This window comes from Gymnoscopelus microlampas (assembly GCF_963454915.1).
Source record: "Gymnoscopelus microlampas genome assembly, chromosome: 11".
Lineage (NCBI taxonomy): Eukaryota > Metazoa > Chordata > Actinopteri > Myctophiformes > Myctophidae > Gymnoscopelus > Gymnoscopelus microlampas.
In genome coordinates, this window is record NC_139948.1 from 8,339,338 (window position 1) to 8,411,426 (window position 72,089).

Here is a 72,089-nt window from a genome sequence, read left to right on the forward strand (position 1 = left end):
AAGCCCTGGAATATATGATGCATATGTGTCACTGGCACAGGCCAATTTACAGTGCCCCCCCCCCCCCCCCCGCACGCACGCACGCACGCACGCACGCACGCACATACACACACACACACACACACACACACACACACACACACACACACACACACACACACACACACACACACACACACACACACACACACACACACACACACACACACACACACACACACACACACACACACACACACATACATGTCAATAAATGTCTATAACCTAGCTAGGAGTACGAACAAACTATTTTGATACAGCTGCTATTCTTTGATTATTCCTTTTTTTGGCATTTTTTAATGTTTATTCTTATTATCATGTATTATTATTATGTCTGAGGACCCAGAACAAAATCATTTATCTCGTTTTAAGTAAGATGTAACAGTATAGAACACCTTGAACCTTATTGCTATAGGAAATGGTGTAAAGTATTGCTAACACTTTCCATGAAGCCCAGCTTATAATGCATTATAGGCTACCGTACAAACCTTCATAATGCATTATTAAGCAGCCTAGTGTGTTATGAGTTACTGCAGTATAAGACTTCATAATGCAGTGTTATGTCTTATATCAACTGTACTTGACAGACACAATATAAAAACTACTCATTTAGCATGAAATGACTGTTGATACAATACCTCATAATGCACTTACAGAAACTATAATGCATGCATTGTAATGCACTATGAAGGTAGTTATAATACATTATACTGATATAAGCTTCATAGAAAGTGCCACCGTCGTATCTCAACGACACCCTGTCTGTGAGAGAGCACAGGGCTCCAATCTGTATACAAACGTGCTGATTCATATTAGAATAAGATTTTTTTTTAATCTTTTGAAACATTATTTGTCTATAGTGACATGCCATGAAAACATTATTTTCTGCCCTTCACACAGAAGCGGGGTTTCATATGTTTTTATGTAATGAAGCGCAGGCCACAGAAGAACACGCCACACAGGCTGGTGCTGGTGGGGGTCCTTGACTAGAGGAAGCCATGAGCAGTGGGAGGGGTGCGTTCCCACACCCAGAAGAAGAGACGGGAGAAGGCGCTAACACAAACAGTCCCCGGCACTCAGGAAGGAAAGGGCTCTTTAGGCTCTTTATCAGATCTGCCGCTAAAGAGGAGGGTCCTCCCGTCTGTCACCCGCCCGCCTGACACTGTCACAACGAGGCACACGCACGCACGCACGCACGCACACGCACACGCACGCACGCACGCACGCACGCACACACACACACACACACACACACACCCACACACACACACACACACACACACACACACACACACACACACCACAGCTTCACCCACGTGCAGTCCGTCCTCTTGCTTAATATACAGCGCTGGAATGGATCCGTTTTGCTCGGAGTGGCTGTATAAGAACTGGAAGAGGCATAGAAAATCATTTAAGCATATATTTCAATGAAACTTGCTCCCCCAGTGCATACCCCCCCCCCCCCCCACCTCATCCACATACAATATATGTGGATGATTTACAAAAAAATATGTAAATCTTTCCCCCTAAGGTACAGTATGTCACGGGGAAAACTAGAGAGGATATTAGTTTCCATTAGGACAGATTGGAAATAACTTTATACTTGACATTTAACCACTTGAACCCGAGCATCACTATTCTGGGGGGAACATTCGCCAAAAAATGGCAGATTGTGAGCTTGTAGATCTGCTATTTTTGGTGTAGAGGGTCTAAGTGGTTATATTGAAGAGATATTGATACATTCAAAATATTAAAGTAGTCTGTGGCTCCCCTGGACTTGCCTCACGGCACCCTAGGGTGCAACGGCACCCACTTCGGTGTCCTTTATGCATCCTATGTCACCATGCTCGTACATGTTGTGGGCCCAAGCTTGACGTATAGCAGAGTTGGCCTCTCGGTCCTGGGGGCTTGCTATCATGGCTTATTTTCTGTGGACACTTTAAAAACTTATTTTTGAAAAGTATATTTTACAAATAAAGTGTATATCATATTAGGCTACATAATAATTTAAGCTTTTGCATAAATTATGTTTTTTTTAATAATTTTCGCCAAACATAATACAGCCAATCTACAAGCCCTTACTAGTGCTCAGTTACTTTCCACCGTTGCGATGTGTGTAATACTCGGGAGCCGTGCCAAAGACGGTGATGTGAGTCGGCAGAGCAAGGCAGGGCAGGGCCACCAGTTTGTAACAGTGTGTGTAATGTAATATGTGACCCCGAGGACAGGAACCATTGTCCACTCCACTTCCACACACACGCGCACGCACGCACGCACGCACGCACGCACAGGTTTTATTATAGACCAGGGATGATGATGATGGGTGGAATCTGGCATGGATGTATCTCAATCAAGGCATCCAACGTCCAGGACACAAGGGACCATGTTACGTCATCATATGGGTGTCATTTGGGGTTCCAGGGGACGGATATTGCAATTTAAACCCCCAAATTCAGGGCTTGTATTCGTATTTCTCTGAATGCTTTTGCAGATCTAATCTGATTATAGACGGCGCGCGTTTCCTCTCTGCAACCATACATAAAACTCCCTACACAACGCATCACAACACATTTTGAGTTTATAGATCGGCTATTTTAGAATAGCTGAAAGATATAATAGGGTTTAAGTGATTAAACTGTTCCTGTACAATCAAGAGCTTCTAAGAAAGGTTTTTGTTTTAACCAGAAAATATACACCACCTTTAAATGAACACAGATACATTTATTTATTTACTTACTTATTTTAGTAAAGTTTAACTCACTTACTTACAGACTTATTTTCTTCTTGAAATGTGATAGAAATAGAATGTTATTTGTTTACATTCTTGGAGAAAATGCAGTATATCTCAGTAAGAGGTATCTATTTGACTATATTGACAATGTTTTTTTCGTTAATTAAAGAATGTTAATTAAGCCATTTGTAACCGTTAAATTAACATTCAGGTCTCGCTCCATGTTGCGGTACCTCTTTGTAAGTCCTCCGGGGGGTGGCGCTGGTATGTACTGCAGACAAACAGGAGCTTCCCTCAGCTGTCTCTCTCTATTGCATAACGTTGTCTCCCTTACGTACCACATACACACACACACACACACACACACACACACACACACACACACACACACACACACACACACACACACACACACACACACACACACACACACACACACACACACACACACACACACACAGTTCACAATCACAGACTGTATTCTCAGTGACCAATTGAATTGAATTGAATTGAATTGAATTGAGAGTGACAGAGATAAGAGGAGATATGTGTACAAAACCTGCCAGGGGAGGTGGGAGGGAGCGAGGGTCTCGTCTAGACCGGAGCCAGTGCCCTGAGGGGAGGAGGTCACTCTTTTGCCGTTTTTTAAATTCCTGTCTACTCTTGCATGCTGAGATGCTGAGACGAAACCCCGCAGATTTGTTTGTTTATCTTCGCAGTGTTCCTCCTCACATAGTCAGTATCCTGCCTGCACCCTCCCCCGCCACCAACATTACCTACAACCCTCACACAAGGCCAGCACCCACACACCACTCCCCATTTGACCTTTAAATGCTGAAAGGTCACGTGAACTGAAAAACTACAACTCCTACTGAAAAATAACATATAACAACAATAACTAACAAGTCATTAAAACCACTTAAGGTCCATTCACACCAACAACTATATAACTATAACTATAACTATACAATTTAAATATGTAGTTTTATGAATCATTCTAACTCAATTGGAAGGCAGAGTCCACACCACAACTATAACGACAACAGTGGTGAACTGTGAACAATGCAGTTATCGTCACCTTCGTTACCCTCCTTACTTCATTGTACATGTCGGCAAATACTGTAGCAAAAATAGCATTTAATGCTGGTTGAAATCAAGCCAAAGCTGCGAACACTAATATGTTACACTCATTTTAAAACGTTAACATCATTGCTTTCATGACTGAAATGTGGGAATGCTATTTCTTTTCTACTTTAGATTAGAGCTTCATGCATTGTATAGAAACCAAGGACAGGGGTCGCAAATTCGCCTCGGCTAGAAACCCCACATCCAATGCAACGGTTTTATATAACTTGATACATTGTTTTGTCCCTGTCAAATAAACTTATACTGTAAGCATAGCCTAAGTAAGTATTAATGTGTTCATTGCTTTAATGTTGCAGCTGGTAAAGGTAGGGTCGATTAAACAGTAACTTAAAATAAAACATACTGACCAAAACATTGTGTGTATATATACGAGTACATTTGAGTACATCCACACTGAACGCGAATATAACGCAGTGATAAAGCAACATTATTTACTTTTCGAAACAAGGTCCGTTTTGTATCATTCATTTGCATCGCCTCCGGTGTGTAACGACCGAGACGTGACTCAGGGAAATAAGGTGCAAGGAATAAGGGTTTGTCCACATAATATCCTCTCTGTCAACCCCCTCCCCATCACCCCTCCGTCTCGCCTCGTCTGTCCTCCTCCTGGTCCTACGGGACTCCCTGGCACCAAGGTCCGCCGCCGGGGGAGATCTACCCCTGAGATATGAGCGGGAGACACTCCACCCAGGGGCCCCCGGGTAGGTGCACACACGCGCACACACACACACACACACACACACACACACACACACACACACACACACACACACACACACACACACACACACACACACACACACACACACACACACACAGACAGACAGAGGGAGACACAGACACACCTGATACATCCTCTCTCAGTAATCACAACCCGAGAACATAACAACATAAACATCCCCAGGACAGAGCAGAGGTTTTCCCCTCTGAGCTATAAAACACAATACACGACACTGCGTTTTGAATGTGAAGGTATAGAAATTATACGGGAAAAAAGGGCCAGAGGCTGAGACATTGAGTGTGTTTAAAGGGGCATGATTTTCTTTTGTTTGTTTTCCAGTTCAAGTTAAAAAACTACAGAAGAGTGAAAACATGGCAGGCTAGTAAGCAACCCAGCTGCAGCTAATCAAATGAATAGGTATGCTAGATTTCTGGGCGTGTCCGGAGCCGTAGCTAGGTGTGCCAGTGTACGAGCATAGACAGTAGTCAACAGTATTATCAGTGCACATTTACACACCTACAGTAAATCTAACACACCCATTATTAATTTAATCAGCTGCAGCTGTGTTGCTAAATGTGTACATCGTGGTGTAGGCTATATATAAGGTCAGTCTTCTTATGCAGCCTGCCATTTTTTTAATCTGCTGAACTGAACTGGAGAACAAACCACAAAAGCAGCCTAGGGTTTCATCCCCCCTATAACTACAATAACTCAAGGACCCAGGGGTCCTTGAGGGTGTTCCAGGGGCTCCCCACTCCCCTCCCCAGCGAATTGGCTGGTAACACTGAGAGTGTACAAAAGAAACCAAATATGGGGGCCTGCGGCCTAACGCAGAGTAAACTGGTGGCCCTTGAAATGAAAAAGTAACGCTGCATTACAGAACCATATCGCACACTCTGCCTCTAAAACTCAAACATTCATCGGGAAGGCGTTGTGAATGAGAGCACATGCAGAAGAAGACAGTCACGCCGCCCTTCCGGGGCTGAGGCGACTCGGGAGGCTTTCCAGATGTTGTGTTCTGGAGTGGGACCAGGACAATTGACGCACGTAGAAGGTCCATCGTGTTTCAATGAGACGCCATTAGTCAGTGTTAAGGCCCTGGCGTCTGTTCAACTCGTTTTGACAGGCCCTGCTGTGTCCTCTGAGGACTTGTCAAATCTGATTAGTTTCCCAAATCTGATCTTTAGGACCGACCGTCCACACTGTTATTTGCAAGTGCACAAGATTGGATTTGTGCATTTCGGACGTCGCCAAAAATAGCAGATCTACAAGCTCGCAACACGTCGAGCCCACCACCTTTGTGACGTCAATAAAGTATTCAATCAATCAGATATAAATATCATGTTCATATCTGAATATCCTCAGTCCAGAGTGAGACACATCAGACTTGAATCACATTTCAAATCACCTAGGAATGTGGTTCAAATCTGATTAACAAACATCTGTTTCCATATCGTCTGTCGGGTGGAAAACTTCATATGTCCAAAAATGTAACTTTTCAGGATTCAAATTCCAAAATTGCGAAAGTAGCAGATCTACAAGCTCGTGCTTGCAGATCTGCTACTTTTGATAATTTTGTGTGACGCTGTAGTAGGTATGATCAGTAGGGCGTTGATATACGAAAAAACACAAAAAGTCAAAATATGGAGATATGAGGTTTCTGCCCGACAGCAACGATATGTGATCTGATTTGGGCTGCCAGTGTAAACAAAGCCAGAGTGTCCGAGGGCCTGTTGAGGTCAGACAGTATGAGGGTCAGGCTGTGGGTTTTGACATCCCTTTCCTGGACATAAAGAGGGATTACGGGGCCTGAGTATGACGTCACGCAGCGCTGCACAGATACACCGTACTGTTACTGTTAACCCTTTAAGACCCCCAGAAAAGCAAAAACAAATACATTTTAAATCAAAATTTAAAAATATATATTCAAAGATTTGCACACATTTTCACGATTTTTCCTCAAAATTGCAGGTCTACAAGTAGCTTGTAGATCTGCTATTTTTGAATAGCCAAATAAATCTAAAATGACACAGACGCGTACTGTTTAAAGGGTTAAGCAGTATAGTGTACACTGAGTGTTAATAACATACATTTTACACAATACACAATGTTTTAAAATTGTACACACCCTGTATTTGTATATGCTTTACGTGCTCTGTATTTTTATGAATAGTTTTGTTTTGGAAAAAATTATCCATGATGCCCGGCCTGTTAGCCTCAAGACGTACCTACCTGTAATAATGTTATGCTGTAATGTCATAACAGCGCTCAAAAAAGAATGCTGCAGGGTCACCAGAAACTGTATTTATTAACTGTAAAATGCATAAATACATACATTTCCGGTACATGTCCAATGCCATTTTTGGCGCAACTGTTGGTGGCTGACACTTGCAAATAAAAATTGTGTTCAGAGAAGTTGTCAAAAACACATTTATGGGCCCGGACGGCTGGCGTAGCGGTCCGGGCACCTAGGGTACAATGACTAAGTGCTTCACGGGTTCGAGTCGCGGGTACGTTCACAATACGTGGGGTCCCCGGACCCCACTAGGCCACTTTGAGAACCAGTTATCTAGGGACGCCAACTCTAACAAGGAAAACTGAGGTATTGTTATTGCATGAACAAGGCAACCTATTAGGTCTGCATAGTTCAGCTGCATTGCCTTTAACACTCAACGTCAAACCCACCATGTGACTCGTGGTCTGCTGCCTATTAATATTTGCAATGTTTTTGAAGTAATCATTTTAAATGTATGTTCAATTGTCTGAGCTCATCATTTGAGTCAATGCTGATCTCCACAGCTGAATTCTGCCCTCTGCTGGATGAAAGGAAATGTCACTATTATTTCACTTGAGTGCAAAAGAAAGTATTTACAAACAATATAAAATGGGAAGATACTTAGGCTACTCAGAAGACTGTATAGATGTGAAATATGACACCGTGTTGGTGTAATGCTCCCTGTCTTGCATTGCATCTGAGTATAGTGTTAATCCAAATTCTTCAATACATTCTCTATGACGATAACTCAATTTGTTTAAAGTTTTCAAAGTTAATGCTCTAAATTCCACTCTGTATGACAATCATTTCACATATATCTTATTTTTTAAGAGTTATTTGATTTCAGTGTATTAGGCTTCTGTACTGCTAAGCCATAGCTACTGCACTACTTTTATAGATAGGCTAATTTGTGTTTGTAAAGCCAAATGGTCAAACCTTTTAATTGTCTAGTGTTGCTGTAGAATAAATGGGTCTAAACTTTACATTTCATGTCGCATCTCAGCATTGACTAACACCGTTCTGTATAGTCACTGTCATGCTGTATCTGTTTTGATGCACAATCAATCACCCATAATATATCTTAAACAAATATATATATAATAATATATAGCATAAGGGGGCTGGTTGGATGAAGATGATTAATGCTTATTTTATACTCCATTGTATAACTAATCAGGCTTTAGGGTGGGTAGGTGGAGGAGTAGTGCAGTACATATATGCAGTGGTGGAAAGTAACTAAGTACATTTACTTAAGTACTGTACTTACGTAGAATTTTGAGGTATTTGTACTTTACTGGAGTATTTCCAATTTCCAGTACTTTTACTTCTACTCCACTACATCTCGGAGGCAAATATTGTACTTTTACTCCACAACAATTATTTGAAAACTTTAGTTACTAGTTACTTTGTGGATATATAAATGATTACATTATAAAACATACATTTACCACTTTAGCCTTATGTTATACCAAGGCTATTTGAAAATAGCCGATCTACAAGCTCACAACGCGTCGCGATGCGACGCGTTGTGAGCTTATAGATCTGCTATTTTCAAACATTTTAGTAGTTTTATTTTTGGTACTTTAAGTACATTTTGATACCAATACTTTTGTACTTTTACTCAAGTACATTTTGAATTCCGGACTTTGACTTAGACATTGCAGTATTGATACTTTTACTTAAGTAAAACATTTGGGTACTTTTTCCACCACTGCATATATGAAGTGCAGTGAAGCCATTGAGCAGACATGACCTTCAGCTATTAAAAGAAAAACAAACAAACAATGCCGAGCATACGGAATTGTGTGAAGGCTACAGGCCCTGTGCTCAAGGTGGCATACCTGTTTCCTGTTCCAGTTACTTTTCCCATAGCTCCATGTGATTGGAACAATGGGGTTCCCCCGCGTCTCAAGCCAAGTGCAGGCTCAAACTTTTTAGCTCAAGACCCAAAAGAGAAATTAGACATTTGCCCGGGACCCAAACTAGTGAAAATAGCTGATCTACAAGCTCACAACGTGTCGCTTCCGCAGTTCGCGCCGCATTGTGAGCTTGTTGATCTGCTATTTTCACTATACTTCTTATACTTTAAATAAATCTTTCTTGGAATTGTTTTCAATTCAAACTTTAATTGATGAAACGTTTGGGAAACTAGAGCAAAAGCTACATGACGTTTCAACGTCAATACATCCTGATGAAGATGTATTGAAACGTTGTCACGTACCTTTTGCCTGCACACTGTGAATAAAAAAGTCTCTAAATGTCCGAGTTTGCTCCAGTGCCTTCTTCCTTCACTTCATTTGATTGGCTCAGCAGCAGATTTGAACTGTAAATGAACTGTAAACACATGTGAAGGTGTCGTATGTGTTTTCAGATGAAACCTAATGCTGAGCCAAATCAAATGAAGCCACTGGAAAATGAACTGTAAGAGGAAACAGGCATGAAAACTGGGACTACAGTAATGCACAGAGCCGATTAGATTCAGTGTGTGTGTGTGTGTGTGTGTGTGTGTGTGTGTGTGTGTGTGTGTGTGTGTGTGTGTGCGTGTGTGTGTGTGTGTGTGCGCGCGCGCGCGCGTGCGTGCGAGCAACAGGTCTGTGGTGTGTCAAAGCTCTGCCCCGCTACCAGACTCAGCTGAGAGAAATCAGGAGACAGAAATAGAAAGTGTTGTGTTGTTGTTAGCGAGGAGTGTATCCTTACACTCCTCACTAATGACACGGACAGATGATAAGATTCACCTTCAGATCAAACACACAACTTCCAGTGAGGGAGGACAGGCTGTCTTTCCACAGCTACAGGAGGGGATACTGACCCAGACCACTGAAACCTGCTGCTGAGTTGACTAATGGACTTTTAACCAGAACCGGGATTCACTGTGAAAGTAAACTACAGGGAACCTTCTAGAAGAGGGAGTGTTACCACGACTGACCGAGTGTTTGAAGCTTCACTCAGATACAGAATGGCTTCCAAATCGTCTCTAGAAGAGGGCTATTCCTGTCCTGTGTGTTTGGACATCATTAAAGACCCTGTTCTCCTGTCATGCAGCCACAGCTTCTGTAAAGCCTGTCTGCAGGAATGGCGGAGAGATAAGGAAATAACAGAGTGTCCAGTTTGTAAGACCAATAATTCGATGGATCCACCCCTGGCTCTGAAGAACCTGTGTGAGGCGTTCATACAGGAGAAAGATCAGAGAGCTTCAACAGGGTCTGATGGTCTCTGCAGTCTGCATGCTGAGAAACAACTGTTCTGTCTGGAATGTCGACAGCCAGTGTGTGTTGTTTGTCGCGATCCCAAGAAACACATCAACCACAGATTCAGATCCATCGGTGACGCTGCCCTGGATCACAAGAAGGAAGTCCAGAAATTGCTGAAGCCTTTAAAGGAGAAACTGGAGGTCTTTAATGACGTTAAAATGCACTATGACCTAGCAGCAAAACACAATAAGATCCGGGCCTGGCACATAGAGATGCAGATGATGGAACAGTTTCAGAAGCTTCATCAGTTTCTACAAGAGGAAGAGGAGGCCAGGATCACTGCACTGAGGGAAGAAGAGGAGCAGAAGAGTCAGATGATGACGGAGGAGATTGAGGGTCTGGACAGAGAGATGTCTTCCCTTTCAGACACAATCAGAGCCGTAGAGGTGGATCTGAGAGCTGCACACATCTCGTTCCTGCAGAACTACAAGACCACAGTGAAAAGACTCCAGTTCACACTGGAGGACCCACAGCCGGTCTCAGGAGCACTGATAGACGAGGTCAAACACCTGAAGAACCTGACCTTCAGAGTCTGGGACAAGATGAAGGACATTGTCTCCTACACTCCTGTCATTCTGGACCCCAACACTGCTCGTTCATGTCTCATCCTGTCGGACGATCTGACCAGTGTGAGATATGGAGAGAAACAGCACCTTCCTGACAACCCAGAGAGGTTTAACTGGTGGTATGATGTCCTGGGTTCTGTGGGATTTAACTCGGGGACTCCCAGCTGGGATGTTGAGGTTGGAGACAACGTCAACTGGACAATAGGTGTGTTAGCAGAGTCTTATCAGAGGAGGGGAAACGGAGGGGGTCAATTCTGGAGAGTAGGGTTACGTGAAGGTAAATATAAAGCCATGGCCTCATCGGGGTTATGCACTGTCATCTCATTGAAGCAGAGCCTCCAGAGGATCAGAGTTCAACTGGACTGGAACGGAGGAAAGCTGTCATTCTCTGATCCTGATACTGACACACATTTATACACCTTCACACACACTTTCACTGACGCACTCTTTCCATACATTAACACTGCTAATAAAGTGCCTCTGAAGATGTTACCGGGGAAGATCTGTGTGACTCTGGAACAATGTAGTTACACATGATGATGATGATGATGATGATGATGATGACAATATTGATGATGACAAACTATCCAGACTTTATTTATTTTCAGTCTTTTTATGCTTTTATTGATAGGACAGTAGTTTGACAGGAAATAGGGAGAGAGAGATGGGGAGTGACACGCAGCAAAGGCCGTCGGTATCGGGGGAGCGCCACGCGCTGTCAGGCTACAATGAGCCTAGGTGCCCGGACCGCTACGCCAGCCACTCGGGCAGACTATCCAGACTTAAGGGCCATTCACACTGAGCACTATAACTATAAAAATATAGTTTAAAAAAAATATACAATGGTGAACAATAGTTATAGTTATCGTTATAGTGCACAGTGTGAAAGGCACTATAATGACTAATCTGGATTGGATTTCAAAGCTTTTTCAAAATGTTTTACGTTTAAAATTTTGTTTTCACAATTTTCTATTTCACAACACAAGGTGCTGTGAGCTTGTAGATCTGCTATTTTTGCTATCAATGCTAGAGGGCTAAGCACGAAGAGTGCAGGCACCTGTTGCATTTCTGGTTTTATTCTTCTCCACCTGACGCTTTTTGTAGTTCTGGCTACTTCGCTTTTCACGAAACTTGGCAGAATGGTAAAGGGTCATGCCAAACAGCCAAGAAACAAATCTTATTCCCATTGGCCAAATGGGGGTGCTATAGCAATCTCTTGAAAAATGTATGTATTCTGTTGTCTTATTGTGCATACTGCATATTGCTTGGCCACCAGTATTGCTTGACACAGCTATGTTTTTTAAATTTAAATGTATTTATAATGTATCTTTGTAAGTTTAGGTCCAGGGATGACACCACATTTTTGTTTCTCAAGTTCAAGAAATTTGGGAATCGCTGGTTTAAGGTATAAATTAAATAATAATTTATAATAATCTTATTTTATAATCGATAATCTTGAGGAGTTGGGGTATTTTACTTTGCAGCCTACTTCTATACATTTTTCTCATTAATAGGCCTATAGATTAATCTGATTTTCTTTTTTTATTCATTCTCTTTTTATTTTGTTTGTACAGAGACAGGAAGCTGAGGGTAGAAAGACATGCAACGCGACTCCAACTTAAAGTGGAGATCAAGGATCAACTTTAATAGTTTATTCAAATAAAAACAGTTGTTCCCAAAATACGTAGGCAGGTACAAAAATGATTTCTAAAGGCTATCATTCTATCATTGCGGATAATTGTTGCAAGTAGTTGCATGTTACAAGTAGATACAAGGAGTTGCATTGGTGTGGATTGGCCTTAGAGCCCAAACACAAACTCTCATGATGAACTGAGAAGGCAGGACATCAACACACATGCTCACACTGATATAAAAAGGCTAATGAACGTGAAATTGTTGACACAGGGGAGTATAAATAGACAAGGACTAACTAGATACAGGCGCACTCAACTAGACAATCAGCACAGGGATGGGCTCAGGGACTAACAGGACACAGGTGACTATATGGTTAACAATAATCAGGGTGGTGAGACAAGACAAGACAGGTAACAGCTACAAGGGCAGACAGGAAAACACCAGAACAAAACTACAAAATAAGAGGCACAAGAAACACCCTGGGGAATCAACAAACTACCAGAATTACAAGACTAATACAGAACATACAGAGCTACAGAAACAAGACTAAAGACACTTAAACCAAACAGGAAACAAGAACAGGACAGAGACAAATAAATGTCTACAGCTGAAAATATTAATGTCCAATGACAAAAAAGCGGCACAGGAACAGACTGTGACACTATATTCACCTCGCCAACCAATGACTATTCACCAACTGGTGCACCAAAGTCATTATCTTGACATGTTCTCCTGATATGCAATAATTCAACAATATGAATGATCTACCGGTATGTGTGTTGCTTTGTGTTTATCAAATTCACTCAGATATCTCTGATGGCAGTTGCCTGTCAGGTTCAGGGTTGTCAACTCTCACGTTTGGTGTGAGACATGAACTTGTTGTGTCACAAATGGTTTTGAGGTCCCTTGTTTTGATTGAGTCAGTCAACACATTCATCCTCTTATGTACTGTATGTTTGTATTGCTTTAGAATAAAAGTGAGTGCACATCCCTGTATCAGCATATTATATACACATACACCATAAAGGATAGCAATGGAAATAAGCTCCCAGCTTCTTTGTGTTTTTATCATTTTGATGATGGTGGACTGGCGCCTGTTTGTACTGTAGCCTACACATTGGCATTGTCAATAAAGATGTCAAAGTCAAAGTGTAAACACATACGTACATACATAGCCTACATACGTACGTACGTACATACATACATACATACATACATACATACATACATACATACATACATACATACATACATACATACATACATACATACATACATACATACATACATACATACATACATACATACATACATACATACATACATACATACATACATAGTTAACTGCATGGTGTTTCCTTCCATGATTTTGTAGATGTTAAATAGGATACTATGTTGATTTAATACCCCATGTTTGCATGGATTTTAGATTGGGAATTCAAGTTCTAAAATCCATGCTCTATGTAAATAATTCAATTTGTTTTAAGCTTAGCATTTTAAAGCTCTTAATTTTACTCTGTATGATACTTGTGGCATATTGTCACTGTCGGGCAGAGAACAGTTTTCTTTTTTTTTACATTCATTTATAAATCAGTGGTATTGAACACCCTTTACATCTGTGTGTGGGTTTTACAAATAATGAACCAATGGAAAGTATTAAAAAAGGGCCTCTGGCACCTCCAACTCCCTTGGATCCAAATTGTCGGACCATCAATCTAACTCCAACTTGTGGAGTCAGGTGGTTTGTCCCCCATTGATTAGAATGACGAACTCCACTTGAGCTGTATTTGGTTAAAGGGATGATAATATAAGGACACATTCAAGTATCTGACAATGTATAAAGTCATATACCAACTTTGATGAGGCAATATTGTGTTTTCTTTTCATTTCCTGAAAAGTTAATATTTTAGACATAGCTGCCCGACAGCAGAGATATACTGTATATTTTCATTTTTTAAGAGTTATATGATTTCAGTCTAATACTGTAGAAGCGATTCACATCCGTATAATTAATTGATAGCTTTACATTTAAGGCCACACACATTGACCAACACAGCACACTGCAAAATAAATATCTCACGTTCATGGTTCGACACACTGGCTCGTTCATGGAGGAAGTTTGTGACGTAGGACGCAAAAAGGACACTAGTGCGTCTCAATAATTCTACTTCCGGCAGGCTTCCGGGTGCTTCAAAACGCCACTGAGCAATTTCATTGAAATGAATAGCTGGGGGCGGGGCAATCCGCCCTTTAGTTATCTCTCTCTCTCTCTCTCTCTCTCTCTCTCTCTCTCTCTCTCTCTCTCTCTCTCTCTCTCTCTCTCTCTCTCTCCCTTTCTCTCTCTCTCTCTCTCTCTCTCTCATGGCGGCTGACTAGGATACAGCATCAAACTAGTTATGACACTGCATTCCTTTAAACCCTGCCATGCCCTTCATTATCTAATCACTCATCATCACTCATTATGTTCGTGTCTGTTTTGACCATCAAGTTTATATTTCTATTGTTCCATTGCCAAAAAAACCCTGATCAGCAGGTATGTGACTTGCATGGCTGCCTCTGCCGTTGCTGTGTGAAAGAGTGAATGTGAGGCCTTGTAAAGCACTATGAATGAAGTGCATTCTGAGATGATAAAAAATAAACATTGCTTTTTCATGTTGTTCTCTGTATTGTACCCTGCCTATATCCTTCTATGAATTCACAAAACCTGTCTGTCTGTCTGTCTGTCTGTCTGTCTGTCAGAACAGCCTAAAATGTGGCATGTGTGTCCCATGTGACCCGGAGGAGTGCACTAGCAAGTGGCAAGTGGAAGCTGTGCTTCTCTACACTGTGCAAGAGCATGACGACAAACAGCATCTTCTAACATGTCAGAATTCATCCAATCTCCCGATGGGCCAATCAGGAGTGTCAATGGGTCCTCAGTCTTAACCCCCTGTACACTGCACGAAAAACTCCACCCGAACATTTGGCAAAATAAATTAGCGAAAATCACACACACGCACGCACGCACGCACGCACGCACGCACGCACGCACGCACGCACGCACGCACGCACGCACGCACGCACGCACGCACACACACACACACACACACACACACACACACACACACACACACACACACAAGCACAGATTAATACCACAAGCAGACACACATGCACATGCACCGTGTGTCCATGAGCTAACCTGTTTTCCCATAAATGCCTTGTGACGAAGACATCAGACCACAGGATTGTTTGACAACATACCTGAAGGCTTGAAGCACAAACAAGGAGTTTCCTTGTGGGTCAAAGCTCCACCCAGATTCATCTGAGACTATAAGATTCACCTTCAGATCAAAAACCCTATTACAGTGATGAGGACAGACTGTCTTTCCACAGCTACAGGAGGGAATACTGACCCAGACCACTGGAACCTGCTGCTGACTCTGACAGCTGAATGGACTTTAACAAGAACCACTTTCACAGTGAAAGTAAACGTCAGGGAACATTATAGAAGAGGGAGTGTTACCACCTGATTTCCTGTATTGAGCAGAGTATTTGTAGCTACACTCTGAGACAAAATGGCTTCCAACGCATCTCGCCCAGACGAGGATTATTCATGTCTTGTGTGTTGTGACATCTTTAAAGATCCTGTTCTCCTGTCATGTAGCCACAGCTTCTGTAAAGCCTGTCTGCAAGAATGGTGGAGAGAGAAGGTAATAAAGGAATGTCCAGTTTGTAAGGAGAGACATTTAGTGGATCCACCCAGGAACCTGGCTCTGAAGAACCTGTGTGAGGCCTTCATACAGGAGAGACATCAGAGAGCTTCAAAAGGGTCTGAGGTTCTCTGCAGTCTGCATGCTGATGAGAAACTCAAACTGCTCTGTCTGGAATGTCAACAGCCAGTGTGTTTTGTGTGTCGAGATTCTAAAAAACACACCAACCACATTTTCAGACCCGTCGATGAAGCTGCACCGGATCACAAGGAGGAAGTCCAAAAATGACTTAAGCCTTTGCAGGAGAAACTGGAGGTCTTTAATGAAGTTAAAACAAACTATGATCAAACAGCAGAACACATTAAGGTCCACACAAGACACACAGAGATGAAGATGAAGGAACAGTTTAAGAAGCTTCATCAGTTTCTACAAGAGGAGGCCAGGATCACTGTACTGAGGGAGGAAGAGCAGCAGAAGAGTCAGATGATGAAGGAGAAGATTGAGGGTCTGAAAAGAGACATAGTAACCCTTTCAGACACAATCATAGCCATAGAGGAGGATCTGAGAGCTCAACACATCTCATTCCTGCAGAACTACAAGACCACAGTGGAAAGAGTCCAGTTCACACTGCAGGACCCACTGCCGGTCTCAGGAGCACTGATAGACGAGGTCAAACACCTGGGTAACCTGACCTTCAAAGTCTGGGACAAGATGAAGGACATTGTCTGCTACACTCCTGTCATTCTGGACCCCAACACTGCCTATCCATATCTCATCCTGTCTGATGATCTGACCAGTGTGAGATGTGGAGAGATACAGCAGCTTCCTGGCAATCCAGAGAGGTTTGAGAGCAATTGCCGTGTCCTGGGTTCTGAGGGCTTTAACTCTGGGACTCACAGTTGGGATGTTGAGGTTCGAGACAATACAGACTGGAGATTAGGTGTGTTAGCAGAGTCTTACCAGAGGATGGGAGACAGACAGGGTCCCATTTGGAGCATATATTTCTTTGAAGGTGAATACAGAGCAGAATCCTCACCAGGATCAAACACTTCTCTCTCATTGAAGCAGAACCCCCAGAGGATCAGAGTCCAGCTTGACTGGAATGAAGGAAAGCTGTCATTCTCTGATCCTGATCCTAACACACACATACACACAGTTAAATGGTGCATTTATATATATATATATTTAAAGGGTAATAGCAATGTATTATATATATCTACAGTATTGTGTTGTGCTCAAGGACAGTCAGCATGTACCAGCGTCTCCTAAAGCAACACTCTGACCTGTGATGTCATTGATGTCATGTTATGACATCAAGATATGATCATATCTACTGTCTATAATCGATTGTCAGTAATTATGAAGTCACAGACCACTAGTGTCCATTATCTTATTATACATTTTCATGTAATATCAGTATCCTACTATAATTCTAGTAACCTCTGTCTGTAGTGGTGGGTGAGTGAAGCTACCCGGTTCTCCTCAGTGGCTGGACCAATTGCTCTGATTTTGCACACAGCCATTGACCATTACCATCTTAACTTAACTGTGAAGCCCGTTTTTCAATTTCATCAAATCTCAGCTTCTTATTAGCGTTTATGTGTCAAACAATGTCGCCTCCCGGGTTGCCAGATCATATCCCCCCACGGATGCATCGACCGGGTATGGTCTAGTTAGTAGTAATGCTATCAATGATAACATTTCTATTTTAATTATGTTAATGGTAATGGTTATATTATAATATTAGGGGTTTAAGTTACAGTATACTGTACATGAAATCAACAGTACTAATGTTGAGGAGTTAGTGTCCTTTATTATAAAATGTACCAGACTATGACGTTGTACTCCTACGTTTCATCATAAAATGTAGAATCAACACTTTGGATTAATCTCAAAAGGTTTTACTGAACAAATGTATTCATTACGTGTTTTTTACTTTTTTCTTTTCTTGTGGGTCTAAATGTTAATTTATACTTTGTCAACATGACCCTTTTTATAATGTCACTTGACTAAACAATGTGCTTTAACGCAAAAGGTGTTAGCTGATATATTCAGCTGAGACTAGTCATTTTCTTCCATGGGGAAAAAGGTGTGATTTTGTTAAAATAAATATATAACACATACAGTAGTGTGATCAATACATTCCCAATACCTGATGTATAAAAAATGATTAAAACCCCTCCCAAAAAAAGTAAATGCATCTGTATGTTTTGACATTTATGTTGTTGTTTTTTTGTTATTTTTCACGTCTTGTCGAAAGCATGCCAATTTCAAAGAATTAGAATTGTCTATTATTCTTGGGGTGGGCTTTACAGGGTTAACTGTAGGTCCTAGCTTCCATGACTTTGTAGTTCATGTACTTTGTTGATGTAATGCTCCATGGTTTGTATTGCATCTCATTTGCATCTGATTTTAGAGTGGGAATTCAAGCTCTGAAATCCATTCTCTATGAAAATAATTATATTTGTTTTAAGTCTAATACTATAGAACAGGACATCTACTGTACTATTTGTATAGATAATTATGCCTTGTTGTGTTTGTACAGCAATTGTGTATTGTTACTGTATGAATTGATAGCTTTGAATTTGAAGCCACATCCAAGAAAAGAAAAATACATAAAAAAACATAATTATGCAAGTGCATGGGGGTCCACTTGCAATATCCTCAAGGCCCACAGGTTGAGAACCACTGGACTGGCTGATCAGCTGGTTGCTGCGTCTGGCTGACTACTTAATAATGTGTTATGTCATTTTGGACAGACATGTGCATTCCCATCTTGATTTGTGTTCCCAGTCTGGTCCTGTACAAACATCTGACAAAAAGACATTAATGATCAGAATCACTTTATCACAGCTATCCCCCATTGCCCTCCCTGTACCTTTTCATACTGTACATGCACACTGACACCAGAACAATCTCATCACTTGCACCATACACAACAAAGGAGAATGGTAGGAGTGTGCCTCCTGGTGGAGATTTGTGTGTGTACCTTTCTAGTGTTAAAGCTTGTACTCTTAAATGCATAGATGTATTCCTCACAGGGTTTAACTTATTAACTAACACGCACGCACGCACGCGCGCGCGCACGCACACACACACACACACACACACACACACACACACACACACACACACACACACACACACACACACACACACACACACACACACACACACACACACACACACACACACACACACACACACACAAACCTTCTAATTGTCTATTGTTGCTGTAGAAGAATTGATAGCTTGCAACATCCAATCTATTGCAAATGCTATTTTTATCCACACATTCCTCAGGTCCTGACGGCTGCAACTCATGACTTGCATCGGGCCAATCACACTTTGCAGTTTCCCTAAAATGTCTGTTTGCATTAGCTACATAGACTGACTGATCAACTGGTTGCTGTGCTTTTCCTTATACTAATATAAGAGCTGTATTATGTCAATTTGGACAGGCATGAGGGCTGCTGTCATTTACATTACCACCCTGACTTGTGTTCACAGTCTGGCCCTGGTCTGTAAAAACCTAAGTGACACAAGGGCAAGGCCTCAAAGGGTTAATGTAAGGCCTGCACATTGTAAAGCATTTGGAATGGTTAAAGTCCACTGTGAGTTAAAACATATAATATATTATCTTCTCTCTTCCAATTAAATGTGTGATGTAAATCCAATTAAATGTGTGAAGCATACATGTATTACATTCAGTGTGTGTGTGTGTGTGTGTGTGTGTGTGTGTGTGTGTGTGTGTGTGTGTGTGTGTGTGTGTGTGTGTGTGTGTGTGTGTGTGTGTGTGTGTGTGTGTGTGTGTGTGTGTGCGAGAGAGAGAGAGAGAGAGAGAGAGAGAGAGAGAGAGAGAGAGAGAGAGAGAGAGAGAGAGAGAGAGAGAGAGAGAGAGAGAGAGAGAACTTTGTAACAGGTCTGTGTGTGTCAAAACTCCATCCCTTACCACACTCACCTGAGAGAAAGCCGGAAGCAGAGAGGTTATTATTCTTAACACTCCTCACAGACCAAACACACAGAGAGACGGACGATAAGATTCACCTTCAGTTATCTCTCTCAGAAGAGGATTATTCCTGTCCTGTGTGTTGTGACATCTTTAAAGATCCTGTTCTCCTGTCATGTAGCCACAGCTTCTGTAAAGCCTGTCTGCAGGAATGGTGGAGAGAGAAGGTCATAAAGGAATGTCCAGTTTGTAAGGAGAGACATTCAATGGATCCACCTAGAAACCTGGCTCTGAAGAACCTGTGTGAGGCCTTCATACAACAGAGACACCAGAGAGCTTCAACAGGGTCTGAGGTTCTCTGCAGTCTGCATGCTGAGAAACTCAAACTGTTCTGTCTGGAATGTCAACAGCCAGTGTGTCTTGTGTGTCTTCATTCAGAAAAACACATGAACCACAGTTTCAGACCCATTGATGAAGCTGCACTGGATCACAAGGAGAAAGTCCAGAAATTACTGAAGCCTTTACAGAAGAAACTGAAGGTCTTTAATACAGTTACCAGTAAGACTCCCTAATCGGGAGATAAGCGACCGTAGGTCACATGTATATGTAAGAGGGTCAGCTAAACAGGCATGGTGGTGTATGGCAAACACGTGCAAGAGTGTGGTAGAAATGAGGTATAGAAGGAGGCGGCAGTGTCTTACCAGGAATGTTTGTCTGAAGTCCTGAAAGAAAGAAAAGCTGCGGGAAGGTTTCAGCAGTCGTATGGCAGACCAAAAGCAAAGGTGTGCAGGCAAGAGCTGTTGGTGTGTGTGTGTGTGGTGTGGGAGAGAGAGTGTGTTTATAGGGGAAAGGAGGGATTGTTTGTGGGGGGCAAGCCCCCGAGTTACGGCATTTTATGTGAGCTGCAGTGGCAGGGGGTCCTCCACTGGGGGCGCCACCACTTTTGCATCCGTTCTGGAGCACCAGGAGTGGGTGGTCCCCGGGAATGCCCCGTGAGCAGCCCCGTTGGGGTGGTCATTTGGTAATTTGTCCACATGTGCTCATTTTTTACACTTGGGGGTCCCCGAGGCAGCTGGGGGTCCCTGGAGCTCCGGGGGTCCTTGGAGGGTGTAGTTTGGCAGGTAAGGAGTGTGTGTGCAAAATGTGGCATGGATCGGGGCAATGGGTGCGGAGATATGAGCAGGGCAAAAGTGTGACGTGTGTGACGGAGTGACGGAGTGACGGACGGACACCTGGAGCAGCTTTCTGTAGTAAGTGCGACCTACGGTCGCAAAAACAGACTATGATCAAACAGCAGAACACGTTAAGTTCCAGACCCGGCACACAGAGACACAGATGAAGGAACAGTTTAAGAAAATGCACCAGTTTCTACAAGAGGAAGAGGAGGCCAGGATCAAAGCACTGAGAGAGGAAGAGCAGCAGAAGAGTCAGATGATGAAGGAGAAGATTGAGGGTCTGAACAGAGACATATCAACCATTTCAAACACAATCAGAGCCATAGAGGAGGATCTGAGAGCTGAACACATCTCATTCCTGCAGAACTACAAAACCACAATGAAAAGAGTCCAGTTCACACTGCAGGACCCACAGCCGGTCTCAGGATTACTGATAGACGAGGTCAAACACCTGGGCAACCTGACTTTCAGAGTCTGGGACAAGATGAAGAACATTGTCTCCTACACTCCTGTCATTTTGGACCCCAACACTGCCTATCCAAACTTCATCATGTCTGATGATCTGACCTGTGTGAGATGGGGAGAGAGACAGCAGCTTCCTGACAATCCAGAGAGGTTTGACCAGTGGCAACGTGTCCTGGGTTCTGAGGGCTTTAAATCAGGGGCTCACAGCTGGGATGTTGAGGTTGGAGAAACTACATCCTGGGAAATGGGTGTGGTAGCAGAGTCTTGTCAGAGGAAGGGCATTGGGGGTCAATTCTGGAGAATAGAGTTGTTTATAGGTAAATACAAAGCATGCTCCTCAGGGTCAGTCGCAGTTCTGTCAGTAAAACAGAAACCCCAGAGGATCAGAGTCCAGCTGGACCACAATGGAGGAAAGCTGTCGTTCCATGATCCTGATACTAACACACACATGTACACCTTCACACACACTTTCACTGACACTCTCTTTCCATTCTTTTCGAATCTTCGTAATCTCCCTCTGAAGATTGTACCTGGGAAGCTCAATGTAACTCTGCAACAACATAGTTAGACATGATGATGATGATGATGATGATGATGATGATGATGATGATGGTTGATGATGACAAACTATTGAGAATTTAAAGGGGAATGTTAATCAGTGGTAAAGGTCATTATTATAATGTTGGAGGTATAGCATAAATTAAATGATCTCAATAGTAACTAGAAAAAGTGCTCCTCGGAGCACAACTCTCCGCTGTTGGGAATGTTGGGAATGTTCTATCTGTATAAGTGTCCTATCCGTCCTGTCTGTATAAGTGTCCTATCCCTCCTGTCTGTATAAGTGTCCTATCCGTCCTATCCGTCCTGTCTGTGTAAGTGTCCTATCCAATTGTTACAGTATCCGCCATTTCTCAACCATTTCGTGATTGTTCCTGTCTTACCTCACTCTTACCAGACTTGTGTTGGGAATGTTGGGAATGTTCTAATTCTTATGTTCTAACTGTCCTATCCATCCTGTCTGTATAAGTGTCCGATCCGTCCTGTCTGTATAAGTGTCCTATCCGTCTGTATAAGTGTCCTATCCGTCTTGTCTGTATAAGTGTCCTATCCGTCCTGTCTATGTATGTGTCATATCCCTCCTGTCTGTGTAAGTGTCCTATCCCTCCTGTCTGTATAAGTGTCCTATCCGTCCTGTCTGTATACTGTAAGTGTCCTATCCGTCCTGTCTGTATACTGTAAGTGTCCTATCCGTCCTGTCTGTGTAAGTGTCATATCCCTCCTGTCTATGTAAGTGTCCTATCCGTCCTGTCTGTGTAAGTGTTCTATCCGTCCTGTCTGTATACTGTAAGTGTTCTATCCGTCCTGTCTGTATAAGTGTCCTATCCGTCCTGTCTGTATAAGTGTCCTATCCGTCCTGTCTGTATAAGTGTCCTATCCGTCCTGTCTGTGTACTATAAGTGTCCTATCCGTCTGTGTAAGTGTCATATCCCTCCTGTCTATATAAGTGTCCTATCTGTCCTATTTGCCAATTATGTATCAGCCATGCAGCCATTTCGTGATGGTTCCTGTCTTACCTCACTTTGGCGGTGGCAAAGACACCGCCAAAGTGACGCCATGTATTTATACAATATTTCACCGTATTGTCACGTGTCACGTGAGGCTTGACCAATCGGTGTGTCATATTTAGAAAGTGAAAACAAAACTCTCCTACGGAGAGTAATAATGTTAAGAAGTGTTGGTACTTCAGACTTTTATGATACTTTTACTGTTGGACTTCTACACAGTTTTATCACCTCTGTGCGTGCGTGTGTGTGTGCATGCGTGCGTGCGTGCGGGGTAGCTGAGAGAGCAGAGAGACATGCAACATTATAACCATAATGGTCCACTCTGTGACTATTCCAACCAGTAAACTTATTAAAATAATTCAGCAATATGGCTGATTTATTTACTCTGATTTCTGATGTTGTTATAGATCTGAAAAGAAGATTGTACAGTATGTGAATAAATCATTTTAAATAAAATAAACATCTACCACACATCTCCTGTGTGATTTCTGTTCCACATTTATAAAATATTACATTTTATGTATATCATGGTAAGCAGAGGTCAATATCTTAACTATTACAAAATGTTTTATGAAACCACAAGGGGTGAGATATATGAACTGTGCCAGTAAATTCAAGTGTGTTATTAGACTCACTGATAATACAATGATAACACCATAACAAAATATTAAAACTGGCTAATTGGTCAAACTAAATGTAAAGACCCAGTGTGTTTCTGAGATGTAGACATCTGAAGGTATTGTAGGTCTAAATTTATACTATGTCACATGACACTTTTTAAATGTAATTTAATTGACAATTGACTAATATTGACTGATATTGTCAGTTGAGAATAATATTCTCAACTGCCAATATCAGTCAATATAAGTCAATTGTCAAAATGACATATTGTGTCATTTTCTTCCATGGGGAACCTTAGAAATACATTGAAATAACAGCAGGCTACTTACATTGATATCAATTGATCTAACAACTACAACAATCTAATCCTTGAATTCACTGATGTCAGAGTGGGGCCATTTTGTCAACACTTTCTATGACCTGTCATAGAGATATGATCCCTGCCCGGCAGTGCCTGCTGAATATCAATTGTGTCATCAGATTAGCATGTCGTAAAAGATAAGACACTTTCATCCACTCGTTGATGTTTGAAGTGTTTTAGCATATTTCTAATTGTGAAAATAAGCTATTAAAAAAAGTGTATCCATCTGGTGCTATATCAAATAGCTCTATATTCTGATAGTACTCATTACTATAGAGTGTTTGTTCAGTAACAGGAGTCTTCATGTCTCTCCAGCTCTTTATTAAACAGAACATGTATTTTCAGGTCAAGATACTTTCATCCCTCTGCTGGATGAAAGGAAATGTCACTATTATTTCACTTCAGTGTAAAAGAACAGGGTACAAATGTATTTACAAACAATAGGAAATGGGAGAATTGTCCATCGAATCCGATTATGACATCCACTTACGAACAACACACACACACACACACCCACCCACCCACCCACCCACCCACCCACACACACACACACACACACACACACACACACACACACACACACACACACACACACACACACACACACACACACACACACACACACACACACACACACACACACACACACACACACACACACACAGTATGAAAAGGTTCCTCTTCCATCTATTCAAATTGATTACTTTCATAGACTGACTGATCAGCTGGTTGCTGCGTTTGGCTGACTGCTCTAAATAGTTAATTACGTTATGGTCATTTTGGACAGACATTGTCAGCCACTATCATTTACATTGCCTCCCTGATTCCCAGTCTGACCCTGTACAGACATAACTGACACAAGGCATTAATGATCAGCACCATGTATCATAGCCACAACCCCCATTTCCTTGCACAATTTCACTCATGCACACAGCACCACCAAAACATGTCACCACAGGCAGCACACATACTGTACACAACAGTGGAGGAGGGAGGAATGTGCCCCCGGGTGGAGATTTGCTTCCTACTGAGACCCAATTTCTAGATACATGTATTCCTGACAGGGTTGAACTTATAAACTATCACACTTGTTGAGCTTTGAAGTGGTTGATGTGTCTGTCTGATAGATGCTTCTATCACCAAAGTATACACATTCAGTCTATTACACTGATGTATTGGTAGGCTTGCCTTTCTCATTAACTTTATACCTAAAATACTACCATGTATGAAGCTGAGGATAAGAAGTCTCATCCACAAGCTCCATTTACAGTGTGTGTGTGTGTGTGTGTGTGTGTGTGTGTGTGTGTGTGTGTGTGTGTGTGTGTGTGTGTGTGTGTGTGTGTGTGTGTGTGTGTGTGTGTGTGTGTGTGTGTGTCAAAAGCTCCGCCCCTTACCAGACCAGCTGACAGAAGGCAGGAAACAGAGACTCATTCTCCTCACTGTCGACACAGAGTGAGAGAGAGATAAGATTCACCTTCAGGTCATACAAACATCTTCCAGTGAGGGAGGACAGACTGTCTATCAGGAGGGAATGCTGACCCAGACCACTGGAACCTGCTGCTGACTCTGTCAGCTGAATGGACTTAAAAAAAAACAGGATTCAAAGTGAAAGTAAACTTCAGGGAGCATTCAGAGGGACCAAGACTGACTGGCTGATTTTCTGTTTTGAGTGTTAGTTGCTAGTTAGTACAAAATGTCTTTCAAGTTGTCTCACCCAGAAGAGGATTATTCCTGTCCTGTGTGTTGTGACATCTTTAAAGATCCTGTTCTCTTGTCATGTAGCCACAGCTTCTGTAAAGCCTGTCTACAGGAATGGTGGAGAGAGAAGGTAATAAAGGAATGTCCAGTTTGTAAAGAGAGACATTCAGTGGATCCACCCAGAAACCTGGCTCTGAAGAACCTGTGTGAGGCCTTCATACAGGAGAGACATCAGAGAGCTTCAACAGGGTCTGAGGTTCTCTGCAGTCTGCATGCTGAGAAACTCAAACTGCTCTGTCTTGAATGTCAACAGCCAGTGTGTGTTGTGTGTCGAGATTCTAAAAAACACACCAACCACAGTTTCAGACCCATTGATGAAGCTGCCCTGGATCACAAGGAGGAAGTCCTGAAATTATTGAAGCCTTTACAGGGGAAACTGGAGGTCTTTAATGAAGTTAAAACAAACTATGATCAAACAGCAGAACACATTAAGGTCCGGGCCCGGCACACAGAGATGCAGATGAAGGAACAGTTTAAGAAGCTTCATCAGTTTCTACAAGAGGAAGAGGAGGCCAGGATCACTGCACTGAGGGAGGAAGAGCAGCAGAAGAGTCAGATGATGAAGGAGAAGATTGAGGGTCTGAACAGAGACATGTCAACCCTTTCAGAGACAATCGGAGCCATAGAGGAGGAGCTGAGAGCAGAACACATCTCATTCCTGCAGAACTACAAGACAACAACGGAAAGAGTCCAGTTCACACTGCAGGACCCACAGCCGGTCTCAGGAGCACTGATAGACGAGGCCAAACACCTGAACAACCTGACCTTCAGAGTCTGGGACAAGATGAAGGACATTGTCTCCTACACTCCTGTCATTCTGGACCCCAACACTGCCCATACAGATCTCATCCTATCTGATGATCTGACCAGTGTGAGATGTGGAGATGAACAGCAGCTTCCTGACAACCCAGAGAGGTATGACTACTGGCCCCGTGTCTTGGCTTCTGAGGGCTTTAACTCTGGGACTCACAGCTGGGATGTTGAGGTTGGAGACAATACAAACTGGACAATAGGTGTGTTAGGAGAGTCTTCTCAGAGGAAGGGAGACGAAGAGGGTCAATACTGGAGAATAAGGTGTTATCAAGTTACATACACAGCACTCTCCACACCAGGGTCAGAAACTGATCTCTCAGTGAAGCAGAAACCCCAGAGGATCAGAGTCCAGCTGGACTGGAACAGAGGAACGCTATCATTCTCTGATCCTGATACTAACACACACCTACACACATTCACACACACTTTCACTGGCACACTCTATCCATTCATTGGTAATGCTCATACTCTCCCTCTGAAGATGTTGCCTTGTAAAGTCAATGTAACTCTGGGATAACATAGTTAGACATGATGATGATGATGATGATGATGATGATGATGATGATGGTGGTGGTGGTGGTGATGATGATGATGATGATGATGGCAGCAACGATGACGTTGAAGTAGAAAAAACTACTAAGACTACTAAGAGTACTGTTACTCAATCAATTGTAATGATTTTAGGTATAAAGTTAATGAATCGTAACAATGTTGAGATGGGGTACTTCACTATAGATTTTTTTGCGACCAATATGATACTTTTACTGTTGTGCTTCTACACAGCTTTCTCACAAAATATAGAATCATCTCTTTGGATGCATCTCAAATGGTTTCATTTTACAATTTCATTATTTTCTTTTTCTTTTTTAGGTAGGCTTATTGTTTTATATAGTGTGTAGAGAGATGAGGTTAGGGGTAGAAAGCATGCAACACCTGACTCCAACTGCAATCAAACTGGCATCCATTTGGTCCACTCTGTGACTATTCACTAACCAGTAACCTTATTAAAATAATTAAGCACTATGGCTGATTTATTTACTCTGATTTCTAATGTAGTTATAGATCTGAACATAAAATTGTATGTGAAGAAATAATTTGAAATCAAATAAACATCTATCACACATCTCTTGTGTGATTTATGTTCCACATTTATGACATCTTACAATATGACATTTTACATGGTTAGCAGAGGTCAGTATGTGAACTATTTTTTTTAAATTATGAAACCACCAGTGGTGAGAACTGTGACAGTAAATGCAAGTGTGTTATCACTAGACTCACTGGTAATACAATGATAACATCATAAGAAAAGATTAAAACAATGTATTTGGTAAAACTAAATGGGCACTAAATGTGAGTGTTTCTGGGATGTAGACTTCTGGAGGTATTGTAGGTCCAAACGTTAAAGCCTCACTATGTAACTTCTTTTTAATTGATAAAATATAATGTTGTCCAATCTGTATGGTAGAGTATGTTAATACAATATAACTTATACAATTAGGGTGGTTGTATTTTGTCTCTCTTCTCTTCTTTTGAGACATTTAGATCGTGTCAAAGGTCATGTCTCACCTATAGACACAGGATCTGACACGAATTTTGACCTGATGGTCAAGATTCAATTTATCCCCTGATCAAGCAGGCAGGCTCTATTAGCTCAATGGTAAACATGTTAGCACTTGCGCAGGACACCGGGTTCAAATCCAGGGTAGAAGAGGAAAGTTACATAGTGCAGCTTTAATTGATACTATGTGACAACAAGACTCTTTTGAAATGCCATTTGATTAAAGAATACGTTCAATACGTTTTGAACGCAAAATGTATTGACTTCATTCAGTTGAGAATATGTCATTTTCTTCCATGGGATTCTGTGAAGTACATTGAAAAAACAGCAGGGGAACATTTACCTTGATATTAATGGATCCAGTAAGTACAAAAATCAAATCCTTGAATTCATTGAAGTCAGTTGAAGGCTGCAGGACATTTTGACAAGTTCGCTATCATCCCTGCTGAATATCAATTGTGTCATATCAGATTAGCATGAAGATATTCATCCTCTCGCAATGTTTGTGTTGTTTTAGAATTTCCAATTTGTAAAATAAGCTAAATGATATGTCTTTTTTTCAAGTGTATGCGGCCTTCCATCTGGCTGCTATTTCTGGTGAATGTGAAAGTGCACGCACACAAGCTCACAAGCATGAAGCAAGAAAGGTTACCTCTGCCCATCTGCCGTCCTTGTAAAGCTAACTGTGTGGTGCTTCCTTCCATGATTTGTGAAATATGATACAGTGTTGATTTAAAGCTCCATGGTTTGCATTGCATCTGACTTTAATGTGGGAATTCAAGCTCTTAAATCAATTCTCTATGACAATGATTCATTTTGTTTTAAGTCTTGAATGTTAAAACCATAAATTCCACTCTGTATGACAATTGTTGTATACTGTAAATGTTTTTTTTAAGTGGTAGCGGATTTCAATCTATTACTATAGGACATTTACTATTTTAAATAATTATGCCTTGTGTTTGTAAGTCAGTTAATCACCATATGATATCTTAAAAAATAAAGACGGCTGGTTGGAGGAAGATGATTATGCTTAATTTATACTCTGTCCTATAAATAAGTATAAATCAGGCTTTAGGATTGGCTACATGGAGTAGTACAGTGTAGTACAATGGAGCAGTTTAGCACATCATCAGCTATTTTCGCAAAACAAAAAAAAACATCATGAATGCAGTCTCCAATCTACCCCAAATGTTATTTTTCTTCATTCATTCCTTGGATCCCAATGACTGCAACCCACAACTTGCATCGGGCCAACCACACTTTGACATTTCTCTAAATTGTCTGTTTGTATTACTTTAATATACTGACTGTCACTGATCAGCTGGTTGCTGTTTGGCTGACTGGCTGCTCTAAATGGTTAATTATTATTATGTCATTTTGGACAGACATTGTCAGCCAAACTGTACATTCCCGCCCTGATTTGAGTTCTCAGTCTGACCCTGTACAAATATAATTGATAGGCATTAAAGATCAGCACCATTTATCATAGTAGCCTTAACCCCCATTTCCTTGTGCCTTTTCACACATGCACTGAACACCAAAGCAATATGTCATCACATGCAGCACACACACAACGGTGGAGGAGGGAGGAGTGTGCCCCCTGGTGGAGATTTGCTTCCTGTTCAAGCTCATACACATCGATTCATAAATGTATTCAGGACAGGGTGGATCACACGTGTTGGCTTTGAAATACGGTCGATGTGTTTGTCTGATAGATGATTCACCAAATTTTATACACATTCAGTCTTTTACACTAATTTATTGGTAGGCTTGCATTCCTCATTAACTGTATACCTACAATACTACCATGTATGACTGAATAAGCTGAGGATGAAAAGTCTGTTCCATAAGCTCCATTTAAAATGTGTCAGATCATGACTGCCTCTTGTCTTCTTGATGTGACTGTGTCTTGATGGCCTCGTCTGCATCATGGTGAAAAACACGACTACTACTGACACTGTGTGTAGAAACATCATGAACAAGACACTGAACCCCTAACTGCTCCTGATGAGCAGGGCCAGCAGGCAGGTGACTTAATACATGAATGCCTCTATTGTCGGTGGGTGAAAGGGTTAACGTGAAAAAAAAGTTTTCATTCCGCGCCCTCTGTTGTTCCCTGTCTGTACTAAATATAATATAATAAAATGCGTGGTTCTGTCTGACTTTTAGGGTGTGTGTGTGTGTGTGTGAGAGAGAGAGAGAGAGAGAGAGAGAGAGAGAGAGAGAGAGAGAGAGAGAGAGAGAGAGAGAGAGAGAGAGAGAGAGAGAGAGAGTGCACCGCTACAGACAATATAAATCACATCTGCTCTGTTGTGTGTCAAAGCTCCGCCCCCTTACCAGACTCAGCCGACAAAAAGCCAGGGTATAATTAAGAAGGTACAGTCGACCTACAGACCAGGCAGACGCCATTGACAAGAATGGGAGACAAAACAGGGAACCAGATTTGTTAGTATAGCAGCTGGATGGCCCAGCTTGTGAGCAAACACTATTTCTGAACGATTGCATCCTTTGTCAGTTAATCGGTTCAGGAATATTGGAAGGCATATCACAGGTTGTTTTCCAATCAATTGTTTTAAAACTAGACACCAGCATGTATGTTTCTGGCAGTGTTGCCAGATTTTGTGAGAGAAATAAGGAACCAGGTTTAGGAAAACAAGCTCAAAAGAAGCAACTAGGTCACAATGTCATTATGAGCACTTTAAACCTATATAGTGTTTAAAGTGTTTAAAAATAGCCGATCTACGTGAGCTTGTATATTTGCTGTTTTAAAAAAATCTTCAAATAAAATGTGGAATATTTGTAAGATTTTTGTAAGAACACAAAACAATGTCAGATGCGGGTTTGGGACAAATACATCATTTTGGGGTCCATGACATACAAATATTTGAGAACCACTGGTTAAAATAATTTTAAATTTGTAAAACAAGCCCAAATAAGCAACTACACTTTAGAAACATGCCCAAAAAAACACAACCCGCAACTACCAATATTTCTTCACAGACAAATAAGCCCAAAGTCGCTTATAATAAGCGGTCATGGCAACACTGGTTTCTGGCTCTGCAGTATCGAGATTTGGTTGTCTCGCGATACTTTGGCATGTTCAGAAACTTACTAGCTCTTTAGATAGATCAATAAATTCATACAGTGTACCCATCGAAAAACAACACAGCAGAAAACAATGTGTGATATGTTTTCTTTTCTTTTCCTGGACCGAGTATTTCACAAAGGTTGCAGTCGTTCAGAAATAGTTTGTTCTAATCTGGTCCACCTCTCATAGGCTCCAATGTGTTCCAGGGCTGCAGTTTGGCTCCCTGCTGACGAAAATGACTTAAATGTCTGTACCTTCTTTTTATATACCTTGACAGAAAGCAGGAAACAGAGACTCATACTCCTCAGCTGTCGACACGCGACACAGAGACAGTTAGATAGTTAGTTAGAACACACAACTTCCAGTGAGGGAGGACAGACTGTCTTTCCACAGCTGGACCACTGGAACCTCCTGCTGACTCTGTCAACTGAATGGACTTTAAAAAGAACCAGGATTTTAAGTGAAAGTAAACTTCAGGGAACATTCAGGGGGACTAAGACTGACTGGCTCAGTTCCTGTTTTGAGTATTTGTAGTTTCACTCAGAGACAAAATGGCTTGCAAGTCGTCTCTTTCAGAAGAGGATTATTCCTGTGTTGTGTGTTGTGACATCTTTAAAGATCCTGTTCTCCTATCATGTAGCCACAGCTTCTGTAAAGCCTGTCTGCAGGAATGGTGGAGAGAGAAGGTAATAAAGGAATGTCCAGTTTGTAAGGAGAGACATTCAGTGGATCCACCCAGAAACCTGGCTCTGAAGAACCTGTGTGAGGCCTTCATACAACAGAGACATCAGAGAGCTTCAACAGGGTCTGAGGTTCTCTGCAGTCTGCATGCTGAGAAACTCAAACTTTTCTGTCTGAAATGTCAACAGCCAGTGTGTGTTGTGTGTCGAGATTCTAAAAAACACACCAACCACAGATTCAGACCCATTGATGAAGCTGCAGTGTATCACAAGAATAAAGTCCAGAAATCTCTGAAGCCTTTACAGGAGAAACTGGAGGTCTTGAATGAAGTTAAAACAAACTATGATCAAACAGCAGGGCACATTAAGGTCCGGGCCCGGCACACAGAGATGCAGATGAAAGAACAGTTTAAGAAGCTTCATCGGTTTCTACAAGAGGAAGAGGAGGCCAGGATATCTGTACTGAGGCAGGAAGAGCAGCAGAAGAGTCAGATGATGAAGAAGAAGATTGAAGGTCTGAACAGAGACATGTCAACTCTTTCAGAGACAATCAGAGCCGTAGAGGAGGCGCTGAGAGCTGAAGACGTCTCATTGCTGCAGAACGCCAAGATCACAATGAAAAGAGTCCAGTTAAAATTGCAAACCCCACAGCTGGTCTCAGGAGCACTGATAGACGAGGTCAAACACCTGGGTAACCTGACCTTCAGAGTCTGGGACAAGATGAAGGACATTGTCTCCTACACTCCTGTCATTCTGGACCCCAACACTGCCTATCCAAAACTCATCCTATCTGATGATCTGACCAGTGTGAGACTTGGAGAGAAACAGCAGCTTCCTGACAACCCAGAGAGGTTTGACCACTGGAGCCGTGTCCTGGGTTCTGAGGGCTTTAACTCAGGGAGTCACAGCTGGGATGTTGAGGTTGGAGACAATCCACGCTGGAGACTAGGTGTGTCAGCAGAGTCTTACCAGAGGAAGGGTGACAGCGGGGGTCAAATTTGGAGCATATTATTCTATGATGGTAAATACAGAGCACAATATTCATCAGGGTCAGACTGGTCAGTTGCTCTTCTCTCATTGAAGCAGAACCCCCAGAGGATAAGAGTGCTGCTGGACTGGACTGAAGGAAAGCTGTCATTCTCTGATCCTGATACTAACACACACATACGCACCTTCACACACACTTTCACCGACACACTCTTTCCATTCATTGGTACTGAGCATACTTCTAATACTCTTAAGATGTTGCCATGGAAGATCAGTGTAACTCTGGAAGAACAATGTTAGACATGATGATGATGATGACAAACTACTGTAGTGAGATATCATCAACATATCTTGGTGATGATGATGTCATGTTATGGATCATATCTACTGTCTATATTCAATAATCAGTAATTGTAAAATTACAGACCATAGCTAGTGTCCATTGTCTATTATACATGTTCTAGTAATTCTAATTTCTATTGTAATTATGTGTTGGGGGTTTAAGGTATACATTAAATCAACAGTAATAATGTTGAGGAGTTGGTGTACTTTATCATACAATGTACCAGACTAATATGATACTTTTATTGTTGTACTTCTACGTTTACTCATAAAATATAGAATCACTTGGATACATCTAAAAAAGTTTTAATGAAAAAAATCATTGATTGTTTAAATTTTTTCAGGGGTTTTCAGGTTTTTTCCCCCCTCGTCTCAGGCTTTGGTGTATTAAGTGCCTTGAGAAAACTTGTTATGATTCTGTACAACATTTGAATTTAATTGAAATTAAAGTGTGTTATCACTTGACTCCCTGAAAATACATCGAAAACACCATGATAAAATATTGAAATACGAAAACAGTTTATTTGGTAAAGCTGTACCCAGTGTGTTTCTGAGGTGTAGACTTCTGGAGGTATTGTGGGTCTAAGGGTTCATTTATACTTTGTCAAATGACCCTTTTTATAACATCACTTGACAAAACGATGTGCTTTAACTCAAAAAGTATTTACTGACATATTCAGTTGAGACTACGTCATTTTCCTCCATGGTAAATACATTGAACAGCAGGGGAACATCTACATTGATATCAATGGATCCAGCAAGAACAAAAATGGAATCCTTGAATTCTACTGATGTCAGTTTAAGGCTGCAGGATATATTGACAACACATTCTATGACCTGTCAGAGAGATATGATCCCTGCCCGGCTGAAAATCATGTCAGATCAGATTAGCATCATATAACATAAGCAAGTCCATGATTTGCGAAATAGGATACTGTATTGATTTAAAGCTCCAAGTGTTGTATTGCATCGGACTTTAATGTGGGGATTCAAGTTCTAAAATCAATTCTCTATGACAATGATTCAATTTGTTTTAAGTTTTGAATGTTAAAGCACTAGATTCCACTCTGTATGACAATTGTTGCTGTAAATGGTTTTTAAGAGGTAGATGATTTCAATCTACTACTGTAGAATAGGACATTTACTATTTGAAATAATTATGCCTTGTGTTTGTAAGTCAGTTAATCACCATATGATCAATCTTAAAAAATAAAGAGGGCTGGTTGGATGGGGGGGAAAAAAATATATACATATATATATATATATATATATATATATATATATATATATATATATATATATATATATATATATATATATATATATATATATATGTGTGTGTATAAATCAGGCTTTAGGATTGGCTACATGGAGTAGTACAGTGTAGTACAGTGGAGCATTTTAGCACATGATCATCAGCTATTTTCACACAAAACATACAAACATAACTAACTGACACAAGGCATTAATGATCATAATCATAATAAGGCTACATCTAGCCTTTTATATTTTCTAATAGTTTGGAGAATTGAGTGAGTAGAGAAATCAGCCAATAATTTGAGAATATATGTTTGTGTCCTGCTTTATATATTGGAATTACTTTAGCGGTTTTCATTTCACTTGGAGAAACACCAGTTGTCAGAGATTGATTGCAGACATGTGTAAGACATGTGTGGTTTCACCACAGATTCAATAATATTCTTAACAAGCGACATATGGTCAGTTAGACTTCTTATCCTTAAATTCTTTGACAATTTCTATTTCCTTCTCATTAGTTTCCCTTAAAACCATACTTTCAGTTACAGTACGTGCACATCTTTAATTACCTCATTTATACTACCTGTGTTTACTATTCTTTCAGCCAGAGTAGGAACAATTCCAACAAAGAAGTCATTAAATTCCTCTGAGATCATAGTATGGTCATCTATCGTTATATTATTGCTGTGGATATCCTAATAGTGGATATCCTAATAATATCATTTAACCCTTCCCATGTATTTATTATTACGGGGCCAGCTTACGGGGCCAGAGCTCTGCTCTGGACACGTATTGTTATTCGCATTATTCTGTCACTTCTTCTTCTGCCACTTTTCGCAGTTCTGGCTGAACCGCGCTGTCGCTTTTTACGAAACTCGGCCATATGGTAGATGGTCATGAAAAACGATCAAAAAATAATTCTCACAATCTTTCGTCCAAAGGTGGCGCTATAGCACTCAATTGAAAATGCCAACTTTGACCAGGTACAACTCATGCCCTGTTTGACCTACAGCCATGAAACTTGGATACACATATGCGTCTCCTCATGCTGAACAACTTTCACCCTCTGACTTTTGACCTCTGACCTTTAGATCTCCCACCATTTTGAATTATATGAAAAACAGTCATTGGCTCCTAACTTCTGCATTTTTTCACTTATGGAAAATCCGTTGGAAATTTTTGTAGGCAGTGGTCCAAGGTTCAAGTGCTAAACGTTTCGTGCAGATTGCTCAAAAATCCCAGGAGGAGATAGATTTTAACTATTACAGTTTAAAGAAAATTATTCATCTGTGCCTAAAACATACATGCAGACTCACATTTCTTTGAAACTTTGCAGAAATGTACAGGGTCATTCCAAATATCACTGAAACCAATCTTACTCCAATTGGCCAAAAGGGGGCGCTATAGCAATTTTTTGAAAAGGCAGACTTTAAACAGGCATAAGTCATGCCTCGTTTGGCCGAAAGTCGTGAAACTTGCTTACACATGTGCCTTGACTCATGAGGAACACACGTATCGATTTGACCATTAAGCTCCGCCCCTAGATTTTCCGCAATTTTGAGCAGTTTGAAAAATACTTGTTTTTGCCAGTTCTGGCTTAACCGTGCATACGCTTTTTACGAAACTCGGCCATATGGTAGATGCTCATGAAAAACTACCAAGAAATAATTCTCACACTCATTCGTCAAAGGGTGGCGCTATGGCACTCAATTGAAAATGCCAACTTTGAACAGGTACAACTCATGCCCTGTTTGACCTACAACCATGAAACTTCAATACACACATGCGTCTCTTCATGCCCGACAACTTTCGTGGTCTGACTTTTGACCTCTGACCTTTAGATCTCCCACCATTTTGAATTATATGAAAAACAGTCATTGGCTCCTAACTTCTGCATTTTTTCACTTATGGAAAATCCGTTGGAAATTTTTGTAGGCAGAGGTCCTAAGTTCAAGTGGTAAACGTTTCGTGCAGATTGCTCAAAAATCCCAGGAGGAGATAGATTTTAACTATTACAGTTTTATGAAAATTATTCATCTGTGCCTAAAACATACATGCAGACTCACATTTCTTTGAAACTTTGCAGAAATGTACAGGGTCATTCCAAATATCACTGAAACCAATCTTACTCCAATTGGCCAAAAGGAGGCGCTATAGCAATTTTTTGAAAATGCAGACTTTAAACAGGCATAAGTCATGCCTCGTTTGGCCGAAAGTCGTGAAACTTGCTTACACATGTGCCTTGACTCATGAGGAACACACGTATCGATTTGACCAGTAAGCTCCGCCCTTAGATTGTCCGCAATTTTGAGCAGTTTGAAAAACACTTAAACCCAGGATTTTTCAGCTATTTGCGTGAAACTGTATCATCTGTGTGATCTCCTTTTTCACAGTTACTTGTCTGTTGGGCCAATGGCGTCTCCCTTAAATGAATGCCTCACAATCTCAAGGTCGCCAGTTCAAGCCTCACTTGATGCAGACTTAATTTAAGTTGAATTGCAAACAACATGACTGTATCAATGAATACATGTGCAAATGGTAAAGATAATCTGAAATGCTTATTTGAGAGTATGTTTTTTCAACGTATGACATACTTCATTCTGAAAATAGCTGATCTACAATCTCACAACTTTTCATGGTTTGTGAGCTTGTAGATCGGCTACTTTCACTAGTTTTGGTTCTGAGGAGATGTACAATTTCTTCATTGGTAAATGGTTTGTGAACGAGTGATCTTAGTGTTAGTGAAACAGGGGCTTGGTTCATGAAAGAAGGCAAGAGTTTATGATCTTCAACAGACAATATCAGCCTGGACAAAGCTATAGCACTATAGGTAGTGTTGCAGCCTATTAGTCTGAAGGTTGAGAGTTCGAATCCTGTTAATGGCAGTAGGTTGAGATGTCCAATCAAACCATTATGTTTCCATCTCTCTCTCTCATCAATCTATTGTTTCCATGTCACTCTCTCTCTCTCTTCAATCTATTCCGTTTCCATGTCTCTCTCTCTCTCTCTCTATTCACTGGCCCCGTATTATCGCTGCTTGCAGCTATATTGTTATTCTTGTTATCCTCCAGTAAAGTGCTGTGATAATTCATGTTGCTGCTTGTCATTATTCTAATACATTTATTTGTGTAGGTCTTTTTTTTTTAAATTCTAAAACATCTTTATATAATAGATTATACATTAATAAATGTATAAACTATCACGCTTGTTGGGCATTGAAGTGGTCGATGGTTGTGTGTGTTGGTACATATGAAACTGCAGCTAACAGCCCTGTCTGCTGTGGTGTAGAGAACATCACAAGAGGAGAGGATGTGGGCACAAAGAAGGCTGTAGATCATGTTTAGCGCTGAGAAATGACAGATGTGAAACCTTCACAGGGACGTGCTGGCCACTGGGAAATTTGGGATTATTTATTGTCTAGTTATCTAAAGTACAGTATTTGTGTATTTAAGTAAAAGTATCAATACTGCAATGTAAAAGAAATACTCCATTACAAGTAAAAGAAGTGAGAAGTAGTATCAACTAGTAACCTTGTTCACACTTTCAGCCACCAGAGGGTGCTTGTGTTCATATGATTGATTGATTGAATACTTTATTTAGAAGTTTGCAGAACAAAAAAAAAATACAAGGTCAACTAAATAGGATTGAAAAGCCCATGAAAGCCTAATGGCTTATTTCAAATCTCATAGCCTGTAGATTTGAAAATCTACAAGCTTTGAAATCTATAGTGAGCTTGTAGATCTGCTATTTTTGAAATATCGTGAACATTTGCGCAAATCTTTGAATATATATATATATATATATATATATTTTAAGCGAACATTTTTAACTCATGTTACAACTTCTGGGGTGTCCCTGGAACAAAATATTTTGACATGGGGGTCCACAGCCAAATAGCCTACATTTTGGGTGGTCTACCCTGTGCAGATACCCTGTTTACACTTATACTGTATGTTGGTCTGTTGAGTGAGAAAACAATGTTGCACATTAAAGGAGTAGTTCACCCCAAAAAGTGACTTATTTTCTATCAATTACACACCCCATGAAGCTTGAATTCATGGAGATGTTTTGGTTTCATTCCTAAGCCAATCATTTGTCGACCAGCGGAGACTCCGGTAGAAGAGACTTAACATGACATCAACACAACACTGCCTCATCAAAGCTGGTATGGTGACTTTATACATTGTCAGATACTTGAATGCTTTATATTATCATCACTTTACCCAAATACATTATATTATCATCACTTTACCCAAATACGTTATATTATATTATTATTATATTAAATGCATTATATTATCATCAATTTACCCAAATACAGCTCACATCAAGTTAGGAGGTTTTTCATCATTATTGTGGAGATAGTTGTTTTGTCCATCACTGATAAGAATGACCAAGTTAGACAGAAAACAAAAACGTAAGTTGGAGTTAAATGGTTTGAACAACAGTTTGAGAGTCCAATGGAGTCAGAAGTCAGAAGTGCTTTTTAATGCTTTTCATTGAACGGAGATAGTTGGTTTCTGCCCGACAGTGACAATATAATATACAAAAATAAATACATTTTAAGCCTTTTTGGCATAATGTTTCCTCTCTCTGGGCGACACCAGTAGAACTCCTGTAACTTCCTCAGTTTTTAATTTAAAGCCATTTGTGTATCCCATTAAATGGACAGTGATTACCGGTATATAAAGACATAATAATCATTAACAGATGTAGGTTATATGGAGTAAATAGGTTTAATGAATCATTGTTACAAAGCACATCTCTAATGATCACCTATTGTTTCCTAAAGTTCAGATTCATTCACGTTTAAACGTCTGCATGGTTGCACTCCTGGGACCTGCAACACTTTCAATTATATTTATGAATACAAATAAATCTGCTAATTAGACCAATATATTACCACAATCAATCCTGAATAGAAGGTATGAGTACAAATACAAATGGTGGCAAAACAGAGATTGGCATTTACTCATAAATGGTGATTATCATCTCATACTCCTCACTCCATGTCAGGTCAAACCGGAGATTTTGATCATTGGTCTTCCACCTGCATATTCCGTAGTTCCAGCCAAAATAGTAGATGTAGCAGTACAGTTCAGAGTGTTGACCAGGGCAGTCCTTCTTCGTCAGTTTAATGGTTGCACCACAGCCTTGAGAAGTACTAGGGTGGTTTTGCAGTCGGACATTGTTGGAGGTGTTATTCACTACTTTGCCACGTACCAGCTGCGGATGACCATGTTCCAGGGTCGTTGGGTGATCGATGTTGATTGCAGCGTTGCCCATTCTAAAGAAAGAAAGAAAGAAAGAAAGAGAGAGAAAGAAAGAAAGAAAGCAGTTAAATAAAAAGTTTTCCAGACCACCATTGTAAAAAAGAAAAAAAGACATTCCACACAGCTTCCTTTCTGTCTTGGGACACGTGTGTGTGTGTGTGTGTGTGTGTGTGTGTGTGTGTGTGTGTGTGTGTGTGTGTGTGTGTGTGTGTGTGTGTGTGTGTGTGTGTGTGTGTGTGTGTGTGTGTGTGTCTGTCTGTCTGTCTGTCTGTCTGTCTGTCTGTCTGTCTGTCTGCCTGCCTGCCTGCCTGCCTGCCTGCCTGCCTGCCTGCCTGCCTGCCTGCCTGCCTGCCTGCCTGCCTGCGCCTGCCTGCCTGCCTGCCTGCCTGCCTGCCTGCCTGCACCCCAGACACTGCATGGTTTTGTATTGTTGTTGTTTGGTGCCAGGCCTGTGTTTCCCGTTCTTTCCCCATTAGTGGTTCAGTGCTACCGTGTACACGGGCCGACCCGCCCTTTGTTAGCCTGGAGAGAGAATCATGTCACCAAAGTAATCTTGCCTTATACTGACTTTACCACCTTATACTTACTACTAGAATTCATGTATACTGTAGCTACTTGGTAATAAAGTATGTCCTATTTTTCCACAAACGCAAAATCAGTAATATTACCAGAATAACATAGGCCTAGCCCTAAATATATAGTCATAGTGCCATAGTGTCTATTCTATTCCACAGTGCTACACATTTTAAAATAAATACATTTTCTATTATTTGGGGGGGGGAAAGCCGATCTACAAGCTCATCACAGCATGAGCTTATAGATCAGCTATTCTCACTTCTTTTTAGCCTATAAAGACATTCCCAAAATTGAAAACTGGGATGTCAGTGTTAGTGGTTAGCTATACTTTCGCAAACCTGGAGACTGGGAGGTTATCCACTGTACGTATGCTCGCAGCTGGCAGTCCTGAGACAGGCATTAAATGTGGCATGGTCCAAATATATTCATGTTTGGGATTTCAATAATTGGGTCTTATCAGTACAGACAGTGCTTCCATCTTACATTGGGAGAAAAAGGGCCACTTGGCTGCAAAGGTGAATGAGTACGTATTATACTTCATATGGTTATTGTGCCTCTTGCTTTATTCTCTGATCGTCTGTAATAGCTTTTATCCAAAGTTTTATCGTGATTGTTCTTTTTACTCTGCTCTGTAAAGCACTTTGTGACTTGTCTGGAAGTGTGCTATATAAATATATTCATTATCATTATAGACAGATGGCTTTTCAGAGGACAGTGTTACTTGAGGTCATGAAGAGATTAAGTTCTCGTTTTTTGTTAGTCAACTTTAATAGCTGTGGTTTGGTTTCTATTAAGGTGAGGTTTGTGAGAAAGTCTGAGTCTAAGTCTAAGTCTCAAAACAGGTAATTACAGTATGTGCAGTACACGATGAGTAATTAATGAAGGGAATGGCAGGATTCAAAGGAATGCAGTGTCACTATAGTTTGATGCAAAGGAGCCTAACTTTGATCAGAGGTGAGGGGGAGGTCTGATGGTGAGGCTGTGGATCAAGTGTTTCCATGGATTATGATTGTGGAGTGTTACTGTGGTTATTATTGGTATTATTGGACACTTTGAAACGGTTTCTCGCAACTGACATAAATCAACTTTACTTTTTGACATTTTGCTGTATTGAAATGTAGAACATTTCGAAAATAGATTCCTTAAAAGAATCTGACATTTTCAGAAATAGTGAAAATATAGCAGATCTACAAGCTCACAACGGGTCGCACTGCAACACAATGTGAGCTTGTATATCTGCTGTTTTCACCAAATTTGAATTAGGGCTTGAGTGGTTAATCCATGATGTATTTTTGTTTGAAGTTTGGATCACAAGCATCCCTTTCTAGGAATGTAGTGGAGTTAAAAGTACAATATGTGAGTGAAAGTCAAGAGCTTACAAAAGAAAAACAATGCTACAAATGTTTTACTTTAGTATAACACTCAAGTACATTGTTACTGTTCATTGCTGTTCAGAACACACTCTCCTCTTATACACACAAACATAAAGGTACCAACTGGAACCAAAAATTGGTTCTTCAGAGAGAGACATAAACATATTCTTATAACTATTTTAAAATTCTGATTCTGTTTAAAATAATGATTTATACAAATTGGGTTTGGTTAACAAAGTCGCAGGTCTGTTTCACAACGAGTCTTAGTTCTTGGACCTGTGCAGACCTCCATTCTTTAATACTCAAATCAAATCAAAACAAACTTGATTTGTGAAGCACGTTTAAAACAACATGGTTGACCAATGTGCTGTACAAGTTCAAATCTAAATTCAAAATAGCAAAAAGATGTGAGAACACGACAGAAAACATTACACAGATTAAAGACAAAACATCAGTGCACATCAAAAGGTCAACTAGGGCTAAAAAACCCGGGGAGAAAAGGTGAGTCTTAACTGAGGATTTTAAAAACGTCCTTGGACTCGACAATAATTGGTCTGTATGTTGTCACATTTTTGAACATTGAGTCCTATGTCGATGATTGTCTATTGTACAACATCTGTCAAATCATTATAATAATAATAATAGTAATTAATAATAACACTAACAATAATAATAATAATTATGTTAATAATAATGCAGTTATTATTATTATCCTCATTATTATTGCTTTTTTCTTTACTCACTCTTGTCAGAAGTTTGTAATACAAAACGTCCGTCTTCTGTCTGTTTGTTCTTTCTTCAGTATGTCTCTTCTCTTGTATACAATTTTACCGTCACTTAATTTATCAACTTTTAAAGTGAAAACAAAAAATATGTTTTTTTCAGAAAAGCACAACATGTACACCTGTACCTCAGAATGAAGGGACAGTAAGTGGCGTGACAATGTGCAATCTCTTAAAAAGACGTTTAAACAGGGAGGCACCCCTTCAGATCACATGTTCTCTGTGTGTGTGTGTGTGTGTGTGTGTGTGTGTGTGTGTGTGTGTGTGTGTGTGTGTGTGTGTGTCTGTGTGTGTGTGTGTGTGTGTGTGTGTGTGTGTGTGTGTGTGTGTGTGTGTGTGTGTGTGTGTGTGTGTGTGTGTGCGTGCGTGCGTGTGTGTGTGTGTCACTGTCAGTCATGTATGGGGCGGGGTTGTTTCTGGAAAATGATCTGTCTATCTACCTTGGGGTGTTTTTGTCACTGTATATTTACATATAGGTGACATTTGTCCTCTGCATTGTACCCATCCTAGGAGCAGTGATCAGCCAGCACTCGGGGAGCAGTTAGGGCAGGGGTAGGCAATTGAGATAAGCCTAGGGCCAATATCACTCCCAGACATTCCATCGCGGGCCGGGCCTGCGTGCGAAGCGCGCGGGCGCAAAATTTTTCGGGTCTAATTCGGGTCTAACTCGGTCTAATTCGGGTCTAATTTGGGTCTAATTCGGTTCTGTTTGACCAATATAAATCAACATTTTTTCCGGTTTAAATATCAGCACAGGCGATTTTTCTGGTGATTTTTTTTTCTTCTTCATTTTCCTCTAGCTATAAAATGTTATAAATCCTTTAAAATGCATGCGTGTTTATGAGTGCATGATTTCAAAAGTGGGTTCAGGTTCTATGAAATAAGTATTTATAATTATTTTAACATTAATTTTTAATACTTTTTTTATAACACTTTTCAGTAAATCATTCATACTGTATCTTTCTGTATTTGGATATAATAGATATCGGTCTGATACTGTATAAAAATAAAATCCCTCCCCCCCAAAAAAAATCAAAAAATATTTTTTTTTTTTTTTTTTTTTTTTCAAAATTATCTCACGGGCCAGATATTATTTCTGGGGGGCCAATTTCGGCCCGCGGGCCGCCTATTGCCGACCCCTGAGTTAGGGGTTAAGTGGGGACACTTCAACACATTGCTGAGGCCTGGAATCGAACCTTTGGCTTCCCAGGCGGGCTCTCTAACCATTCAGCTATGTCCGTCCCTATACTTGCAAACAGTGGTGGAAAAGTACTCAAATGTTTTACTTAAGTAAAAGTATCAATACTGCAATATAGATATACTCTTTTACAAGTAAAAGTCCGGATTTCAAAATTGACTTGAGTGAAAGTACAAAAGTATTGGCATCAAAATGTACTTAAAGTACGTACCAAAAGTAAAAGTACTGATTATGCAGAATGTCCTATTTCAAGTTTATTATTTTTTTAAATAGCAGATCTACAAGCTCACAATGCGTCACATCGTGATGCATTGTGAGCTTGTAGATCTGCTATTTTCAAATGGCCGAAATGCTGAAATGGTTACTGTATGTTTTGTAATAATAATCAAAATCTACAAAGTAAATAGTAACTACATTTTTAAAATAATTATAGTGAAGTAAAAAGTACAATATTTGCCTCTGGGTTGTAGTGGAGTAGAAGTAAAATTATTGAAAATTGGAAATACTCAGTAAAGTAAAAAAAATACCTCAAAATTGTACTGAAGTACAGTACTTGAGTAAATGCACATACTGTAGTTACTTTCCACTACTATAAGAAGGTGCTCTTTGGTTAGACAAAGGGGGAGCCTTCAAAAAAAAAAGAAAAAAGAGGCACATCTTCCAAAAAGGTTTAATATAAAAGCCTAGTTAATCTTTGAACAATAAAAACATGTTTGGGCCTTTTATGGCCTTCTTCAGGGCATGCATGGTCAAACTGAGTGCAGATTCCTGACTATAAAACAATGATAGGAACATTAACATTTGTAGAATGCTACTACGAATACTTACAACACCTTAAGAACCTGTAGAACTATAACACCTATAGTTCCAATACAGGTGTTATAAGTAGGAGTCTTTAATAAGCATCCGCAGCAGCATTCTACAAAACATGGACGTGTATCGGCACATATAGGCCTTCCTTAGCGTTTTTACTCCACGTTTTTCCACACACGCTATCCTCCTCAAAAGTACAAACTAGGCTACAAAGTACAGTTTATTTTTATATCAACAAATTGAAATGTATTGAAATGTCAAACATTTCCTAAATAAATAAAAAAATCAGTCATTTTCCGAAATAGTGAAAATATAGCAGATTTACAAGCTCACAATGGGTCGCCCCGTAACGGGATGTGAGCTTGTGTATCTGCTATTTTCACAACATTTGAATTAGGGGTAGTTCCAATACAGGTGTTGTAAGTAGAACATCATATTTATTCAACACTAATTGTGTTGAATAGCTGCAGGTCATATTACACAATACAAAGCATCGTGATCATGCATGATGACCTTGTAACCCCTGAACTAATCTGGAATGTGATCAGACCAGTAGAGTGATGAAGGGTGACAAGTTTCATTATGGATGATACACTCATTTACAGATGAGATTATAGCTTTACACTCATGAGGAAACACAAACAAAACCCCATAAAAAACCTCTGAACATTATTTGGATGTTTGGTAAAGGAGCGGTCGATGCTAAACAGACACAAACACATCACACATCACAACACATCAAACACGTCATTTTGGACAGACATGTGCATTCCCATTTGTGTTCCCAGTCTGGTCCTGTACAATCACTTTATCACAGCTTTACCCCATTGCCCTGTACCTTTTCATACTGTACATGCACACTGACACCAGAACAATCTCATCACTTGCACCATACACAACAATGGAGAACGATAGGAGTGTGCCGGTGGGCATTTGTGTGCGCAGTGCGCACCTTTCTAGTGTTAAAGCTTGTACTCTTAAATGCATAGATAGATAGATGCAAACTTTATCTCTTCCACAAGCTCTATTTAAAATGTTTCAGATGACTTGTCTTCTTGATTTGATGTCCTTGTCTGCATTGTGCTGAAAAACACTCCTGACATAGTGTGTAGAAACATCCTAACAATTTTGGGGTCAATGGGGCAGGAGACTTGCATGAGAAAGAAAAGCGCTATATAATGTCTGATGTAATATTATTAATATTATTATTATGAGAACTTGTTGCATAATACAATATGTATTTATTTTTAATATATTTGTTACATGATTTGAGTCTAACACTGTAGAATAGGACATACTGTAGTGTATCTACTGTACTATTTTAAATAGATCATTTTATCATACATTGTTGTATTAGTAAAGCATAATGGTCAACCCATCTAATTGTCTATATATACTTTCCTCTTACCGGTAATTCATATTTACTTTCCCTCCATTCAAACAACTTCTGGATACTGTTTGGCAATTGACTGTTGTTTATTTTGTACATGAGTTGGATGGTTTTGAAATCAACCAGGTCCTTACATTTCAGTGTGTTCAGTTGGATAAAGAGTGGGTTTGTTGGTTCTCTGTAATCAGCTTTGTTTACTGTCCTTATTTTTTTTTTTGGATAATTAAATTTGGATCTGTGTTTGTTCTGTACATATTTCCCCACACTTCCACACAGTAATGTATGGGAGTATGACGGAACAGTACAAGGTATAATGATGACTGATTTACAATATATTTTACTTTATATAATACTGATAATGACTTGATATTTTTGATTTAATATACTTTATATGTCGCTTCCAACTTAATGTATTATCTATAATCACTCCAATAAATTGTATTTCATTCACTCTTTCTATTTCTATATTATTTATCATATGTTTTTTTTTCAATAGCGGTTGTTATTTCTGCAAACAAAATCCAATAACGCTAGTGTGGTGGTTCTATTTTTGTTTAAATTCATACTGTTGGTCACACAGAATATTTTGTTTAGTGATAAGATCATCTAGCCTTTTGTAGAATATTTTTTCTAATAGTTTGGAGAATTGAGGGAGAAGAGAAATAGGTCTATAATTTGAGAATATATGTTTGTCTCCTGCTTTATATAATGGAATTACTTAGCGGTTTTCATTTCACTTGGAAAAACACCAGTTGTCCGAGATTGATTGCAGACATGTGTAAGGGGTTTCACCACAGATTCAATAATGTTCTTAACAAGCGACATATCTATACCGTTACGGTCAGTAGACTTCTTATCCTTAAATTCTTTGACAATTTATATAATTTCCTTTTCATTAGTTCCCCTTAAAACCATACTTTCAGTTACGTGCACGTCTTTAATTACCTCATTTATACAACCTACTGTTTACTATTCTCTCAGCCAAAGTAGGAACAATTCCAACAAAGAAGCCATTAAATTCCTCTGAGATAAGATCATCTATCGTTATATTATTGCTGTTTAGACAATGAGATGGATATCCTGGCTTTCCAGTTCTGTTTTTAATAATCTAATTTAACACTTCCCATTCATTTGTTATATTATTCTTGCTATCCTCCAGTAAAGTGCTGTAATGGTTCATTTTGCTGCTTGTCATTATTCTAATCAATTTATTTTTGAAGGTCTTATATTTAAGACATATTTATATAATAGATTATACATTAATAAATGTATTCTTGACATGCAGGTTGAATTAATAAACACACTTGAAAAAATCACACTTGTTGGGCATTGAAGTGGTCGATGTGTCTGTCTGATGGATGATTCACCAAATTGTACTGATATACTATATACTAAAAATAATATAATAAAAGACATATCTAACTTTGATGAATCTCATACAACCAATTGAATGTGTGGAGCATACGGTATATGCGTATTAGATTGAGGGTGGATTTGTGTGTGTGTGTGTGTGTGTGTGTGTGTGTGTGTGTGTGTGTGTGTGTGTGTGTGTGTGTGTGTGTGTGTGTGTGTGTGTGTGTGTGTGTGTGTGTGTGTGCTTGCATGCGTACGTGCGTGCGTGCGTGCGTGCGTGTTCCTGTCTTCTAAAAAGGCGTCCGCCCACTTCACACAGATACGGGAAGTAAACCGGAGATGACATGTCTTGCTATTTCTGTCCTGGCTCATACTCATAGAGTTAAAAATATCTCATACTCCTCACTGTCGACACACACACTGAGTGAGGGAGGACAGACTGTCTTTCCACAGGTAGAGGAGGGAATACTGACCCAGACCACTGGAACCTGCTGCTGACTCTGTCAGCTGAATGGACTTTAACAAGAACCAGGATTCTATAAGTGAGAGTAAACATTCAGAGGGACCAACCACTGACTGACTGATTTCCTATTTTGAGTGTTTGTATAGCTTCACTGTAGAGACAAAATGGCTTCCAAGTCGTCTCTCCCAGAAGAGGATTATTCCTGTCCTGTGTGTTGTGACATCTTTAAAGATCCTGTTATTCTGTCATGTAGCCACAGCTTTTGTAAAACCTGTCTGCAGGAATGGTGGAGAGAGAAGTTAATAAAGGAATGTCCAGTTTGTAAGGAGAGACACTCAGTGGATCCGCCCAGAAACCTGGCTCTGAAGAACGTGTGTGAGGCCTTCATACAACAGAGACATCAGAGAGCTTCAAAAGGGTCTCTCTGCAGTCTGCATGATGAGAAACTCAAACTCTTCTGTCTGGAATGTCAACAACCAGTGTGTGTTGTTTGTCGAGATTCTAAAAAACACACAAACCACAGATTCAGACCCATTGATGAAGCTGCACTGGATCACAAAGAGGAAGTCCAGAAATTACTGAAGCCTTTACAGGAGAAACTGGAGGTCTTTAATAAAGTTAAAACAGACTATGATCAAACAGCAGAACACATTAAGGTCCAGACCCGGCACACAGAGATACAGATGAAGGAACAGTTTAAGAAGCTTCATCAGTTTCTACAAGAGGAAGAGGAGGCCAGGATCACTGCACTGAGGGAGGAAGAGCAGCAGAAGAGTCAGATGATGAAGGAGAAGATTGAGGGTCTGAACAGAGACATGTCAACGCTTTCAGAGACAATCAGAGCCATAGAGGAGGAGCTGAGAGCTGAACACATCTCATTCCTGCAGAACTACAAGACCACAACGGGAAAAGTCCAGTTCACACTGCAGGACCCACAGCCGGTCTCAGGAGCACTGATAGACGAGGACAAACACCTGGACAACTTGATCTTCAGAGTCTGGAACAAGATGAAGGACATTGTCTCCTACACTCCTGTCATTCTGGACCCCAACACTGCCCATTCATGTCTCATCCTGTCTGATGATCTGACCAGTGTGAGACGTGGAGAGATACAGCAGCTTCCTGACAACCCAGAGAGGTTTGACAATTTCCACATTGTCCTGGGTTCAGAGGGCTTTAACTCAGGGACTCACAGCTGGGATGTTGAGGTTGGAGACAATACAGCCTGGACAGTAGGTGTGATAGAGGAGTCTTTTCAGAGGAGGGGAGGCGGTGGGGGTCAATTCTGGAGAATAAAGTTACGTGAAGGTAAATACACAGCAATCTCCTCAAAAGGGCCAAACGTTGATCTCTCATTGAAGCAAAGCCTTCAGAGGTTCAGAGTCCAGCTGGACTGGAACAAAGGAAAGCTGTCATTCTCTGATCCTGATACTAACACACAAATACACACCTTCACACACACTTTCACTGACACACTCTTTCCATACATTTTCACTGATGATACTCTCCCTCTGAAGATGTTACCAGGGAAGATCAGTGTAACTCTGGAACAACAGAGTTAGACATGATGATGATGATGATGATGATGATGACGACACATTTTTGAGATTTTAACTCAACCAATTGTAATGGTTGTTATAGTATAGAGGGGTAACCACTTGAACCCTAGTGTCCTTATTCCGTAGTGAACATTCAGCGGAAATAGCCGATCTACAAGCCGATCACAACCCGTCAAATTCTGAGCTTGCAAATCGGCTATTTCCTGCTAAGATGTTTGGAGTACGGGAAGAAAGAGTTAGCCTAGTATAGAACCCTGGTCATTGTATAGTATTACAGTAAATAGGGTTTAAAGTGGTTACGGTATAAATTAGATAAATAGTAATAAGGTTGAGAGTTGGGTTACTCTACTAAAAAAATGCATGTGAATTATATGATTCAATTACTGTTATAATGTTGTTGTTTTTTTGTAATTTTTGTTTTATTTAGGGTGCGTTTGGAAATATAGCACTGAACACACTGGCCAATACAAACTAATGCGAGTACGCTGCCGGTGCGCATTTCCGAACGCACCCTATGTGTGTGGAGAGACAGGAAGCTGATGATAGAAAGACATGCAACACATGACTCAAACCGGTATCAAACTGGAGACTATGTCATTGTATGATGGTTAGCAGAGGTCAGTATGTTAAATATTACAAAGGTTTTATGAAACCAGAAGGGGTGAGGTAGACTATGATCCTTGCAGGTAAATTCAAGCATGTTATCACTAGACTAGATAATACAATGATAACACCATAATAAAATATTAAAACAGTTTATTTGGTAAAACTAAATGTACAGTACAGGCCCAGCGTGTTCCTGGGATGTAGACTTCTAGAGGTAAACGTTAATTTAACAATTTAACAAACAATTTTTCAATAACAGAAAATGCCTGGTCACCTTTAGTTTTAAGGCTTGTTGGGGGAATGGCAAGGAGCATGTGGGTAGATGCACCTATACCCTGAGGGCAGGAGGTGCAGAAACCAGATCAGAGATGTACTGTGGCGCGAGGCCATTTAAGGCTTTAAAAACAAAAAGTAAAAATGTAAAATTAATGCGATGTTTCACTGGTAGCCAGTGCAGTTGGGCCAGAACTGGGGTAATGTGCTCTCGCTTCCTAGTTCCAGTCTGGCAGCTGAGTTTTGGACCATCTGCAGACGGGAGAGAGTGGACTGTGCCAGCCCATGGTATAGAGAGTTGCAGTAGTCCAACTGAGAGGTGATAAAAGCATGGATGACTGTTTCCAGGTCCCTGTGTGTTAAAATGGGCTTCAATTTGGCTATGGTTCGTAACTGATAAAAACTACCGCTCACTAGACTGGACATTTTTGTTGAACAAATTTAAGGCTCCTGGACATAATTTGACAACACATTCTGTATGACCTGTCAGAGAGATATGATGATGATCCCAGCCCACACACACACACACACACACACACACACACACACACACACACACACACACACACACACACACACACATTTAACGAACAAACAACAAATGTAACAATTTGACATGATCCTTTTGAAATGCCATTTGATTAAACAATGTGTTTTGAACTCAAAACATATTGACTTCATTCAGTTGAGTTGTCATTTTCTTCGGAAAATCTGAGAAATATATTGAAAAAACAGCAGGGGAACATTTACCTTGATACTAATGGATCCAGCAAATACAAAAATCTAATCCTTGAAATGACTGATGTCAGTTTAAAGTGGCACTATGTAACGTTTTGTTTTTATTTATCAATGTGATTTTGTCCAATCTGTATGGTAGAGTATGTTAATATAATGTGTACAGGGTGGTTGTATTTAGTTTCCCTGCTCTTCTATTGAGACATTTAGATTGTGTCAAAGGTCAAGCAGGCAGGCTCTATTAGCTCAATGGTATCTCTCAAGAACAGATCCATCGCTGCGTGAGAATCTGTCTGTAGCCGTGTTACCACAATGGTAAAACATGTCAGCACTTGCACAGGAAACCAGGTTCAAATCTGGGGTAGAGGAGGAAAGTTACATAGTGCTGCTTTAAGTCAAGTCACCTTTATTTGTATAGAACATTTATAAACAACAGAAGTTGACCCAAAGTGCTTAACATTCACAATAGCATCATAAAAACCTTCTAAAATACAGCATAGTAAAAGAAACATAAAGCAATACCTCAAACAAAAAAACGCATAAATAGGAGAACATGAAAGCAATACCAAAATAGAATAAGACAAAAATACATTCAATATATTCAATGGCCATAGGTTAATTGCCCTCAGACTGAGCTGAAGGCAACGGAGAAGAGGTGGGTTTTTAGGGTGGATTTAAACATTTCAATGGTAGAGCTGGACTTAATGTGCAGTGGGAGATTGTTCCAGAGTGTGGGGGCAATAACAGAAAATGCCTGGTCACCTTTAGTTTTAAGGCTTGTTGGGGGAATGGCAAGGAGCATGTGGATAGATGCACCTATACCCTGAGGGCAGGAGGTGCAGAAACCAGATCAGAGATGTACTGTGGCGCGAGGCCATTTAAGGCTTTAAAAACAAAAAGTAAAAATGTAAAATTAATGCGATGTTTCACTGGTAGCCAGTGCAGTTGGGCCAGAACTGGGGTAATGTGCTCTCGCTTCCTAGTTCCAGTCTGGCAGCTGAGTTTTGGACCATCTGCAGACGGGAGAGAGTGGACTGTGCCAGCCCATGGTATAGAGAGTTGCAGTAGTCCAACTGAGAGGTGATAAAAGCATGGATGACTGTTTCCAGGTCCCTGTGTGTTAAAATGGGCTTCAATTTGGCTATGGTTCGTAACTGATAAAAACTACCGCTCACTAGACTGGACATTTTTGTTAAACAAATTTAAGGCTCCTGGACATAATTTGGCAACACATTCTGTATGACCTGTCAGAGATGATCCCAGCCACACACACACACACACACACACACACACACACACACACACACACACACACACACACACACACACACACACACACACACACACACACACACACACACACACACACACACACACACACACTAAATACTGGCACACACACTAAATACTGGGCTAAATACTTAATTACCCTGCCCTGATGTGTGTTCTCAGTCTGACCCTGTAGAAACATAATTGACACAAGGCATTAATGATCAGCACCATTTATCATAGCCTTAACCCCCATTTCCTTGTGCCTTTTCACGCATGCTCACAACATCAACACTGACACCACACCACATGCAGCCCACACACAACGGTGGAGGAGGGAGGAGTGTGCCTCCTGGTGGAGATGTTGTCTTACCGGCACCTATTTATAGTCTTCAAGCTTATACATGGATGAATACATTTAGAACGTATAAACTATCACACCTCAGGCTTTGAAGTGGTCAATGTCTGTCTGATAGATGCTTCACCAAATCTTTGGTGTCTTTTACACTGATTTATTGGTAGGCTTGCCTTCCTCATTAACTTTATACATTAAATACTGCCATGTATTCCTGAATACAAGCTGAGGATGAAAAGCCTCTTCCACAAGCTCTATTTTAAATGGGCCATGAAATGAGATGAGATATAATTTATTAATCCCCAAGTGGAAATTATGGCGTTACAGCAGCAAAGTGTAACAAATAAATAAGATGACAGTCTCTCTCCTGTCTTCTTGATGTGACAATAGTTTGATGGCCTCGTCTGCAATGTGGTGGGAAAATATCCCTCCTGACACTGTGTGTAGAAACATCATGAACAAAGACACTGAACTCCTAACTGCTCCTGATAAGCAGGCAGGTGACTCGCATGAATGCCTCTTCCAACAGGGTGTGAAAGGGTTAATGTTAATGTGCATTCTAAACCACTTTGAACAGTCAAACTCCACTCTGAGGCGATAAAAATAAATCATTCTGCCCCTATACTAAATAATAAAAAAATCTAAAAAAAGATAAATCTCATACAACCAATTTAATGTGTGTGTGTGCGTGCGTGCGTGCGTGCGTGCGTGCGTGCGTGCGTGCGTGTGTGTGTGTGCGTGTGCGTGTGTGTGTTTGTGTGTGTGACGGTGGCCAACTAACATTTGACATGCCCAGTTATATTCAAAATGGCACTTGAGTTTGATACCTCTTTCTCTTTGTTAGTCTTACTGAGTTCACAACAATAATAAGTTGGATTACACCATTTAAAGTGCAAAGTGAATAACTGTATAAAAGAAAGACAGTTTGTCGACTATGCCACCTTTGTTAAAGGTGAGGGGTCCCCTATATAAACCAAACCATTTAATTTTACAGGACACAGGTTTGAATTTGATACCAGGTAAGGAGAGCAACACTTTTAACCCCAGAGAACTGACACAGAAACAGTTTAGCAAAAAGTAAGTATACATTATTCAATTATTCCCTTTACAGAGGCTTCTGTGCCATAAAGTACCAATACAAAAGAAAATCCTAAAACCCTAACCCCCAATGGCGCCGCTAACTAATGCAATATCAAATTAAATACTATGTAGCAATGTGCAACAATGGCTTCAGAATAAGTAAAGTGCATTTCCTAGTGCAATGTGCAACAATAGCAAGGTGCAAATACTAGCGATGTGCAAACAATAGCTTCAACCAAAAGAAAAGTGCGTTTACTAGCAGTGTGCCACAATAGCAAAGTGCAAATACTCGGGGGACTGAAGAAGGAGCCAGGCCGGGAAGCTCCAGGCAACGTCTACTTCATCAACACCTCGTATCCAGTGGTGTGTTCTACCAATATACACTATATACGCAGTATACTCAAACTGAATTAAAATAAATAAATAAATATAGCACCCTCTGTAACCACAATAATTAATTCTGTGACCGCACGCGTACAGTATGTGCGCATGCACGTGCCGTGCGTGAGGGAATAATTATGGTATACCGTCTGAAAAGACCTAGACAACAGCACTGCACCTATCTGTAATCACAAACAGGGTGCCAGTTGAGCTGTTCCGAACAATCTATCAAAGTGCAGTAACTAAGAAAGTAAATTCAACCGATGAATGGGTTTAAAGGTGTTTCAACTGGTCAGCCAAATGAGTTATCGGCATATATGTGTGATATTACACTAATTGTATATCTGTTCTTGAAGTAGGGCAGTTCTTGAGGTAGGCTTTGTAGGTCAGGTGTGAAGAGCCAAGTGTTGCTTCAGGCCGGTACAACATCGAAGGCAGGCTAAATGTAAATGCCTGCCTATGAGTTGGTTGCGCGTGCAACACTGTGGACACCTCTCTGCTGCCGTCTCGCTCCAGGTACCTCTCTGCTGCATATATGAAGACTTGTTGTTTAAGCTGGCTGTTCCTCACAGAAAGTAGAAAGGCATTATTGCACATAAACAAAACGTAAAACAATCCAAAAAAAAAATACAATACAAAGCATGCACAAAATTAATTACTATTCAAGAAAATAAATCTAAATAATGCACTATACAAGTAATTCAACAAAAAAAAATGATACCCCTCAGTCTACCCTGTCGAATGTGTGTGTGTGTGTGTGTGTGTGTGTGTGTGTGTGTGTGTGTGTGTGTGTGTGTGTGTGTGTGTGTGTGTGTGTGCGTGCGTGCGTGTGTGTGTGTGTGTGTGTGTGTGGGGGCGGCAGGTTTGTGGTGTGTCAAAACTCCTCCCCTACCAGAGTCAGCAGAGAGAAATCAGGAAACAGAAACGTACACCCTTCACTGAAGACACAGACAGAGACAGGCGATAAGATTCACCCTCAGGTCAAAAACAACTTCCAGTGAGGGAGGACAGGCTGTCTTTCCACAGCTACAGGAGGGGATACTGACCCAGACCACTGGAACCTGCTGTTGACGAATGGACTGTAACAAGAACCAGGATTCAAAGTGAAAGTAAACTCGAACATTCTACAAGAGTGTAACTGAATGGCTCATTTCTTGTCTTGAACTGAGTGTTTGTAGCTTCGCTCAGAGACTAAATGGATTCCATGTTTTCTCTCTCAGAAGAGGATTTTTCCTGTCCTGTGTGTCATGACATCTTTAAAGATCCAGTTCTCCTGTTATGTTGCCACAGCTTCTGTAAAGCCTGTCTGCAGGAATGGTGGAGAGAGAAGGAAATACATGAATGTCCAGTTTGTACTAAGACACATTCAATGGAACCACCCTCAAACCTGGCTCTGAAGAACCTGTGTGAGGCGTTCATACAACAGAGACATCAGAGAATTTCAACAGGGTCTGAGGTTCTCTGCAGTCTGCATGCTGAGAAACTCAAACTGTTTTGTAAGGAATGTCAACAGCCTATATGTGTTGTGTGTCTTCATTCAGAAAAACACACCAACCACAGTTTTAGACCCCTAGATGAAGCTGCACTGGATCACAAGGAGGAAGTCCAGAAATCACTGAAGGCCTTACAGGAAAAACTGGAGGTCTTTAATAAAGTTAAAACAAACTATGATCAAACAGAAGAACACATTAAGTTCCATGCTCAGCACACAGAGACGCAGATGAAGGGACAGTTTCAGAAGCTTCATCGGTTTCTACAAGAGGAAGAGGAGGCCAGGATTACTGCTCTGAGGGAGGAAGAGCAGCAGAAGAGTCATATGATGAAGGAGAAGATTGAGGGTCTGAACAGAGACATATCAACCCTTTCAAACACAATCAGTGCCATAGAGGAGGATCTGAGAGCTGAACACATCTCATTCCTGCAGTACTACAAAACCACAATGAAAAGAGTCCAATTCACACTGCAGGACCCACAGCCAGTCTCAGAAGCTCTGATAGAAGTGACCAAACACCTGGACAACCTGACCTTCAGAATCTGGGACAAGATGAAGGACATTGTCTCCTACACTCCTGTCATTCTGGACCCCAACACTGCCCATCCATGTCTGATCCTGTCTGATGATCTGACCAGTGTGAGATGGGGAAAAAGACAGCAGCTTCCTGACAACCCAGAGAGGTTTGAGAGCAAGTGCCGTGTCCTGGGTTCTGAGGGCTTTAACTCAGGGACTCACAGTTGGGATGTTGAGGTTGGAGACAATATAAACTGGAGACTAGGTGTGTCAACAGAGTCTCACCAGAGGAGGGGAAACAGAGAGGGTCAACTCTGGAGCATATATTTCTTTGAAGGTAAATACAGAGCACAATCCTCACCAGGGTTTAACACTGATCTCTCAGTGAAGCAGAACCCCCAGAGGATCAGAGTCCAGCTGGACTGGAATGAAGGAAAGCTGTCATTCTCTGATCCTGACACTAACACACACATACACACCTTCACACACACTTTCACTGAGGCACTCTTTCCATTCATTGGTACTGTTCATACTGAGCCTCTTAATGTGTTGCCATGGAAGATCAATGTAACTCTGGAACAACATAGTTAGACATGATGATGATGATGATGATGATGATGATGATGATGATAAAATATGGAGTATTTAAAGGGTAATAGTAATGTATTATAGTATCTATTGTGTTGTTCTCAAGGACAGTCAGCATGTACCAGCATCTCCTAAAGCAACACTCTGACCTGTGATGTCATTGATGTCATGTTATGACATCAAGATATGACCATATCTACTGTCTATAATCGATTATCAGTAATTATGAAGTCACAGACCACTAGTGTCCATTATCTTATTACATTTTCATGTAATATCAGTATTAGTAGTAATGCTAACAATGATAACATTTCTATTACTAGAAAATGTGCTCCTCGGAGCACAAGTCTCCGCCAGCAGACTTGTGTTGGGAATGTTGGGAATGTTCTAATTCTTATGTTCTAATTCTTACAAAAAATAGAACATGTTACTGTGTCATAGTAACACGACACACTGTCTGTATAAGTGTCCTATCCGTCCTGTCTGTGTAAGTGTCCTATCCGTCCTGTCTGTGTAAGTGTCCTATCCGTCCTGTCTGTGTAAGTGTCCTATCCGTCCTGTCTGTGTAAGTGTCCTATCCGTCTGTCGGAAAGGCGACATGTAACCACTAAATGTTAGCTTGGCTGATGGCACTGATGTCACTTCGGAACGCGCACCGCAGCGCTCCGAAGTGACACATCTATTTATAGGCCGCTATACGTCATGCGTCTCACTAGCCAATCAGAGCACACTCTTTCAACGTATTGTCACGTGTCACGTGAGGCTTGACCAATGTTAGCTTGGCCGAGGGGGGACGGGGGGACGGAAAGTGAAAACATAGTCTCCTGGCGGAGACAACAATAACTAGAAAGTACTGTTCCTGAAGAAACAGTGTGGGATCGCTAAGAATGTTGATAATATCACACTAGAAAGTACTGTTCCTGATTAATTCTGTCTTACCTATTTATATTACACTAGAGTTTCGGGGGGCTACGCCCCCCTCAACCCCAGCCGCGCACGGGGCCCAGCGTGGCCGTGTGTATATTGGGGGACCCAAATCGCCGGAGTGAAACTGGGGAAAAGTTTTTTTGAAAAAGGAAAAAATTTGAAGAAATAATATTTGTTATGTTTCAGGGGGTCCACAGGGGGTCCGCGGACCCCCTGATGGTCCACTGACCCCCTGTGGAGTGTTGGGACGCGCGGGGACACCCCTGGAACATTGCGGACCATTTCGGTGTTTTTTTTTTTTTCATGAAGGTGGTTGCTTGTTTCTGGCGCAGGCTGTGCAAACCTGGCAACCCAGCGCATGCTGCCGCACGTTTAAGTGGCGTAGCGTCATGAGGGTCAGTGGGGCCGTGGCTCGGTCAGTGAAGACCCTGTAGTGCGGATGATATGTGGCATAGAGGGGCAGATTGTAAATCCACAGAGGAAACATCCGTGGGCTACCATTGGTTCAGCGATGTGTGCGGTCGCCCTGCGGACCCTCCTCCTCCACCAATGTGCAGTATTGAGAGCCCTGACGTCACAACAATTGGAGCGATGGGCACTGCACTGTGGTTGGTTAGGGTACAGCTAGGGCCCAGGTAGAACCCAGTTAAAGCCTGCATGGGCAAACCCAGTTAGGACCCGCCTTGGTCCCACATAAACATGGCTAGTTGGGGCCCACCTAAGGGCCAGGTAGAAGCTACTTATAGCCTGCATGGGCATCGCAGTTGGGACTGAAGTGGATGCCGCTGACATTGCTGACATGGGGTCCATATGGTTTAGCCCACCTTGAAACCATATGGGAACTACGCTGGCATGCTGGCTGTAATGCAAACGCTGCATCATACCTGCAGTGTGTAGTTTGATGTTGTGTGTGTAGCAGATATACCTGCAGTGTGTAGATCAATGTCCATAGGAAAGTCAATGCCCAGCAGTGTTTTTTTTCCCCAGCAGAGTTTCTAGTGTCTCTGTGTCTCTCTGGAAGAGGTTGCACATGAACTCTGCAGCCGCACTGAGGCGCTCCAAGGCAAACACTCTGACATTAAGCTGCTTCACACAACAAACATCAGCACCACGCTGCAGTTTGTCCAAAAGACACAATATCTCCTCTCCCACCGACGTCATGTGTTCATTTATCGACAGCCGTACAGACTCCTTTTGACACATTTTACGTCGTTTATCCAGCTCTCACTGACTCTCCACATCGGGCTGTTATTTTCCTGCGATCAAGTCAACGATGTGAGAGATTAGCTATCACAGACGGACGGACAGGGGGTGAAACATAGTCTTGCGCCATGCCTTTCGGCCTGGCGGAGACAATAAAAAACCGAAAGTAAAGGAAATGGCCATTTCTGCAACAGAAGTAGTCAATAAACTATGCTATGAAAACATGGGCCACATTGGCAAAGAATGTAAGAAAGAGGCAATCATGTAGGAAATAGCTGATCTCCAAGCTTACAAAGCCTGTCAACGTGAGGCGTTTCGAGCTTGTAGATCGGCTATTTTCACAATATTTACTTGTGGAACGGAGTCAAACAGAATGGGGGGGGCCCAGATCAAGTACGTGTATTTGGGGGGGGGGCGGCGTGAAAGGGTTGATAGACACTGCTCTAATCGGAGCGAAATTATCTGAAATTACTACATGACCATAATGCAGCCTAACATGCCTTGCACGGGGCGGTCCTGCCATTACGTTAGTTACTGTAGTTGCTGTGGAGCTAAATAGTTCTCCAGAAGACACACACAAACATACACCATCTACAATGGACGAACTGAGCAGCAATATAGACATTCACCACACGAACGTGCATTGTTGACAAAGTGATTGCACAGCCGCTGCAGGCATGACAACCAGGTTAGCGTTAGCGACATGGCAGCTATCACAGCGCCCTGTCCGTCGTGCTGCAACTGCCTGTGATGGCTACAGCAGTAACAGCAAGCTGTCTGCGATGCCATTGTCTGGAGACTGCTGTTAGCGTGACACGACCAATGAGAGTGAGCGCTGTAGTTGTTGCTAAGATACGGTGGCGTCTCTGGCCCATAGCTTGTAGATCTCTCACACATGATTGGCGTAGGCTGCGTTGCCAGGTCTGACTTTGTGTCTAAGCAATGCGCGGCTTATTTTTGCGCGCCTTTGGGCTCGTTTGCATTGTGCGCACGGCAGCGCTTGTTTAGCGTACGTCAGCGCGACGTGGCAACGGACGTGGCAACGTGAAAGGTGATTGGCTGGTGAAAAGAAACACCCGACGTTACACCAGAAATGGTGCCTGGAGAAAATGGTGACCAAAAAAAAAGTTTTGAAAAAAAGGAAAAAAAACCCGCAGCGGCTGGCTGCTGTTGTGGTGATGAGGGCGTGCGCACGGTAAACGGTACGAAGCGGGCTCCCCTTCCGTTTTGTCCGACATTTGGTGAGTAGAATTAATTATGTTGCGCGGTGGAAACGGTGTAGTGAGCAGTGAGATGTCCCCTACGCGAGGCGTAAATTCAGCGCGGCCGGCGTGGCGAGTCAGTAGGCGACATGTGGTCTGGCGGTGCGTTGTTTAGTCGATAACAGAGCTGTGGGGTGTCACCACCGAGGGTGCGGAAGTTGCTCGCCATTTATATAGTTAGATATTGTGATGTCAGGTGAAGCTTGACCAATCCGAAAACGGACGGGCAGGGGTCAAAAAACGCGGGGAATAATAATAATAATAAATAGTGAAGATAACAATAGTGTGATCGCTAAATAATGAAGATAACAATTAAATTGTGGGATCGCTTTAATTATGTTAATGGTAATGGTTATTATTATAATATTAGGGGTTTGAAATCAACAGTATGTTGAGGAGTTAGTGTGCTTTATTATAAAATGTACCAGACTATGACGTTGTACTCCTACGTTTCATCATAAAATGTAGAATCAACACTTTGGATTAATCTCAAAAGGTTTTACTGAACAAATGTATACGTGTTTTTTTCCTCTTTTATTTTCTTTTGGGTCTAAATGTTAATTTATACTTTGTCACATGACCCTTTTTATAACGTCACTTGACTAAACAATGTGCTTTAAAGCAAAAATGGTTAGCTGATATATTCAGCTGAGACTAGTCATTTTCTTCCATGGGGAAAAAGGGGTGATTTTGCCCCCCCCACACACACACACACACACACACACACACACAAAAAAAGTAAATGCATCTGTTTGTTTTGACATTTATGTTGTTGTTTTTGTTATTTTTCATGTCTTGTCAAAAGCATGCCAATTTCAAAGATTGTCTGTCTATTATTTCTTGGGGTGGGCTTTACAGGGTTAACTGTACAGCAGGTCCTAGCTTCCATGACTTTGTAGTTGTAAAATAGGATACTTTGTTGATGTAATGCTCCATGGTTTGTATTGCATCTGATTTGCATCTGATTTTAGAGTGGGAATTCAAGCTCTGATATAGCTTTGCATTTGAAGCCACATCCAAGCATTGACCTACTTCAAATGCAAAGCTATCAAAGCTATCATGTAGTCACTAGAACCTTAGAAATACATTGAAATAACAACAGGGGAACATTTACATTGATATCAATGGATCTAGACAGTACAAACATCTAATCATTGAATCCTACTGGTGTCAGTTTAAGGCTGCAGGACATATTGACAACATTCTATGACCTATCACAGAAATATGATCCCTGTCTGCTGAATTTTAATTGTGTCATATCACATTATAATATCATTTAAAGATGTTTTATTATGTAAAATAGGTTTTATTATGTCATCATGACTGGAATAAAATATGGTGTATCTGCTCTGCCAATGACAATGTCAGAATACACTGTTTTTATTATGTAATTAAAGTAATTAAAGATTGAAATGTGATATTTAGAGCAAATATTTCGTCGAAATTGAGAAATGTACACGCCTTTGTGATTTAGTCTATCTATATGAAACAACCTGAACTACAATGATAATCAGCCAGATGTTGTGTAGTGGCTACTGGCTACTGTAAGTGAAAAGTAAAGGGTATAAGAGGAAACATAATGTTGTGAAGGACAGACACTGTATTGTTGCATACCACAATGCAAACTAAAAAGGTTTCTGTTCGGAAAAGAAATTAACCAAACCAATGGACCCTTCGCTAAGCCCCACCCACTCCACTCTGTGACTGGTGGTGCGGAGTTAGTCACACCCAGGCCTGGCAGCGCCTGGCAAACTTTGCTTCTCACCCATTGACTTGCATGTTAAATGACGGCTTTTCCCCTTAAAAATAATCGATCATTTCAGCAGCAAGAGCTTCAAAATCTCTTCTAAATCTAGTCAACAAGGCCTGCAGTAGGCTATGCACCGGACAAATGTGCATATTATTATTTCAATGAACTAAAAACACGGGAAATGTTAGAGGGAGTAATAGCCATGGATACACGACGGTCGACTGTCTCGACCGTCATGGATGAACTTCAACCTGGTGTTTGCACTTTCTCCATTTACGGCCCGTACATCTACAGAAACGGTCATATTTCAAATATAACGTGCTTATCCCATGGCCACGGATGTTACATTTATGTACGGGTTCTCAAAAGTACCCGTATCATCCGTATTGTTCAATAAAAAGCATTTTAATCTGATCGGTGGCCATTTTCTCCATATGCGTTCACCTAAGCGACCCTATCGGTTGGTAGGTGTATTGCACTCTGATACATTATAACTATGAGAAAATGGCCACCGATCGGATTAAAATGCTTTTTATTGAACAACACAGAATATACGGGTACTTTTGAGAGTCCCGTGCATAATTTTAACATCCGTGGCCATAGCATAAGCAATTTATATTTGAAATCTGAACGTTTATATAGATGTACGGACCGTAAATGGAGAAAGTGCAAACACCAGGTTGAAGTTGATCCATGACGGTAACAGGAGTTTTCATGTACCGCAGGGTAAGACGGCTGTCAGTATAAATAGACGAACAAATGAATGAATATACTTTAACGTGCGGAATTCGAAACAGGCAGCGCTGGGATTCTGAATTGTGTTACGATTACGGTGATTAGTATCATTGACACCACCTGGGCGAGTGAGTCGTGTAATACTTTCCCAACGTTAAGCTGTGTTCAACAACACAGGCACAGCCATATAGCCTTCCAGTTTAAGCGCAGATTTCAGCTTGGGAAAAGAACCCTCCAGTTGTGGGTAAGTGGAATCTGTTGCTGGTTCATACAGTATTCACCATTGCGTTATCGTGGTATTCCTGTTCTTGCTATTATGTTGCAAATGATTGTGTGTGTGTGCGGGCGAAATAACATTGACAGCTATGGAGCTATGGAGCATTGACACAGCTCCATAGAGCTGTGTTCCGTCAGCAGAAATAACGGAGCAGAAATAAGACTTCCGGTTGACGATCCCTTCAGAATAAGAGTACCCTCTAGAGTAAAAAGAAACCATTGAAAACCATTGAAAAACGGTTCATTTGCACATTAAAACTATTAATTAAGCATTTAAACAAAGCTATACAACACATATTATGTTTCTGTGTAACAAAAACGTTTTTTAAAAGATAAAAAATGTATCTAAATGGATAAATGTTGTTCAATGGAGTGCATAGCCTATAGAAATTGGACACTGGACCGGAGACGGACACGTGTGCCAACACTTGTGACATACTGACGCGTTCGGGGAGACCCCCTCTACAACGCCAAACTCTCCGCTAAGCGGCACAGGTGTAAAAAAAAGTGTGGCGGACCGTCCAGTGAGGTCAGAGGTCAGAAAAGTGCCGTTTACAGTACATAGCCTATACAAATTGGACACTGGACCGGAGACGGACATGTGTGCCAACACTTGTGACATACTCACGCGTTCGGGGAGACCCCCTCTACAACGCCACACTCTCCGCTAAGCGGCACAGGTGTAAAAAAAAGTGTGGCGGACCGTCCAGTGAGGTCAGAGGTCAGAAAAGTGCCGTTTACAGTACGTAGCCTATACCAATTGGACACTGGACCGGAGACGGACACGTGTGCCAACACTTGTGACATACTCACGCGTTCGGGGAGACCCCCTCTACAACGCCACACTCTCCGCTAATCAGCTATGGCAGGTGACGAAAGTTTGGCGAACAACGGTTGCTAAGCTGGCATTGGACAATCGCTTTTGGGGTGGGGTTTAGCGAAGGGTCCATTGAAAAGCCCTAAATGTTCTAAATTATATAGGAAAAGGTGTGGTTTTGTTTAAAAAATATATACACATGTTGTGACTTGTGATCAATACATTTTTTTTTTTTACATCTTGTCAAGGCTTTATAAGCACCCCAGTTTCAAAGAATAGAATGGTCTGCCTATTATTACTTGGGTTAGGGCTTTACAGGGTTAACTATAGGTTCCATGACTTTGTAGTTGTAAAATAGGATACTTTGTTGATGTAATGCTCCATGGTTTTCATTGCATCTAATTTGTATCTGGTTTTAGAGTGGGAATTCAAGCTCTGAAATCCATTCACAATAGTTGTGTTTGTAAAGCCTATGGTCAATTGTGTATTGTTACAATGAATTGATAGCTTTGCATTTGAAGCCAAATCCAAGCATTGACAATAGTGTATAGTCACTGTCATGTCCTATTATGTTTTAATACATAATCAATCACCATAATGATTGATATAAAAACATATTGAGGGCTGGTTCAAGCTCTAAAATCATTTCTCTATGTCTATGACAATGATTCAATTTGTTTTAAGTTTTGAAAGTTAAAGCCCTCTGTATGACAGTTTTTGCATACTGTAAATAGTTTTTAAGAGGTAGACCATTTCAATCTATTACTGTAGAATAGTTCATACTGTATTATAATAATAATAATAATAATAATAATAATAATAATAATAATAATAATAATAATAATAATAATATGTAATAATAATAATGCAGTCCACACGCACTGCATTATTTGGGGAGCAGTTGGGGGTCAAGTGTCTTGCTCAGGTACACTTCAACACATTGCTGGGGCCTGGAATTGAACCTGGGACCTCTGGGTTCCAAGGCGGGCTCTCTAATCATTCAATGGCCGCACCTTGTGCCGCGCAGGCTTTGAATGATGCAGGTTGGTTGGTGTGTGTGTGTGTGTGTGTGTGTGTGTGTGTGTGTGTGTGTGTGTGTGTGTGTGTGTGTGTGTGTGTGTGTGTGTGTGTGTGTGTGTGTGTGTGTGTGTGTGTGTATTGGCAAAATGTATTGGCAGCCACGATGCTCAGACTGGTCTGGTGGCGGATTACTTTTATCTATCATACGATCTCTTCAGCATCAATACGTCATCATTCTTAACTATAAAAGAAGGGTCTCAAACTCAGACTGCATTGAACCTTCTACTGGAGCTGAACATACACACAACACACTTAGACGTCCTTTAATCTGAACAACAAGCTACAACTCAAAGACTTCAAGATGATACTTGTTGTTGCAGTTCTGTTTCTGGCAGTAACAGTCCACTCTGCTCCTCGTTGTGATCTCAACCTGGCTCTGGACTGTGCCGACATCTACAACAATGTCTCCGCACAGAGTGGTGTGTACAACTTCTACCCCACTACTGCTCCTGTCAAGGTCTACTGTGACATGGACACAGATGGAGGGAAGTGGACAGTCATCCAGAGAAGAGTGGACGGCACTGTGAACTTCTAGAGACCCTGGGCTCAGTACCAAGCTGGGTTTGGAGACGCATCAGGCGAGTACTGGCTGGGACTGGAGAACATGCATCTCCTTACCAAGGACAAAAAGTATCATCTGAGGGTGGACATGGAAGACTTTGAGGGAAACACAGCGTTTGCCTCTTACTCCTCTTTCTCTGTGGGTTCTGAGGCTGATGGCTACAAGCTGCAGGTTGCTGGCTTCAAGAATGGGGGAGCAGGAGACTCACTGACCTATCACAATGGAATGAAATTCTCAACCTTTGACAAAGATCAGGACACGTCGGCCAAGAACAGAGCAAGTGATTTTTACGGTGCATTTTGGTACAGGACCGGTCACCATGCTAACATCAATGGTCTTTACCTCTGGGAAAAGACGGCTCATCATGCAACAGGTGTAATCTGGTACCACTGGAAGAGTCATTATTACTCCCTGAAGGCTGTAGCGATGAAGATCAGACGTCTTACTTAAACATGTTTAGGTTTGCATGCATATATTTTAGAAAAGCACAGCCTTGGTATAAAAGGCATGATGCAATATTTACTCTTTTTCATGGTTTTAATTTGGGTTTTTTCTCTCTTTGGGACTCTGTTAGATATCTGTATTGTATCACATATTATTACAGTGGTGACCTGTCAGGACTTTTAAATTAATACATAATCCAAGATGTTGTAAACATCGTCATGAATAAAGAGATGCATGCAAAGACGAGGCAAGGTGTATTGTGTAATGCTTTACTTAAAAGTCGGGTCTATAATTCATTATAATCACATGTACAATGCATTATAAGTTTATATGAAACATAACAACTTATAACAAGGTTTATTATGAAGTATTTCAGTGTTGGTCAAATTACATTATTATGCTTAGAAGAACAGCACATTATAACTACCATACTTTTGTATTGTAGCTTGTTTTATAAGTATATAGAGGGTCTAAGTGTTTAGAGTGTATGTTATGCAGAGAGAATCCTTTACAGAATAAACTTAGTGTTACAAATATGCACAGGGCAGTGGTGGGAAAAGTACTCAAATGTTTTACTTAAGTAAAAGTATACTGCAATTAGAAGTACTCAGTTACAAGTAAAAGTCTGGGATTCAAAATTTACTTGAGTAAAAGTACAAAGTATTGGTGTCAAAATGTATAGTAAAAGTACTAAAATATTTGAAAATAGTCTATGTATAAAATAGGGCTAAAGTGGTTAATGTATGTTTTATAATGTATTCATTTATATCTGCAAAGTAACTAGTAACTAAAGTTTTCAAATAATTGTAGTGGAGTAAAAGTACAATATTTGCCTCTAGATGTAGTGGAGTAGAAGTAAAAGTACTGAAAATGGGAAATACTCCAGTGAAGTAAAAAATCCTCAAAAGTATACAGCTACTTCATTCCTATTGTGGGAATGATTTTTAGTTTATTGTAATAATGTTTTACTTAATGTCATATCATGAATATACATATTTGCCATGTTTAATTACTAGAAGAACCACATCAGAACAGCAATACTATCAGTGAGTGACAATATCTAAAGAGTGTCGTCATTCCCTGTTGTAGCAGAGACATCTGAGGGAGAATCTGAGTACATCCACACATCAACCCTAGCTCACTTAAAGATCCCAGTACGGATATAATTGTTCAGTAAATGAAAAATATATATAACATTTCGTAGTCTATGTATGTGGTCTATAATTTGTGTCCCAGCTCAAATGTATCGTCACATCACAGGGTTACAGATGGTACAAGTGGGTGAAATTACTTGTTGCACAAACCCCATCATTGTAGTTTTAAGAAAGCTGTAAAGATTTATGGAAAGGAAGAAACAGAAGAACAAACAAAAATATACATACGGTGCATTACATACATATAAGGTGTGTGGTGGATAAATTGCAGTGGTATCAATCAGTTAGATGTAATGACAGATAATATACATAAGGTGCATGGATTAAGGAAAAAATATAATAAAATTAGTCATTTAAAAGTAGCATATTATAAAAACATGTCATAGTATTTAGTCATAATAGTCATATATGGTCTCTGTCGGGTGGAAACCTCATAATGTCCAAAACTAACTTTTCAGGATTCAAATTCAAAAGCATCAAAAGTAGCAGATCTTTGATGTTGAGTTCTGCATATGGGTCACAAAACATCCGGGTCCCTGACAGATCTACAAGCTCAGCTTGTGCATCTGCTACTTTTGATATTTTTCTTTGACGCTATAGTATGATCAAGTAGGGGTTAATTTACAAAATAACACAAAATGTTAGAATCTGCAGATAAGAGTTATCTGCCCGACAACAGCGATATAAAAGTACCACGAATCAGTGGTGGAAGTGCTTTTTTTTTACTTAAGTAAAAGTAGCAATTCCACTATATAAAAATACTCTGTTACAGGTAGAATTTACTTGAGTAAAAGTAGAAAAGTATTGGTATCAAAACTTACTTAAGGTATCAAAGTATAACACACACACACACACACACACACACACACACACACACACACACACACACACACACACAGATAGGTCAGATGGTAGAACTATATATTTAAACCCTTTATATTTAGTTGACCTGTGTCCCCCTGGGCTCTATGGTAGAACCTTTTTTAAATTATTAATAGTTTTTTTTTTTAATTATTTCAGTCCTAGCTGTACTGGACATCTCTGTCATTGACTGTATGGTGAGTCCATCACTGATTGTTGTGTCCAACTGGTTTCTCTCTAGACGGTCAACACCACATTTAAAACCTGTTGAAAATCACTGGTCAAGACTGAAAGAACACTGACCAAGGTATCCCTGCATATCAGTATTGTGCTGCTTATGAGTGCTTGTGCATATTGCATATTAGCCTGAGATCAGGACAGGGTACTCAGTAGTGACCAGCAGGTCAACACTCAGCAGTTTATAGAATTCTTATGTGTTTATACTGTATCTGTGAACATAGTAGAAATGCACTGACAATGACTTTCTCCGGCCACCAGGTAGAAGCATTGTGCAGCAGCCAGTCGGCTAAGCAGACAGCAGACCGAAATTATCTTTACACATGACAATTTCCCAGCCTAATATCACCACAATGCAAATGAAATACGTTTTTTTTTTTTTTAACACATATTCATACCAAAAACAAATACTAGGCCTACTTTATTCAACCTTATTGGAGTGTGCGCTAGAAACCTGTTCATTTTTGATGATCGCCTTGCCTTGGCTCTTCAAATGCAATATTGTAAAGATTATATAAAGTTTAAACCGGAGGCAGAGACATGGCTTTATTATCCAACTGATTTAAATGAAATGTATTAATAACAACTGAGTCTGATTCTGTGCCTTGGAGGGCACGGCAACTTCAGCAAGCAGCCTCTGTGTCTGCCTGCTTCACTTCACTCTGCTGACTGCTGTTGTTGCAGCAGACTGGGGCCGGCCGGCCGGGGAGTTACTTTTTTTCGGGGACAGAAGCATCAGCAAACATTTTATTGTAAAACATGTGGCATCTTCAACTCGTTTTTTCATTTTTTTTTATTAAGCGTTTTTCTCCCTCTGCTTTTCAGCACCACCCTTACTTTTGTAACTTCGGTGGCATTGTGCCTTGACTCCTGTCTCTCTGCATTAGTGACTGAGATTTGAGTTTGAAGCCACTGAAACCAGCGCCCAGCGTGCTGTGAAAACACACAGGTAGGGGAGGGGTGGGGGATGTTCTTCCCGTGTCGAGCAAGTGATTATGATTGGGCCATCACGCACGCAAGCCCTCCCCGGCCCTCCCCCCTCTTCACCTCTTTCAATAGGCTGCTTCTGGAGTGTCAGCGGCCAGAGTGTCTTGCTGAGGGACACTTTGACACATTGCTGAGGCCTGGAATCGAATCTGGAATCGAATCTGGGACCTCCAGCTTGCTCTCTAACCATTCAGCTATGGCCAAGGACCCCTTAGTTGAGAACCAGGGACCCCTACTGCATATTGTATTATGTTGCAGATACATGTTTTTCATAGATTTCATAGATGGCTTCATAGACTTATTTGACAGCACTATGGCCAGTGTTGTGTCAATACATGTTTTTTTTTTTGTTGTTGTCTCTTTTATTAATATGAGTGTTTTTTCACACGTTTAACCACTTAAACCCTCAATACTTAGTGACTTGACCTGTGGCTCTGTACTTGGCCTGCTCTTTTTTCTACACCAAACGTCTTTGCAGAAAATAGCTGATATGTGAGCCCAGCACCCAGTGGCGTCCCCAGGAATTACATTTAGGGCAGGCAGGATTTTTTTTGTTGCACCATATAAATATTGATATTAAAAAAATACAAATAGCACAATTGTTGGCACAAATTAGAGCACAATGAGCACTAAAGAATGAGACAATGTTTGGTCGATTTGGAGACAAAAACTGGGGGGTGCTGGGCTCAGCAAAGCTCAAAACCATATAAATATTGATATAAAAAAAAAATACCAGCATAAATACAAAAATGTACGGCACAATGCAGCACAAATCCAACACTAAAGAATGACACATTTTGTATTCATATTTTATCATATGGGGTGCTAACTTCACTGAGGTCCAGTACAAACATGATCATTTTGCGCGTCACAACCTGAAAAGTATGAGAACCCCTGCGCAATACTGTATGCAGTGGTATGTTGGGGGGGTAAAGAAGGAAGAAAACCGAACTATGATGTTGGAGGTTGCGTGACAAGGAAACTAATACATTTGCAGAAAAAAATCCCCTCTCTCTCTATCTTTTTCAACATCAAGTTAAATATCTAGTCTGGGCGTTCATGCTCTCATTGTTGGTTGATAAAGTCATGCTATTGTAGAAACCTTTCTTGCTCGGTACATACAACACTCAGGTTAGTGTCGAAGTGTCCTTGACACGTCACTGAACCCCTAACTGCTCCCGCTGTGCATGGTGTCTTGCATGGTTTCCTCCACCGCCGGAGTGTGAATGTGTGAATGTAACGCACATTGTGAAGCAATGCCGCACCAAACCAGCATTCTAAAATCCGTTGCTTCTTATTATTGCGACGTGTTGTGAGCGGGTAGATTATTGTCTCCGCCAGGCCGAAAGGCATGGCCGAGACTATGTTTTGCACCCTGTCCGTCCGTCCGTGTGAGTGTGTGTCCGTCGCGCCCTCCGTCTGTGATCAGCTAATCTCCGGCACTGTTGGCTTGATCGCAGTGAAACTGTGCACACACACACACACCCTGGATGCCAATTCAGAACCTCTGCCCAAAGTTTTTATATGGGCCTCTTATAGCGCCACCAGGAGGCCGCTTTTTGCTAAACACATTTTTTGACAGTACTCCTACAGATTGTATCCAAACATCAAGTACATAGTATATCTATAGTCATTACACGAAACTGGTCTTTCAGATTTTACATATTCCATCCTGATTAACTAATGGACTCCAAAATGTGCAGGAGTGCTCCGTTTTGAACAAAATGCCTCAAATCATGAACACAGCATGCAATTTCCGTGAAATTGTGCACACACGTTGTCACTAGGCCGAGGAAGAAATGTCACTTGAACATTTTCAAATCAGCCTCATGGTGGCGCTATAACAGGTTTGTTGTTTTGCACCGATCTGTGTAAAACTTTGTATGTGCACTCCTTAGAGAACCAGAAAAAACCTTTGCCCTGCATTTTTCACTGCCTTTTATAGCGCCACCAGGAGGCCGACTTCTGTAAAACAGATTTTTGGATATTACTCCTATAGATTTTATCCAAATTTCATGCAAATCGGTACACATGATCCTATAGTCATGTGATCGAGACAGTTTGATCTGTTTGATTTTTCATATTCCATCCTGATTGGCTAAGATTGACATCTAAAGTTTGCAGGAGTGGTCCGTTTTGAACAAAATGCCGCAAATCATGAACCCAGCGTCCGATTGCGGTGAATCTTTGCACCACATTCCCACTACGTTGAGGAACAAATGCCACCCTTTCTACATTGCCCTATTATAGCGCCACCAGGAGGCCGATGTTTTTTTAATATTACTCCTGAAAATGTTGTCCAAACATCACGCATATCGGTATTATATCTTTAGTCAAGTGATCAAGACGGATTCGTCCGATCCGTCTGATTTTTCACATTCCAGCCTGATTTGCCAATTCCCAACATTTCTGGCCCACACTAACCTACCTGACCTGGCGGAGGCCTGTGCTCCGAGGATAACATTTTCTAGTTGTAGCTATTATTGTTGATCACAGACAATAGCAGATGCAAGCACTGTGAGCTATGGATCGTTCTAGAGCAGGGCTACACAACTTAAGATGGCTCAGGGGCCACTCAGCAAAATACCAAAAAGTCCAAGGGCCGATTCGATTTTGTAACACACTACACATTGTTATTGTTATAAGAAAATGGACATTTTTACATCATATTCTTTTCACTGTACCTGTTTATTTTGTGTGTATGTCCAGTGGCGTCAGCAAAAGCTAAGGTACGGCAAGGTTAGGGATGCCAACTCCCAGAGATTGAAACAAGGGACACCTATCCTGGGCACGCGGCAAAGCAACAATTCTGTGGCCAAGATCCTTGGTGATCCATGGTGGCTTTTATTGTGTGAGTTCAAATGAAACAGAAGAATCAAGTACTCAAACATATTTATTGGTTAATTGTGTGTGTGTGAGAGAGAGAGAGAGAGAGAGAGAGAGAGAGAGAGAGAGAGAGAGAGAGAGAGAGAGAGAGAGAGAGAGAGAGAGAGAGAGAGAGAGAGAGAGAGAGAGAGAGAGAGAGAGAGAGAGAGAGAGAG

The 72,089-nt window shown here is 40.9% G+C and overlaps 6 protein-coding genes, 1 long non-coding RNA gene and 1 pseudogene across 8 annotated transcripts; 7 read left to right on the forward strand and 1 right to left on the reverse strand.

Moving 5' to 3' along the window:
• Positions 1 to 9,720: 9,720 nt before the first annotated feature.
• LOC311055598 (nuclear factor 7, ovary-like) lies at positions 9,721 to 13,307 on the forward strand. Its single transcript, XM_084071851.1, has one exon. The coding sequence runs from the start codon at positions 9,869 to 9,871 to the stop codon at positions 11,264 to 11,266; it is 1,398 nt and encodes a 465-aa protein (XP_083927977.1). The 5' UTR covers positions 9,721 to 9,868; the 3' UTR covers positions 11,267 to 13,307.
• A 2,409-nt stretch (positions 13,308 to 15,716) lies between these two features.
• LOC311054538 (E3 ubiquitin-protein ligase TRIM35-like) lies at positions 15,717 to 18,886 on the forward strand (the record flags this gene model as incomplete). The annotated part of the gene is made up of 2 exons (XM_084070550.1): positions 15,717 to 17,219; positions 18,850 to 18,886. The coding sequence occupies exons 1-2, from the start codon at positions 16,444 to 16,446 to the stop codon at positions 18,884 to 18,886; spliced, it is 813 nt and encodes a 270-aa protein (XP_083926676.1). The 5' UTR covers positions 15,717 to 16,443.
• A 633-nt stretch (positions 18,887 to 19,519) lies between these two features.
• Positions 19,520 to 25,048, forward strand: LOC311054539 (E3 ubiquitin-protein ligase TRIM35-like; the record flags this gene model as incomplete). Its single annotated transcript, XM_084070551.1, has 4 exons — positions 19,520 to 19,580; positions 20,069 to 20,563; positions 21,285 to 22,095; positions 25,024 to 25,048. 4 exons carry the CDS (start codon positions 19,520 to 19,522, stop codon positions 25,046 to 25,048), a joined length of 1,392 nt encoding a protein of 463 aa, XP_083926677.1.
• Positions 25,049 to 25,684: 636 nt separating this feature from the next.
• Positions 25,685 to 27,790, forward strand: LOC311054974 (E3 ubiquitin-protein ligase TRIM39-like). The gene has a single exon (XM_084071020.1). The coding sequence runs from the start codon at positions 25,886 to 25,888 to the stop codon at positions 27,278 to 27,280; it is 1,395 nt and encodes a 464-aa protein (XP_083927146.1). The 5' UTR covers positions 25,685 to 25,885; the 3' UTR covers positions 27,281 to 27,790.
• A 4,006-nt stretch (positions 27,791 to 31,796) lies between these two features.
• Positions 31,797 to 49,479, forward strand: LOC311054541 (uncharacterized protein). The gene is made up of 2 exons (XM_084070553.1): positions 31,797 to 33,355; positions 48,046 to 49,479. Exons 1-2 carry the CDS (start codon positions 31,964 to 31,966, stop codon positions 49,459 to 49,461), a joined length of 2,808 nt encoding a protein of 935 aa, XP_083926679.1. The 5' UTR covers positions 31,797 to 31,963; the 3' UTR covers positions 49,462 to 49,479.
• LOC311054977 lies at positions 39,576 to 42,820 on the reverse strand. Its single transcript, XR_014601744.1, has 2 exons — positions 42,644 to 42,820; positions 39,576 to 39,965 (listed from the first exon to the last, which is right to left on the reverse strand). It is a non-coding gene; the product is annotated as an uncharacterized lncRNA (long non-coding RNA).
• A 5,873-nt stretch (positions 49,480 to 55,352) lies between the features above and the next one.
• On the forward strand, positions 55,353 to 56,985 carry LOC311054972 (nuclear factor 7, brain-like; the record flags this gene model as incomplete). The annotated part of the gene is made up of 1 exon (XM_084071018.1): positions 55,353 to 56,985. One exon carries the CDS (start codon positions 55,353 to 55,355, stop codon positions 56,754 to 56,756), a length of 1,404 nt encoding a protein of 467 aa, XP_083927144.1. The 3' UTR covers positions 56,757 to 56,985.
• Positions 56,986 to 65,028: 8,043 nt separating this feature from the next.
• Positions 65,029 to 66,025, forward strand: LOC311054976 (microfibril-associated glycoprotein 4-like; annotated as a pseudogene). The gene has a single exon. The product of its transcript is annotated as a microfibril-associated glycoprotein 4-like (transcript).
• Positions 66,026 to 72,089: the final 6,064 nt, after the last annotated feature.

What these genes read in the sequence shown, in the direction of transcription:
- LOC311055598 (XM_084071851.1), top strand. Translation starts at nt 9,869, where the DNA reads ATGGCTTCCAAATCGTCTCTAGAAGAGGGCTATTCCTGTCCTGTGTGT.
- LOC311054974 (XM_084071020.1), top strand. Translation starts at nt 25,886, where the DNA reads ATGTCTTTCAAGTTGTCTCACCCAGAAGAGGATTATTCCTGTCCTGTG.
- LOC311054541 (XM_084070553.1), top strand. Translation starts at nt 31,964, where the DNA reads ATGGCTTGCAAGTCGTCTCTTTCAGAAGAGGATTATTCCTGTGTTGTG. An exon ending in TGTTGCCATGGAAGATCAGT is followed by an intron (nt 33,356 to 48,045) that starts GTAACTCTGGAA and finishes GTGTTTGTATAG; the next exon opens with CTTCACTGTAGAGACAAAAT.